Source organism: Arachis ipaensis, chromosome B9, assembly GCF_059453495.1.
Source record: "Arachis ipaensis isolate K30076 ecotype BB chromosome B9, ASM5945349v1, whole genome shotgun sequence".
NCBI lineage: Eukaryota > Viridiplantae > Streptophyta > Magnoliopsida > Fabales > Fabaceae > Arachis > Arachis ipaensis.
In genome coordinates, this window is record NC_142444.1 from 107,201,220 (window position 1) to 107,270,375 (window position 69,156).

A 69,156-nucleotide genomic window follows, 5' to 3' on the forward strand; every position below is an offset into this window, starting at 1 on the left:
ATGGAGTAGTATTCCTTTTGATGCCTTTGGATTTGTGTAAGGATGGTGGTGATATCCCCAAGTGCCTTGGTTAGACTTGCTTCGGAGGGGGATGGTTCTACCACACCCTTGAGAGGATTACTTCTCACCCTTGTGTGTTGTGTAGCTTCGGCAACATCCTTTATCAAATTCCAAGCTTCTCCCTCCGTCTTATTTTTCAAAAGGGAACCGCCACTAGAAGCGGTGAGCAATCTTTTATCTTCCGCATAAAGACCTCAGGTAAAGTAGCTAATGAGCAACTAAGTGGTCATTCCGTGGTGTGGACATGACTCCAATAACCTCTTGAACCGAGACCAATACTCGTACAAACTCTCTTGGTCTCTTTGCATTATACCCGAAATCTCTTTCCGGATGTAGTTGGTCTTCTCTGGTGGGAAGAACTTATCAAGAAACTTTCTTCTCAAGAAATCCCAATTAGTCAGAATCTCATCCGGTAGCGAGTAGAACCATGTTTTTTGCTTGTGCTTCAAGAGAGAAAGGGAAGGCAAAAACCATGATAGCTACCTCATCGGCTCCATGCCTTCGAGCCGTAGAACAAGCAACTTGAAAATCCTTCAAATGTCGGATGGGATCTTGACCCGGCAACCCATGATACTTAGGAAGTAGATTTATCAAGCTACTCTTCAACTCAAACCTTGGATCAAGGTTAGGATACCTTGCTTGCAACGGTTGAACTATTGAAGTATGATATCCGGAGCTCCTTGCTCATGCAAAGTGATCCGGCGTGGCTCCACCATTTGTGGCTCACCTGTAGGATGCAAAGATGTATTAGTAGTGTCAACAGAAGAATAGGAAGTAGCGGACTCCAAGTCACTCTCGGTGACCTCAAGTGATTCGGTATTTTCTTCAAGAGAGGCGTATAGTCCAACCGTCGTCTAGCTTTCCGAGTGTGTAACAAAGTTCTTTCGATCTCGGGATCAAAATTGGCTAAGCTAGAATTCGCTTGAGACTGAGTCATCAAACTTGAAAGTCATAGCACAAATGTAAAAGAAATCTAAACTATAGCTAAGTATTGAGAGAAGTAAAATATCTACAATATTCACATATTCACATAACCAATATCAAGGCATATGTTGCAACCATTCCCCGGCAATGGTGCCAAAAATTTGATAGGCTCCCAAGGGTGTATTGGTAAAGATTTTCTCCAATAAAACCACGTTGCAAGTATAGCTCTACCAACAACAATCCTCGGGGGTCAAATTTAGAGAGGGATTTGGTTGTCACAAGTTCAACCCCAATAGAAATAACTGAAGTATTCAAACCTCGGGTCGTCTCACAAGGAATGGGCAAACATATGCTTCAACATTGGTTAGAAATCCAGGGTTGTGAGTTATGAGCATGAAAATAAATGGGAATCTTAACAAGCAAGTAATCTTAAATTGCAACAAACTAATTCAACTATCTAAGCAAAACATGAGCAATTCCAATGAACAAGCAACATTCTACTTAATTCTATTATAAACCAAGCAAGTAACTGTAACTAAAGCAAATAATTTGGGAAAATTGGTTTTCAAATATGAATAATAAAAGCAACTCTTGGCTAGGCATGGGAATTGGGGTCACGATCCTTGTCTAACAACCGTATCTTGACAATTATGAGGAACCAAGCTCATTAAGTCTACCCTCAAAGTCTGAAGTACGTGATATCTACTCCTAGACTTGAAGTACGTCAAATGGCTTTGATCACATCAACCCATAAGTCCCAACCTTCCTACTAATTGGATTAGTAGTGGGTTAGCATCAATGAGTATCAAATTGACCACCAAGGGCTCCCAAATCATCAAATCCATTAGACCCAATGACTAAAGTTTACCCAATTCCCTTGACCTAGGCCAAGAGTAAAGAAGACTACTCCATAATCAAAGTAAACAATTCATCGAACACTTGGTAAGCATTAACAAAAGACATGTTCAAAATAGCAATTAAATTGAAATCTACAAGTACCCACTAACAATTATCAACATACAATCATCCAAACAACAAGATTAAACATAGAAATCATCAATGTAACATCAACACGTCAAGATTCACAACATTCATGAAATGGGTATAAAATGACAATTGACAAGAATTCATAAAACTATCACTAGATATAAGCAAAATTGTAACAAGGAATTCAAATTGAACAATTAAAACTAGTAATTAACAAGATCCAATTCATAAATCAACAAGGGAAGATCAAATTAAAACTAGATCTAGAGAGGAACAAGGGTTTCTCTCTCTAGAATAACCAAAGAACCAAAAACTAGCTAAAATTATGTCTTAGTGTAAAAATGATTGATCCCCCCTTTCCCCCTAGCATTCTTGGGTCTTTTCCATGCAGAAACAGCTTGAAATTGGGCCTGATGAGCCTCAGAAATCGCCAGGCACGATTTCCTTTAATGAGGTCACGTGCAACATCCCACGCGTGCGCACCATGCGTGCGTGCGCGCCAATTGCTTTTGCGATCCACGCGTGCGCGCCAAGTGCACGTACGCGTCGATAGGAATCTTCTGATCTGCGTTGATGCGTCCATCCTTGCGTGCCGCTTCCAGCCAATCCCATCCACGCATCCGCATGGAGTGCGCGGGCACGCCGATGCTGCTTTTCCCAGGATTTCAATTCTTCATGTTCCTCCCTCTTTATACATGCTTTCTCCCTCTCTTCTAAGTCATTCCTACCCTATAATTCCTGAAATTACTCAACAAATATATCACGGCATCGAATGGCAATAGAAGAGGATTAAAATATGGCAATTTTAAGGCAAAATAAGCATGTTTTCCATCATGGAGCAATATTGGGAAGTGAACACAAAACCATGCATTTCTTGCGAATAAGTGTGAGAAATATTGATAAAATCCCCCAAAATAAGCACAAGATAAACCACAAAATCGGGGTTTATCACTATCATGGCTTCCTCCACTTGTTCCAATACAAAGCCATGCTCTTCATTGTCCACTGGGGTTTCTAGTGTTTCCTTCATGCTACGCTCTTCTTTTGATTCTCCACATGTAGCCATGGGAGTGCTTCGAGTGCTCTGATGTCGGGAAGCTATTATATTTACTACCTCAGTTAAGGCAGTAGTGAGTTCCTGTACGCCCTTTTGCATCCTCGCTTGCCCTTGAAGAAGAATACGAAGTTTGTCATTCATTGGAGGTTGGGGTGGGTATGAGGGTTCATTGGTTGGGAAAGAGGGTTCAAAATAAGAATGTGGTGGTTCTTGGGAGTGATTGGATTGAAATTGTGGTGGATAAGGGTTATACGGTGGTGAATAGTGAAAAGGAGCTTGTGAGTGTGGTGGTTCAAAGCTACGTTGAGAGGATAGTCTATAAGCACGGGGTGGGCTTGTTGGTAATTACAAGGGGGTCCACCATGTCTATCAGCTTGGTATGCATTGTAGAGTGGTCCTTGCCCATGATATCTTGGAGGGTGTTGTTGCCTAAAGGGTTGATCAGGGCCTCTTGGCTCCATCCATCTTTAGTTGCTTAGACCTTGATGCATATTCCTGTTGTAGCTTCCACTCCTTTCAACAGATTTAGAACCAAATTCAAAGCGAGAGGGGTGAGAATTCATAGTAGCTAATAGAAATAAAAGGGAAAAACAAAAACAAATAAACAATTAAAATAAAAATATTTACAATAACCAATAATAAGGCACACATTTGCAGTTCCCCAGCAACGGCGCCATTTTTTACGATCGGGTTTTTCTATCGGTAAAGAAATATAAAAATATGATCGCGTTGTAGATATAGCTTCTAATCCAACAGAAAATCCTTTCGTACAAATGTTTTGGTTGTCACAAGTAACAAACCCCTTTAAAATTGATAACCGAAGTATTTAAACCTCGGGTCGTCTTCTCAAGGAACTGCAGGGAGGTGTTCTTATTATTGGTTATGAGTTTTGTAAATTGGGGGTTTTGAAAGTAAGGAACAAGTAATTTAAATGACAAGTAAAATAAATAAATAACTATAAAATAAACTCTTGGCAAGGTATAAAAATTCGAAAGTCCTATCCTAGTTATCCTTATCGATGGTGATGAGAATTGAGTTTTAATCCCACTTAGTTAACCTTTACTAAAGCAAAGGAAGGTCAAGTGGACTAATTAGTTTGATCCTCAAGTCCTAGTCAATCCCTGTGGGAAAACTAGATTTAGAGCGATTTAGATCAATTAGTAATCTGCCAATTTCAATCACTGCTGAGTTTGACAACTCAAGTGTTACCAATTACTTAACCAAAGCCAAAAGGAAGAAAATATCTAAATTAAATTAAAAGCATTCATAAATAGAATAAAGCAATCATAAATCTGAAACACATCAAGTTACGTTTAAACATAAATTAAAATCTAACATAGAAAAGTTCATAAAGTAAATTGGAAAAATAAATAAAAGGAACATTGAACCTGTAATGAAGATAAGCAGTCCTAAAATTGAGAGAAATCCTAATCCTAATCCTAAGAGAGAGGAGAGAACCTCTCTCTCTAAAAACTACATCTAAACTATGAAAAGTGCATAATTGAAGGCCTCTTTTTTAATGGATGCATTCCACCACTTTATAACCTCTAATATGTGCTTTCTGTACTTGGTTCTAGGCCAAGAAGGGTTTTAGAAATCGCTGGGAGTATTTTCTGCAGTTTCTGGTGCGTGGCGTCTATCACGCGTCCGCGTGGGTCACGCGGTCGCGTCATCTGGGAGTTTTCCTTATCACGCGTTCGCTTCGGTCACGCGTACGCGTCATCTGTGTTCTGCTCAAGAAACGCGTCCGCATCGGTCACGCATTCGCGTCGCTACCTTTTCGTGCTGGGCATGCGGCCGCGTCGTCCATGCGTTCGCGTCGCTGCCAGTTTCTTGAAAAACTCCATTTTGTGCTTTCCTTCCATTTTTTGTATGTTTCCTTTCCATCCTTTAAATCATTCCTGCCTTAGGAGATCTGAAAATACTTAACACACAAATCATAGCATCGAATGGTAATAAAAGGTAATTAAAATAATTATTTTTAAAGCATAGGAAACATGTTTTTCACATATATCACATAATAAGGAAGGAAAAGTAAAACCATGCAATTTCACAAGAATAAGTGGGTGAAGGGTTGAATAAATCACTTAAATTGAGCACAAAATATATCATAAAATGTGGGTTTATCAGCATGGCCAAATGGCCAGCCTCTCCAAATGTGAACAATGGTCCAAAGATGATCAAAAGATCAAAAGTGATCAAAAGATATAAAATAAATCTCTAAAAGTAGTTTTTATACTAAACTAGTAACCTATGTTTATAGAAAATGAGTAACTAAGTGCAGATAGTGCAAAAATCCACTTTCGGGGCCCACTTGGTGTGTGCTTAGGCTGAGCATTGAAGCTTTTTTGTGCATAGGCTGTTCTTGGAGTTAAACGCCAGCTTTGGTGCCAGTTTGGGCGTTTAACTCCAATTCTGGTGCCAGTTTGGGCGTTTTACGCCATAAAGTTTTAGGCTGGCTTTAACCGCCATTTTGGGCCATCAAATATCAGACAAAGTATGAACTATTATATATTGCTGGAAAGCCCAGGATGTCTACTTTCCAACGAAATTGAGAGCGTGCCAATTGGGCTTCTGTAGCTCCAGAAAATCCACTCCGAGTGCAGGAGGGTCAGAATCCAACAGCATCTGCAATCCTTTTTCAACCTCTGAATCAGATTTTTGCTCAGGTTCCTCAATTTCAGCCAGAAAATACCTGAAATTACAGAAAAACACACAAACTCATAGTAAAGTCCAGAAATGTGATTTTTAAATAAAAACTAATAAAAATATAATAAAAAGTAATAAAATCATACTAAAAACTATGTAAAAACAATGCCAAAAATGATATAAATTATCCGCTCATCACACCTACTAGTGAACAGGTATGATTATTGCCCTCTTCAAATTTAATACTTTAATTTTTTTTTTTGGTTTTCTTTCATAATTTTACAATGAGAGTTTCTGTTTCATAACCCTCTTCTACTATTTCAGACCCCTTTTGTAGTATATTTTTTTATTTTAATTTTTTTCTGAGGCTTCTGGTGGTGGTGGCTTACATGCTTAGTCACTGTTGGTTTAAGAGGTTTTGGTTTACTCATTGTTGAAAAAGTTTACTTCTTTTTCTTCTTGAGAGTTCAGCTAATGATGCGGGTGCATCATTGCCTATTTTTGATAGTTATTTCAGTAGGTTTTAGTTAGTTTTCATACAAATTTGGCCAATAAATGAGTAATAGCATGAAAAATCTCTGCATGAAACAAAATCTCAAGCATAGGTGAATTTTAGTTAATATACATGGTAAATATGATGAAATAGATCACACTAAGTGAAAGTATGATTTTGAGCATTATTAGCACACTTAGTATAGTAAAGTTTATCTTGTATGTTACTTTGATACACTTTGTTTGTTTGATTTCAGACCAAAAGAAGCAGAGAAGAGCCACATTAGTGGCTACGTTAGCGCCACTAACGTGGCCATTAAAGTGGAAGGAAGGAAAGCTTGGAAAGTTAGTGAGAACGTTAACGCCACTAACGTTAGCGAAGGGCAAGAAGACCCACGTTAGTGACCCCGTTAGCTCCACATAACATGGGCACTAACGTGGAAGAAAAGAGAAGCCCCAACATTAGTGAGAAAGTTAATGGCATTAACATTGAAGAAGGAGCAGCGTTATTGGAAAAAGTAAGTGCCAATAACGCTAGCGAAGCAAGAAGACCCACGTTAGCTTCCACGTTAGTTACATTAACGTGGGAACTAACGTGGAAGGAAAGGAAAATGCCAACGTTAGTGGAAAAAGTGAGTGCCACTAACATTTGTGAAGCAAAGGAAGACCCACGTTAGTGGCCACGTTAGTTACACTAACGTGGACAAAAGTCTCACCTGGCAGCCTGACCATGCCTTCTTCAAACAAGAATAACTTGAGCCACAAAGCTCCAAATGAGGTAATTCTAATGGCATTGAAAAGTAGGATTCCAGATCTTTCCAAGCATATATGGCACTATATGGTGGATACTGAATTTGAGGGAGAAAACCTGCCCCGAAAGTGCAAAGATGAACATAGTATCAACCTGTAGTAAGGCCGGCTGACCTCTTCACCTTCCAAGAAGTGTAACTCGAGCTGTAGAGCTCCAAATGATGCGCTTTCAAAGGCGTTGGAAAGTAGACATCCAGAGCTTTCCAACAATATATAATAGTATGGGGTGGCATTAAGTTTGAGCTCTAGAACCTGGCAATATTAAGCCCCTGATCGCTAAACATATTGTGACTCGCTTTTTCCAGTAACGCTAGCGACTATGCCAGCGACCTTGTCCACTTCAAAGGAACATAACTTGAGTTACAGAGTTTCAATTATGATGATTCCAGTTGCATTAGAAAGCTGACATGCATAGCTTTCCAACGATATATAATACTCTATAGTGGGCATGAAATTGGAGAACAAACAAGAGGCATCTTTCAAGCCCCAAAAACACCAACTGGGTAGCAACTGTGACGTTAGCCACACTAACTTCAGCACTAACGCCACACTTGTAGCGTTAGTGTGGCTAACGGAAGCAATAAAGCCAAGTCACCCTAGACCTCAATTTGATTTACTTCTCTCTCAAGTCCACTTCAAAGCTCAAGCAAGCAAGCCCACAATTGTCAACCAATCAAGGCCACAAGAAGCATCTAGAATAGTTAATTTTCATTTCATTGTAATTTACTTTTAATTTCATTTCATTTTGTAATTTAGGAGAGCCTATAAAAAGGCCTTAGTTTCTACATTGAATTCATTCTGGAATGGAGAATTGAAGGAAGGGGGAGAGAGTGAAGACCAATTCGAACTTCTGTGAATTGGCACACTCCAAGGGGAGTGGGTCTTCGGACCACTCCCCTCCTACACTCTTCTTCTTTTTCTCTTCTTTTCTTCCTGGTGCACGAATTGTAAATCACACTTTTCACAACTCGTACCACTAACCAGCAAGTGCACTGGGTCGTCCAAGTAATACCTTACGTGAGTAAGGGTCGAATCCCACGAAGATTGTTGGTTTAAAGCAATCTATAGTTATCTTGCAATTCTTAGTCAGGATATAATATCAATAATAATTCTTAGTTTAAATTGTAACAAGTGAAAGGGCATAAAATAAATACTTATTGTGCAATAATGGAGAATATGTTGCAGTTTTGGAGATGCTTTGTCTTCTAAATCTCTGCTTTCTCCTTGTCTTCTTCTTCACGCACGCAAGGTTCCTTCCATGGTAAGCTGTATGTAAGGTGTCACCATTGTCAATGGCTACTTCCCATCCTCTCAGTGAAAATGGTCCAAATGCTCTGTCACAGCACGGCTAATCATCTGTTGGTTCTCGATCATGTCGGAATAGAATCTCTTGATTCTTTTGCGTCTGTCACTACGCCCAACAATCGCGAGTTTGAAGCTTGTCACAGCCATTCAATCCCTGAATCCTACTCGGAATACCACAGACAAGGTTTAGACTTTCCGGATTCTCAAGAATGCTGCCAATGGATTCTAGCTTATACCACGAATATTCTGATTAAGGAATCTAAGAGATACTCATTCAATCGAAGGTAGAACGGAGGTGGTTGTCAAGCACGCGTTCATAGGTTGAGAATGGTGATGAGTGTCACGGATCATCACATCCATCATATTGAAGTGCGAATGAACATCTTAGATAGAAACAAGCGTGTTTGAATAGAAAACAGAAATAATTGCATTAATTCATCGAGACACAGCAGAGCTCCTCACCCCAAAAAATGGAGTTTAGAGACTCATGCCGTCAAAGAGTACAAAGTTCAGATCTAAAAATGTCATGAGTTGCAAAATAAATCTCTAAAAGTTGTTTAAATACCAACCTAGTAACCTAGGTTTACAGAAAATGAGTAAACTATGATAGATAGTGCAGAAATCCACTTCTGGGGCCCACTTGGTGTGTGCTGGGGCTGAGACTTAAGCTTCTCACGTGCCTGGGCTATTTTGGGCATTCAACGCCAGGTTGTAACCTGTTTCTGGCATTGAACTCCAACTTGTAACTTGTTTCTGGCGCTGGACGCCAGACTGCAACATGAAACTGGAATTGAACACCCGTTTACGTCGTTTATCCTTGAGAAAAGAATGGACTATTATATATTGCTGGAAAGCCCTGGATGTCTACTTTCCAAAGAAATTGAGAGCGCGCCATTTGAAGTTCTGTAGCTCCAGAAAATCCACTTTGAGTGCAGGGAGGTCAGAATCCAACAGCATCAGCAGTCCTTTTTCAGCCTGAATCAGATTTTTGCTCAGCTCCCTCAATTTCAGCCAGAAAATACCTGAAATCACAGAAAAACACACAAACTCATAGTAAAGTCCAGAAATGTGATTTTTAATTAAAAACTAATAAAAATATACTAAAAACCAACGAAATCATACTAAAAACTAAGTAAAAACAATGCCAAAAAGCGTATAAATTATCCGCTCATCACAACACCAAACTTAAATTGTTGCTTGTCCCCAAGCAACTAAAAAAAAGTAGGATAAAAAGAAGAGAATATACAATGAATTCCAAAAACATCTATGAAGATCAGTGTTAATTAGATGAGCGGGGCTATTAGCTTTTTGCTTCTGAACAGTTTTGGCATCTCACTTTATCCTTTGAAGTTCAGAATGATTGGCATCTATAGGAACTCAGAATTTAGATAGTGTTATTGATTCTCCTAGTTCAGTATGTTGATTCTTGAACATAGCTACTTTATGAGTCTTGGCCGTGGCCCTAAGCACTCTGTTTTCTAGTATTACTATCGGATACATACATGCCACAGACACATAACTGGGTGAACCTTTTCAGATTGTGACTCAGCTTTGCTAAAGTCCCCAATTAGAGGTGTCCAGGGTTCTTAAGCACACTCTGTTTTTTTGCTTTGGACCTCGACTTTAACCGCTCAGTCTCAAGTTTTCACTTGACAACTTCACGCCACAAGCACATGGTTAGGGACAGCTTGGTTTAGCCGCTAAGGCTAGGATTTTATTCCTTTAGGCCCTCCTATCCACTGATGCTCAAAGCCTTGGATCCTTTTTATTACCCTTGCCTTTTGGTTTTAAGGGCTATTGGCTTTTTGCCCTTGTCTTTTGGTTTAAAGAGCTTTTGGCTTTTTCTGCTTGCTTTTTCTTTTTCTTGCTCTCTTTTTTTTTCGCATTTTTTTTCTGCAAGCTTTGTTCTTCACTGCTTTTTCTTGCTTCAAGAATCATTTTTATGATTTTTCAAATTATCAAATAACATTTCTCCTTTTTCATCATTCTTTCAAGAGCCAACAATTTTAACATTCATAAACAACAAATTCAAAAGACATATGCACTGTTCAAGCATTCATTCAGAAAACAAAAAGTATTGCCACCACATCAAAATAATTAAACTATTTTAAAATTCGAAATTCATGTACTTCTTTTTCTTTTTCAGAAAACAATTTTCATTTAAGAAAGATGATGGATTCATAGGACATTCATATCTTTAAGACATAGACACTTAGATACTAGTGATCATATAGTAAAGACACAAACATAATTAAACATGAAGCATAGTAAACGAAAAACAGGAAAATAAGAACAAGGAGATTAAGGAATGGGTTCACCTTAATGAGGGTGGCGTCTTCCTCTTCTTGAAGAACCAATGGTGCTCTTGAGCTCCTCTATGTCTCTTCCTTGCCTTTGTTGCTCTTTCCTCACAGCTCTTTGATCTGCAGTCAATTGCTCTACTACTGAATTATGGAAAAACAAAAGCAATGCTTTTACCACACCAAACTTAAAAGGTTTGCTCATCCTCGAGCAAAAGAAGAAAGAAGTGGAGAAGATAGAGGAGATGGAAGTGTGTGAATGGGTGGGTTTGGGAGGGAAATGGTTTGAATTTGAATGGTGAGGTAGGTGGGGATCGTGTGGGGTCCACAGATCCAGTGGGGTCAAGAATTTAGCATCCCTGCTCCAATTAGGCGTACAAAATGCCCTTACTGTGCAATCCTGGCGTTTAACGCCAGACTGCTGCCTGTTTCTGGCGTTAAACGCCCAAATGTAGCCTATTTCTGGCGTTTAACGCCAGACTGATGCTTGTTTCTGGCGTTAAACGCCAGCTTGGTGCCTATTTCTGGCGTTAAACGCCAGACAGATGCTTGTTTCTAGCGTTTAAATGCCAGAATGATCTTCCTCCAGGGTGTGCTATTTTTCATGCTGTTTTTCATTCTGTTTTTGATTTTCCATTTGTTTTTGTGACTTCACATGATCATCAACCTAAAAAAACATAAAATAGCAGTGGAAAATAAATAGATATAATTAAATAACATTGGGTTGCCTCCCAACAAGCGCTTCTTTAATGTCAATAGCTTGACAGTGAGCTCTCATGGATCCTCACAGATAATCAGAGCAAGGTTGGGACCTCCCAACACCAAATTTAGAGTTTGAATATGGGGGTTCAACACCAAACTTAGAGTTTGGTTGTGGCCTCCCAACACCAAACTTAGAGTTTGACTGTGGGGGCTTTGGTTGACTCTACAGTGAGAGAAGCTTTTCATGCTTCCTCTTTTTGGTTACAGAAGGAGAACCTTGTGTCTTATAGTTTACAATGTTTGCAAACCACAGAGCTTCCTGAATAGCAAATAATTGCTCATCCGGAAAGGTTTCAGAGATCTCAGTAGGAGGGAGGGATGCTCCTGCTACTGGTTCTATCCAGGACAGGTGATCAGCTACTTGATTCTCTGTCCCTTTTCTGTCTCTTATTTCTATATCAAACTCTTGCAGAAGCAACACCCATCTTATGAGCCTGGGCTTTGAATCTTGCTTTGTGAGTAGATATTTAAGAGCAGCATGGTTAGTGTACACAATCACTTTTGATCCTACTAAGTAGGATCTAAACTTGTCAATGGCATAAACCACTGCAAGTAATTCTTTTTCTGTGGTTGTGTAATTTTTCTGGGCATCATTTAAAACACTGTTAGCATAATAAATGACATGCAGAAGCTTATTATGCCTCTGTCCCAATACTGCACCAATGGTATGGTCACTGGCATCACACATTAGTTCGAATGGTAATGTCCAGTCTGGTGCAGAAATAACTGGTGCTGTGACCAGCTTAGCTTTTAGGGTCTCAAACGCTTGCAGACACTTTGTGTCAAACACAAATGGCGTGTCAGCAGCTAGCAGATTGCTCAGAGGTTTTGCAATTTTTGAAAAATCCTTTATAAACCTCCTATAGAATCCTGCATGCCCTAGAAAGCTTCTGATTGCCTTAACATTGGCAGGTGGTGGTAATTTTTCAATTACTTCAACTTTAGCTTGATCCACCTCTATTCCCTTGTTTGAAATTTTATGCCCAAGGACAATCCCTTCAGTCACCATAAAGTGACATTTTTCCCAGTTTAAAACTAGGTTGGTCTCTTGGCATCTTTTTAGAACAAGTGCTAAATGATTAAGGCAGGAGCTGAATGAGTCTCCAAATACTGAAAAGTCATCCATGAAGACTTCCAGAAACTTCTCTACCATATCAGAAAAGATAGAGAGCATGCACCTCTGAAAGGTTGCAGGTGCATTACACAGACCAAAAGGCATCCTTCTGTAGGCAAACACTCCAGAAGGACATGTGAATGCTGTTTTCTCTTGGTCCTGAGGATCTACTGCAATTTGGTTGTAACCTGAATAGCCATCCAAAAAGCAGTAATATTCATGACCTGCTAGTCTCTCTAGCATCTGGTCTATGAATGGTAAAGGAAAATGATCCTTCCTGGTGGCTGTATTGAGCCTTCTGTAGTCAATACACATACGCCACCCTGTAACTGTTCTTGTAGGAACCAGTTCATTCTTTTCATTATGAACCACTGTCATTCTTCCCTTTTTAGGGACAACATGGACAGGGCTCACCCAGGGGCTATCAGAAATAGGATAGATAATCCCAGCCTCTAGTAACTTAGTGACCTCTTTCTGCACCACCTCCTTCATGGCGGGATTTAGCCGCCTCTGTCGTTGAACCATTGGCTTAGCATCATCCTCCAATAGGATCTTGTGCATACATCTGGCTGGGCTAATGCCCTTAAGATCACTTATGGACCACCCAAGAGCTGTCTTGTGTGTCCTTAGCACCTGAATTAGTGTTTTCTCTTCCTGTGGCCCTAAAGCAGAGCTTATGATTACAGGAAAAGTGTCACCTTCTCCCAGAAATGCATATTTCAGGGATGGTGGTAGTGGTTTGAGCTCGGGTTTAGGAGGTTTCTCCTTTTCCTGAGGAGTTTTCAGAGGTTCTTTTATTTCCTCTGGTTCCTCCAGATCAGGCTGAACATATTTAAAAATGTCCTCTAGCTCTTATTCGAGACTCTCAGTCATATTGACCTCTTCCACCAGGGAGTCAATAATATCAATGCCCAGGCAGTCGTCTGATGTGTCTGAATGTTACATAACTTTGACAACATTCAACTTAAAATCATCCTCATTGACTCTCAGGGTTATCTCTCCTTTTTGGACGTCAATGAGGGTTCGTCCAGTTGCTAGGAATGGTCTTCCTAGAATGAGAGTTGCACTCTTGTGCTCCTCCATTTCCAGTAGTACAAAGTCAGTAGGGAAGGCAAATGGCCCAACCTTGACAATCATATCCTCAATTATGCCTGGTGGGTATTTAATGGAGCCATCAGCAAGTTGAATATAGATCCGGGTTGGTTTGACCTCTTCAGTCAAGCCAAGCTTTCTGATAGTGGATGCAGGGATTAGGTTGATGCTTGCCCTAATATCACATAGAGCTGTCTTGGTGAAGTTACCCTCTAATATGCATGGTATCATAAAGCTCTCGGGATCTTTAAGCTTTTCTGGGAAGCTTTTCAGAATGACTGCACTGCATTCTTCAGTGAGGAGAACTCTTTCAGTTTCTCTCCAATCCTTCTTATGACTCAAGATATCTTTCATTAACTTGGCATAAGAGGGTATTTTCTCAAGTGCCTCTGCAAACGGAATCTTTATTTCAAGAGTCCCGAGATAGTCTGCAAAGTGGGCAAATTGCTTATCCTGCTCCTCTTTGCGGAGTTTTTGAGGATAAGGTATCTTGGCTTTATATTCCTCAACTTTGGTTGCTGCAGGTTTATTTCCTACAGAAGTGGTTGAAGAAGCCCTTTTAGAGGGGTTGTCATCAGCACTTGTGTGTGTCTGATCCCTCACTGGCAATTGAGTGCCAGGGTTGGAAGCTGGATTGACGTTAGACACTAACTCCTCATCTGTTCCTGGCATCTGAATGCTAGAACTGTGCTTCTTTTAGGCGTTTAACGCCAGTTCCTTGCTTGTTTCTGGCGTTGAACGCCAGTCCTGAGCATGGTTTGGGCGTTCAGCGCCAGCCTTCCACCCAATTTCTGGCGTTTTAGCACCAGAATTATTTTTCCCTGGGCTCTTACTGTCCTCAGTTGGAATTTGGGTAGTTAGCTCATTTCTTGGCTTCCTGCTGCCTTGAGGTGGGGTATTTAATATTTTCCCACTTCTTAATTGAACTGATTGGCATTCTTCTGTTATTTGTTTTGATAGCTGCTGCTTTGTTTGCTTTAATTGTTCTTCCATATTTATATTAGCCATCCTTGTCTCTTGTAGTCTCTCCTTAAATTCGGCTAACTGTTTTGTTAGAAAATCCAATTGCTGATTGAATTCAGTAGCTTGTTCAGTAGGACTGAGTTCAGTAGTCACTGTTTTAGCCTCTTCTTTCATGGAAGGTTCGCTGCTTAAGTACAGATGCTAATTTCTGGCAACTGTATCAATGAGCTCTTGAGCTTCTTCAATTGTCTTCCTCATGTGGATAGATCCACCAGCTGAGTAGTCTAGAGACATCTGAGCTCTTTCTGTAAGCCCATAATAGAAGATGTCTAGCTGAACCCACTCTGAAAACATTTCAGAGGGGCATTTTCTTAGCATCTCTCTGTATCTCTCCCAGGCATCATAAAGAGATCCATTATCTCCTTGTTTAAAGCCTTGGATGTCCAGCCTTAGCTGTGTCATCCGTTTTGGAGGAAAGTATTGATTCAGGAATTTTTCTGTCAGTTGTTTCCATGTCTTTATGCTAGCTTTAGGTTGGTTATTTAACCACCTCTTAGCTTGGTCTTTTACAGCAAATGGGAACAGTAATAATCTGTAGACATCCTGACCTACTTCTTTATCATGTACTGTGTCAGCAATTTGTAAAAACTGTGCCAGAAACTCTGTAGGTTCTTCCTATGGAAGACCGGAATACTGGCAACTTTGCTGCACCATGATAATGAGATGAGGATTCAACTCAAAGCTACTAACTCCAATGGAGGGTATACTGATACTACTCCCATATGAAGCAGTGGTGGGGTTAGCATATGACCCCAGAGTCCTTCTGGATTGTTCATTTCCACTTAGTTCCATGATGGAGAAAGGGAGATGATGTGGATTTAAATTTTCTTTTTTTTTTTTTTTGAATATCAAAAATTAAAAGGAAGATAAAATAAAATAAATGAAAAATTAAATAAAATTCGAAAATTAGAAAACCAAAATAAATAAAATAAAAAAAATTGAAAACGAAAATAATTACTTATTTGACAAGATTTGATAAATTTTGGATATAATTTTCAAAAATTGAGGAGAGAAAAAGTGGTTAGGAAGTTTTGAAAAAGATATGATTTGAAAAATTTTGACCAAGTCAACCCAAGTAATTCGAAAATTATGAGAAAATATAAGATAGAAGATATGATTTGTAAAAGATAAATATGATAGGAAAAAGATGTAATTGAAAATTGAAAAGATATAAAAGATATTTGAAAAAGATAAATTTGTTTTGAAAAAGATATTGTGAAGATTTGAAAAAGATATTTATGAGTTGAAAAGATTTTAAGAAGGAAAAGATATAGATTTGTTTTGAAAAAGATATAAATTTTTTTTTCTTAAAAGGATAAGATTTGAAAAATTTTGAAAGTGAAATCTGAATTTTTATAAAAAAAAATTCGAAAATATGGCTTAAAAATAGTTTCAAAAAATATTTTTTTGAATTTTAAATTTTATGATGAAAGAGAAAAACACATAAAAGACACAAGACTTAAAATTTTTAGATCTAATGCTCCTTGTTTTTGAAAATTTTGGAGGAAAAACACCAAGGAACACCAAACTTAAGAATTTTAAGATCAAGACACAAAGAAGACTCAAGAACACTTTGAAGATTCACAAGAACACCAAACTTCAAATTTTTAGAAGACCAAAATAACTTTTCAAAAATTATATAAAGATTAACAAGAAAACACCAAACTTAAAGTTTGGTACAAGATTAAATCAAGAAAAATTATTTTTGAAAAAGATTTTTAATAGAATCGGTGCCCAATCATCAAGAACATAAACCAATGCTCTAGCCAATTGAGCTGTAAATGTAACACTTGTTTTGAAGAGGTATATTTTCACTAACTAAAAATAAATTCCTTTTTGAAGACTAATGCTTTGAAAAAAACACAAGAAAAACAAGAAAAGACACAGAACAAGAAAAACTAAAAATCAAACAAGACAAATAAACAAGAACAACTTGAAGATCAAAGAACACAACTTCGAAAATTTAAAACAAAAATATAGAATATGCAATTGACACCAAACTTAGAACAAGACACTAAACTCGCGAAAAAAAATTAAAATTTGATAAAGAAAAATAATATTTTTGAAAAATTTTTTGAAAAGGAAATAAAGGACTCAGAATTTAATGACTCTATAGCAACAAAAATAAATTATTCCTAATCTTAGCAACAAAATAAACCTTTAGTTGTTCAAACTCAAACAATCCCCGGCAACGGCGCCAAAAACTTGGTGCACGAATTGTAAATCACACTTTTCACAACTCGTACCACTAACCAGCAAGTGCACTGGGTCGTCCAAGTAATACCTTAAGTGAGTAAGGGTCGAATCCCACGGAGATTGTTGGTTTGAAGCAATCTATAGTTATCTTGCAATTCTTAGTCAGGATATAATATCAATAATAAATCTTAGTTTAAATTGTAACAAGTGAAAGGGCATAAAATAAATACTTATTGTGCAATAATGGAGAATATGTTGGAGTTTTGGAGATGCTTTGTCTTCTGAATCTCTGCTTTCTCCCTGTTTTCTTCTTCACGCACGCAAGGTTCCTTCCATGGTAAGCTGTATGTAAGGTGTTACCGTTGTCAATGGCTACTTCCCGTCCTCTCAGTGAAAATGGTCCAAATGCTCTGTCACAGCACGGCTAATCATCTGTTGGTTCTCGATCATGTCGGAATAGAATCCCTTGATTCTTTTGCGTCTATCACTACACCCAATAATCGCGAGTTTGAAGCTCGTCACAGCCATTCAATCCCTGAATCCTACTCGGAATACCACAGACAAGGTTTAGACTTTCCGGATTCTCAAGAATGCTACCAATGGATTCTAGCTTATACCACGAAGATTCTGATTAAGGAATCTAAGAGATACTCATTCAATTGAAGGTAGAACGGAGGTGGTTGTCAAGCACGCGTTCATAGGTTGAGAATGGTGATGAGTGTCACGGATCATCACATCTATCATATTGAAGTGCGAATGAACATCTTAGATAGAAACAAGCGTGTTTGAATAGAAAACAGAAATAATTGCATTAATTCATCGAGACACAGCAGAGCTCCTCACCCCCAACAATGGAGTTTAGAGACTCATCCGTCAAAGAGTATAAAGTTCAGATCTAAAAATGTCATGAGTTGCAAAATAAATCTCTAAAAGTTGTTTAAATACTAAACTAGTAACCTAGGTTTACAGAAAATGAGTAAACTATGATAGATAGTGCAGAAATCCACTTCTGGGGCCCACTTGGTGTGTGCTGGGGCTGAGACTTAAGCTTCTCACGTGCCTGGGCTATTTTGGGCATTCAACGCCAGGTTGTAACCTGTTTCTGGCGTTGAACTCCAACTTGTAACTTGTTTCTAGCGCTGGACGCCAGACTGCAACATGAAACTGGCGTTGAACGCCAGTTTACGTCATCTATCCTTGAGCAAAGTATGGACTATTATATATTGCTGGAAAGCCCTGGATGTTTACTTTCCAACTCAATTGAGAGCGCGCCATTTGGAGTTCTGTAGCTCCAGAAAATATACTTTGAGTGCAGGGAGGTCAGAATCCAACAGCATCAGCAGTCCTTTTTCAGCCTGAATCAGATTTTTGCTCAGCTCCCTCAATTTCAGCCAGAAAATACCTGAAATCACAGAAAAACACACAAACTCATAGTAAAGTCCAGAAATGTGATTTTTAATTAAAAACTAATAAAAATATACTAAAAACCAACTAAATCATACTAAAAACTAAGTAAAAACAATGCCAAAAAGCGTATAAATTATCCGCTCATCACTTTCTTAGGAGTAGTTTTGTTTTCTTTGTACTTTTCATTTATGAATTTTGAAGTTTCAATTTTAGTTTCAATCTTCATCTTTACTTTTCTGCACTTTCTTTCTTTTCTATTTTGGTAGAGCAATGATCAACTAACTCTTTTCATTGGGTTAGAGAGCTCTATTATCATTCAATGGATCAATTGTAGTTCTTATTCTTCTTCTTCTTTCTTTTCTCTTAATTTTACTAGAGAGTTTCAATCTTCATCTAATTGGGTAATTGTCTCCGAAGAGAAATTGCTCATACTTGGATTTCCTCTGAACCTTGGAGGAGGAATGAGGAAATCATGCTAGAAATGCTCTCTCACATGGGATTAGGTTGGGGGTTGGATGGATATTGTGATATTTAATCCTACCAATACTTTGATCTATGAATGTGTGTGGTATAATCAGGGACCAAACTTTATCTCTTCCCATGAGCAATTAAATTAAGGAATTGGAAAATTGTTCAAGCTTAGAGAGATTGGGTTGCCAAGGAATTGGGACCCAATCACTTAAGATTGCCAAGGAGATCAATGAATGCATTGATTGAGGAAGAGATGAGAATGAACTTGATCCGGGGGATTGCAATATCTCTTGATCCCAATGTTCATTTTATTTTTTAGTTCTTACATTTATTTTCCTTGCCATTTTACTTTTCTACACTTTATTGCTTTCTTTACTTTTATGCTATTTACTTTTCCTGTTGCTCATCACTCCTTAATGATTCGTCTAACTAGAATAATCAATTAACCATTGATTGCTTAATCCGTTAATTTCTGTGGGATTCGACCTCACTCTATTGTGAGTTATTACTTGATGACAATTCGGTATACTTGCCGAGGGAAATTTGTTGAGAGACAAGTTTCCGTGCATCAGCTAACAAATAATGGCTAATGCCTTACGTGGAAGAAATTGCAGTAGATTGGGACTTGGGATTTGAAGCATTATTTTTGTTTTGTCTATAGTGTTAGAATATTTATTCACAAGTGTTGGGTCTATGAAGCTTTGGAGGAATCTATAGTTATTGTTTTGTGAGAGATATTAGAGATGTATGATATATCATGATGTGGTATCTAGCCATTGGTTTTTTCTTGATTCAAGAGTTTTTTTTTCTTTGAATTAATGGGAAAGTAAAGAGATGTGGCCTACTACTGGTCCCCTTCTTTTCATGATTTGGCTGTCATATGTGTAATTAAGAAGTTGTTAAATATCATGCTCACAATCTTTTTTTGCCTCAAGAGGTTACTAATTCCCACGAATGATTAAAGTACGTACTTGGATTTAGTGGTAATTTGAGTTTAGTGTCTCTCTAATTGTTGATTATCATTGATTGAGAATTTATGTTGCTGGCTGAATTGAATTATTGTTGATTGAGAATTGAGAATTGAGAATTGAGATAGAGGGTGTCTGAAAGAAAGAGATTTGGCAATTTAATCTCATTTTCGGCAGAAGCCGTTGATCGCGGTTGGGAATAAAGTGCTCTGACATTTCTAGCTTAGTTAATTTTGACTCCACACACCAAATCTGCTAAATAATAATAAAAAACAAAATGTAACCAGAGTTCTGAAAATTTTTTACTCATGTAAATATTTGTTCCTCTGCTCCAATAATTTGAAATTTGTGTGTGAACAGCTCCTTTTGTGACCTTGTATAAGGGACTATTTCTTTTGTGTTGAATATGCAATGTTGTGGGACCTAATTAAAGTTGCCTTGCCATTTTCATGTTTAATCAATTTGGATTTGGAATTGGATTTATTGGACTTAATTGAAGTCGCTTTTATAACATGTACTAACACAAGATTATTTAAAATTCTGCAGGACAGTAATAAAAATAATGGAGCTCATAATGGATGATCACACTACTCATGAAATTTGAATTTTGTAACTAAGTATATAAAAGAAGTAGATATGTGACACTTGTTGGAATTGCAATTCTTATTTACTTGTCATGACTTTACTTTTTGGTACTTTGTCATCAAAGCCTACTTTTGTGGTGACAATTTTATATGTATGTCTTTTTTTATGGGAAAGTTTATATTTGTTGGATTAGTTCAATATATATAATTTTATTTTGGTCTATAATTTTAAAATTATATATGAATTTTGCACGAAATATTAGGAAGATTAACGAAAAAAAATTTGACCAAACTTATGGGCACGCTTAAAAAGGGTGGCTATATCTTAATTTTGGGCTCAACAAGCACGCTTAATAAGCGTGGCCATAACTTGGCAACTGGCACGCTTTAAAAGCGTACCCATATCCTCATCTACCGGCACGTTTTCTAAGCATATCCGTATCTTTTCGTACTTATAAATAGCCATGCTTTTAGAGCATAGCCATATGTTTACCCTATTGGCACGTTTAAAAAGTGTAGCCATATCTTTCCCTATTGGCACGCTTTTAAAGAGTACCTAAAATATACATTCTGGGACGTTTTAAAAGCGTGACAATAAATGAAAGCGTGCCAACAGAAAAAGCGTGCCGATAGATCCACAAAAGCGTGGCGATAGAACAACCGGCACGCTGGCAGATGTGACCCTTTCAAAAGCGTGCCGATAGCTCAAAAAGTGTTGCAAAAAGCTATCAGCACGCTTTTAAAGCGTGGCAGAAAGCTTATTTTCTTGTAGTGAAACTTTTGAAATATATGGTTTTATAACATATTGGATTATTGGACCAAAGTTGATTTTCCTTTTTTTTCTTTATTGAAGAAATTATGATGTATGTAGTAATTAATGACACATAGATAATAGATGCTTTAGTGAAGAGTCTTGCGCTTGGATATTTTTTGTTGAGTTTAATTTTTATCTTATACGCAAATATATAGACTTTTCACCTCTTCTTAAGATGTTGCTAGCATATATATATATATATATATAATTCTTAGGGAGAAGAAGGATCCACTGGGAAGATTTGAGTAGTATCTTCATTAGCCAGAAGGAATTTGTCTCCACTAGCGTCATTCGAAGAACGAACAAAAGGGGGGTTACTGTTTAGGTAGGATAGATGGATGTAGTCCAATGGCTAAAGCTCTGCCTGCTTCTTGTGGACTGAACTCTCTTTAGGTTCCGAGTTGTTTTTGGGTAGGATGGTCGAATTTTTCTTCGCCACTAATGGCAACGAAGTTCTTGGTAATTAACAAGGGGGAAGGAAGATCTCCACTCATTTCATCCATTCAGTGCCTGCGGTGAGGCGCAACCACAACAAACAAAGGGGAAAGTTTGCTTGCTGTAGCCCTTTTTTTGTAGACTAGGCTTGATAAGCTAAGCTATATATATATATATATATATAAAAGATCTTAACACAAAAAGTAAGAATCTATTTTGTTTGTATTTTTTTATTTTTTATCTTTATTATTTTTTAAATTTTATATTTGATGGTAAGAGAAGTAAAACTAAAAGTTAAAACAAAGACAAAAATTTTAATATTTTTGTTTTTTCTTTTAGCACCCGATGAAAATGTTCGGCTAGTTTTGTGTCAGTGAACTACTTAGTATATTTTTTTCCAGCCAATATTTTTCGTTTCTAAAAACATGTTGGCAAAAAAATTATTCATACAAAAGAAAAACGAAATTGTTACATATTGTAACAAAAAATGCTGCTGCAAAAAGATTTGCAGCAACACAATATGTCGCAAATAAACTTTTGGTGAGTGACACCTTTAATTGCTTCGAAAAGACTAAAACCAATGTTTAATTTATGTATACAACTCTTATTACCTATTGCATTTATATGAATATATACTCTAATAATTGATGCCTAAACATTTTTAGCTATTTTTAGTTTTATTATTAGTTTTCTTAGATTTAAATCAAAATTCATATATTTTTAGTGAAGTTTTGATGACTAATCATATGTTTGGAGTTGTATTAGAATGATTGAGTTTTCAGGATATAATTCAGCAAATCACGACAAAATTTAGAAGAAAAGATAAGGCTTGGTGGCTCTAGGCTTCAAAGGGCCGAGTCCAACGCCTAAACTCCAAGCCAAGGGCCCAAAATCTGGAGCCAGCTCCAAGGATTGGTACCTAGCGCCCTTATTCCCAAGTCCAGCATCCAATTTAGGTGCCCAACTCCATGATTCCAAGCCCAACACCTTAGTGCCTGGGAGAAGGCAAAGTAGATGGCACCTAGCTCCAGGAATTGGCGCCCAACTCCACCAAAATTAAACTGGGTGCCCGGGCTAGAACTTGGCACCCATCGCCCCTACACCCAAGCTGGGCACCCAAACATCAAGCCGAGCATCAATGTCTTAAAGCCTAGTGCCCACATGAGGAGCCCAGCACCAAGTACCAAGTCAACTCCCAAGAAGCTTCAATTCAACTCAAAAGAATCAAGATTTAAAAGATTAGTTGGCAATAACTTCTTCTAGAAAAATAAGATTTGGTTGTTAGAATTTATATTAAATTAGATTTGAATTTGGATAAGTTTTTATCGTTCTCTTTAGAAGATAAGATTAGTTTTTGAATTTTAATTAGTTAGGAAGTTAGATTATAAATAAGTGAATATGGTTCATATATGGTGAATTGAATTATCACTGGAGCCATCCAACACCTCTTTAGTCTTAGGCTATTTTTTTTTTCTGCCATGAGTAACTAAACCTCCTCTTGTTAAAGGTTAGGAGCTCTATTTTAATTTACGAATTAGTAATGCAAGTATTTTCTTTATTTTGATTCATGCTTTTCTACTTTTTCAATATTGAGTTTCGTTCTTCATCATTAATGGTTAGAAATATTGGAAAATATTCTAATTCTGTTTTGGATTCTATTATTACTTTGAAAAATTTAATATCGGAATTAGCTTGAAACTCTTGTCATAATCTTCAGTTATTTAGAACTAGTCTTTGTATACGTGACATTTAATTCAGCTAGGGATAGTTTTTGAATATTGTGTGGCTTCAAATTGAAATCGTTCTTAACCTCTTCTTTTAATTAGTTGACCAAGGAATTGGCTATTAATTAATTTAAAAGAAATTATATTGCCAAGGGATTGAAATTTAATTATAAATTATTTTTTCTGAAAAGATTTTTGCATGAGTTAAAGTAGGAAAATACAAGTATTACTTTTTCTAAGGATTAAAACATCTCCGAAGACTTTAACATCCTTATTCTTGATTACTTCACTAAATTTCTAAGCCTTCTGTCGTTCTTTCAAAAATCTTCTTCACTGCTCTTGGTTATATTTCATGATCCAAATTTCTCTTGCAAGTGTTTGATTGATCTAATTAGAGATTCAATTAAACGTTGTTTGCCTCAATCTGTTAATCCTCATGAGAATGATATCCACTCACCGTGGTATTACTTGATGCGATTTGGTGCACTTGCCAATATCCGAGCATATCAATTTTGGCTCATCAATTTTTGGCACCATTGCTGAGATGAGATTGGCAACATACATCTGGTTAAATTACTAACTTAGATCTTGTTTTCTTTTATTTACTTTATTTTCTTTTTCTTCTTTTCTTTATTCTATTCAATTTTTCTTTCTTTCTTTATTTTTCTTCTTTATTCTGCATGGTACGTTTAATTTCTTATTGTTTTTGTGCATGCAAGGGGAAGAGAATTTCATTCTCTTCAATACAGAGATTGAGAAGATGCTTGCACAAATAAGGATGAGATCAAGGGCTAGAAGAGAAGAAGTAAAAAGAATGAAAGAGGAGAATAATAATATGAGGAGGACTCTTGGCAACTATATTGTACCTACCACTGATAGTTGCAGAAGTAGCACATTAATGCCTACGGTTCAAGCAAATAATTTTGAACTAAAGCTATTACTAATCCAATTAATATAGCGAGACCAATCTAGTGGTATTCCGCAAGTGGAACTAAACAAACTAATGAATCCGCATCTTTAGTTGTTAAGGAACATTATTTTGAGTTGCTTTCAATTCTTTAATTATAGGAGAATGTGGAAGAAAGTTAGCAAGAACAACGATGGAGAGAGGCAAGCAAGAGAAACACTAGGAGCAAGGGATGGAAAGAGGTAAAGAAAGAAGCCCCTAGACCAAACGAAGAAGCTCCTGGACCAAATAGAGAAGCCCCTGGACAACATAGCAAGCCATGCGTTCAACGCACCACTCCATGTGTTCAATGCAGCCAAAATAAAGAGTTTCTTGGATGCCCAAACTAGCCATGCATTGAACGCACCATTCCCTGCATTCAATGCACCACCATGCTGCGTCTAATGCAGCTCAGCCCAACTCAGCCTCCACCATATGTTTGATGCACCAAACCCCACGTCCAACACAGCTATGTCCGTCCCCTGTGTTCAACGTGCCATGTTCATGCATTCAACGCAGCTTCTCTTGCCTACAATGCAACCTCCAGTAGTTGACTAGCCTTCCATGCATTCAACGCAAGCTCCCAGGCACCCAACACACCATCAAAAGAGGCTTAAGGATTCCAAATTTTGGGCCCTTTTGCTTGATAAAACCCAATTTTGGGCCCTGTGCTCTTAGCCCACATTTATTCAATGAAATAGCATGGTTTTGTAATTCTCCCTAATTTGTGCTTAAGAGTGAAAACATGCTTTTTAGGCCTTTAAATTGCTAATTTTAATTCACTTTAATTCCATTTGATGCCTTGATATGTTTGTTGAGTGATTTCAGGTTTATAAGACAAGGATTGGATGGAAGAGGTGAAGAGAAAAGCATGCAAAATGGAGAAGTCATGAAGAAATGAGGATTTGTTTAATTCAAGGCCACGCGCACGCGTCACCTACGCGTACGCGTGAGGAGGAAATCTGCCAACATCGCGCATGCGTCACCCACGTGCACGCGTGATAGTGGTCATGTGACCTCATTAAAGTGAATAGGCTAGGGGTGATTTCTAAGCCATCTAGGCCCAAATCCAACTCATTTCTGAGGCTATTTGATGCAGAATTCAAGAGGGAACAAGGGGGGAGCAATTTCTATAGTTTAGAAAACATGTTTTAGGTTAGTTCTAGAGAGAGGAGCTCCCTCTTCTCTCTAGAAATTAGGGTTTTTAGTTTAGTTTTCTCTTAGATTTAGGTTTAAATTCTTGTTTTTATTTAGTTTTCCTTGCAATTTCTTGTTGTTACATCTTTGTTCTCTTTTTTTTTCTTCTTAATTTCTCATTTTGATTACTTTTATGTTCATGCACTATTCTTGGATTTGGATTCTCTTTAATGCAATTTTGATATTTTTATGTTATTGATGTTTATTTGAGTTGTTATTATTAATTTCTTGCATTGGGTAGTGGCATAATTTATTATTTCTTGCAATTTACTATGCTTTCCTTTTGTGCCTTCCAAGTGTTTGACAAAATGCTTGGTTGGATTTTAGAGTAGATTTTGAGCATTCTTGGCTTGGAAAGAGAAATTGGGCAATCTTGAGTCATTAATACCCAATTTAGATTGGTGATCTAGAGTGATTAGTTAGTCTTGTATCCTTTAACATTACTTATGGATTGGGATTAACTAGTCCTATTTGACTTTCTCTCAATGTGAAGATAACATTATACCTTCTTCCGATGTTGGAGATAACGAAATAGGATTAGCTCTTATTAGTTATTGTATTATAATTAATGACTAGGATAGAAAGCCTTGATTCTCAATTCTTGCCATGAATGCCTCTTTTTATTAGTTGTTATCTTTAATTTCTTGATTTACTTTTATTATCATTCAAATTCTTGCCTTTTTAATTTCTTGCACTTTTATCAACCTAACCCCTTGAAACTCATAACCAATAATTGAGCATTCGGTTGTAATTCCTAGGGAGAACGAGCCAGGACTAATACTCTCTGCTATTTTTATTGGGTTGAACTTGTGACAACCAAAACTAAATTTTGATTGAGTGTTATTTGTCGGTTTGGAACTATACTTGCAACGAGATTATATGTGTGAAATTCCTAACCGACGATTTCCCTACATCAAGTTTTTGGCGCCGTTGCCGGGGATTTGCAAATGTATTCCTTATTATTGGTTATTGTTAATATTGTGAATATGTTTGCCTTTTTGCATCTTTATTAGTTTTTGCTAGTTTTAGGACTTTATTTACTCATTTCTTATTAGTTCTTATTTTTATTTTCTCTTTTCATCATGAATTCTCACCTCTTTGGCTATGAGTGTGATTACAACTATATTGTAGAAAATGAGAACTACAATGAAGGCTTGTATCAAGGATGGGACAATCAAAGGTGGGAGGAGCCTCAAACTTATAGACAACCTTCATGGCAACAACCTGATATCCTGAAAACTATCTCTCAACAATTTTCTATCGGCAAGTGCACCGGATTGTCGTCAAGTAAAAACTCACTATAGATTGAGGTCGAATCCCACAGGGATTGGTTGGTTGATCAATGTTAATTGGAGAATTGTTCTAGTTGAGCAAAATTAGAATTGAATTGGGATTGCAGAAAGTAAAATTGGCGAGAAACTTAAATTGCAAGTAATTAAAGTGCAGAAGCTTAAATTGCAAGAAATTAAAAGGGAATGGGGATTTAGCATAAAATTAAAGAAGCAAAATATAAACAGAATGGGTAAGATCAGAGTAGGGGATTCATTGGATTTCAGGAGATATTGAACTCTCCGGATCAACTCATTTTCATTTCTTCCTCAATCAATGCATTCATTGACTTTGCTAGGCAATCTTAGATGATTGGGTCCCAATGTCTTGGCTCACCAATATCTCTAAGCATGAAAATTGCCCAATGTCTTGATTTAATTGCTCATGGGAAGAGATGAAGTTCGGTCACTGATTAGACCACACAAATTCATAGATCAAAGTATTGGTAGGATTAAATGTCACAATATCCATCCAATCCCCAATCTAATCCAATGTAAGAAAGCAATTCTAGCATGAATTCCTCATCCTTTTCTCAAGGATCAGAGGAATTCAAATTATGGAAAGCTTCTCTGTCAAGACAACTATCCAATGGAATTGGGATTGAAAGCTTTCTAACAATAATCAAGAGAAAAGAAATAAGAAGAAGATGAAAACTACTATTGATCCATTGAATTACGATAGAGCTCCCTAACCCAATGAAAGGGGTTTAGTTGTTCATAGCTCTCAAAATGGAAAATAGAATTGGAAAATACATTGCAGAATGAAAAAGTGCAGAAAGAGAATAAAATTTGGCAGAGTTTCAGTATCAGTCCTTCCACCCCCTAACTAACTTGAATCCTAAGCTATTTATACACTTTTTTCCATTGATCTTCAGTCCCTGATTGGGCTTTGGCCTTTAATTGAAATGGGTTGAAGTTGCTCCAATTGGCTTCCATGCTTGTTGAGGAAAGATCTGCTTCAATTGCATAGTTCTGATGCTCACGTTGGAGTCCACATTTTAGGGCCAACGTTGAGTCAAACGTCCTTCATAGAAAATTGATTTTGGACGTTTTGAGAAATGTTTGACTTAACATTGGAGTGCCAACGCTTTTGTGTCCACGCGTACGAGTGACCTACGTGTGCGCGTGGATGGTACAATTCACCAGGTCACGCTTCTGTGTTGTCCATGCGTGCGCGTGTTTGGGGCCAAAATATTCATCCACACGTGCGCATGACATACGCGTGCGCGTGGATGCAATTTCCCAAACTTCAACTTTTAAAACGTTTTTGAAGACGTTGGCATCAGCGTTGGACCAACAACGCTCCCTCCAACATTGATTCATCCACGCGTGCGCGTCATATACGCGTGCGCGTGGATTGCCAATTTTCACGCTCACGCGTACGCGTAGCATACGCGTGCGCGTCGTTGCACTTTTTCAAAATTATGATTTTGGAGTTCAAATCGTGCACGTTGGACTCAACGTTGGAGTGCCAACGTTCCCTCCAACGTGGGCCTATCCACGCGTACGTGTCGCCACCGTTTCTCCAGTTTTTTAGAAAGTACTTTGTATCAAGCATTGGAGGTAACGTTGGGTCACCAACGCCCCCTCCAACGTGTGTATCAGCTAATTATGTAGCAGCTTTCCTTTCAACGTTTGAGGCAACGTTGGTGGTCCAACTTGGCCATCAACGTTGCTTCCTCCTCATCCTTTCCATGGCCATTCTTCAATATTCTTCCATGCATTTCTTCACCTGTCATCAACCAATATATGCATCAAAGCCTTGCTAACATCATGAGAGATTGCATCATTCTTAGCACACAAGTAATTATGGCCAAAGTCTCATGAAATTGCATCAAAATAACCATGGTTGAATGAATCAAGGCATAGATAAATTTCTAATCCAAATGATTACTTATAACTCAAGAGAGTGCATAAAACCTACTAAAAACAAAGAAAAAGGCTAGTGAAACTAGCCTAAGATGACTTGGCATCACAACACCAAACTTAAATCTTGCTTGTCCCCAAGCAAGCTGTGAATTATTGAGAAGAAAGATTGAAATAGAGGTAATGTCCATATCAGCAAGTCATTAACATTAATTCATGGGGTTTTATGCAGAGAATGTTGCAGCTGACTTTTATTGACTCTTAGGTGAGAATTGTCCCTTTTAAGCATCAACTAATATACTGCTATGACCTCTTATTATTCACTCAACCCTGGTAATTGCTTTTCGTTGTTTTTCTTTTTCTGTGAACTTATTTCTCACTTGTAGCTTAGTGTCATGTGTTGTAGCAGCTTCTTACCTTGTTTTCACTCATCACATATTCACCACAGACACTTGACCCACAATTCTTCTTAAGACATTGATGCCTAGCACCTATTTGGGTTACTAAATGCCTTGTAACTAGGTTGCTCTTGATAATGGACTTTAGGTTGATAATCCCGGGTTAGTTAACCCAAGTTACCAAGTGTTAAAGCACTCTATAGAACCTAGTCATCCAAGCAGATCCTAGTACAAAGACACCACATGCATATGTCTTAAGGTCCAAACTATTGGTGTCTAACCTTGTTCTTTGTTTCTTCTATTTTTGTTGCCACTTTTGGCTTTTCTTTTTCTTTTTTTTATTTGTTTTTCTTTCTTCCAAGGATTTCTATTTGCTAAGATTCATAGATAGCAGCTAAATTCACACTAAATAGGGACACTCTACCCTTTTATTCATTATTAGTGAGCTGGCTACACCATTAGACATACATACCACCACTCAATCTTTATTTTATTCCTTACCAAATGGAACTGATTCATTTCTGTTCAAACATTTCTTTTATTTTAATTAAAACAAGGGAACAAGCATACATTCAAGCAAGTGAAATTCACCCAAACACTTAGACTAAACACTTATTTTGAAAATTAAGAACAACAGAAGACAAAATGCAGACTACTTAAAAGTAAAATGAAAACATATTATTTCTTATTGATAGCCAAAGAGCAACACCACCTTTCAATCCTTTGGTTGCTTTCCTTTATTCTTGGCATCTTGCTTCTTCTTGCTTCTTCTTTCTTTCAACTGTTCTTCAGTCCCAAATCTCTCCTCATTCTACAGTCCAGTATCCACCAAGTGTTGCTTCATTCTTTTCTGATTGCTTTTTGCTTTAACCAGGTGTACCTCCTGCAGTTCAGTGCATTCTTCATATGATTTGATTTCTCTATTTAATAGTGGCATGTTGCGGGTTATATAGTCTAGTCTTGCTTAAGTGTTTAAATCATATTCCACTATGTCCTTATTCCAGGCCTCCCCATCTGTATGATAAAGATCCTTCCATTGCATAAGGTCTTGGAGATACTCCTCAAGCTGATCTTGTCATTCAGATATTTTACTGAAAGACTCCTGGAATTGATTTGATTGCTCCCTGTGCTGCTCCAATAGTTTTACTTGGAAATCTTCTTAAGCTCTCATATATTGCTCATGCTGAGCCCTCAAATATTTCTGGGACATTTCTGTAATGGCATATTGAATATGGCTTAAATCCATGGTGGTTTGAGATGTGATTTGTGGCTCTTCTTCTTGTTCTTCTCCTTGTGGTTCTTCCTGTTGTTCCTCTTCTTGTGGTTCTTCTCTTCCTTCCCTTCTTTGTGGTCTCCTCCGTGGCCGGGCAACTGTAACATTCATCATCGTTTCCAAGGTCATTGGCATGCCTGGATTCAGCGAAATTAGATTTTTATCCTCTAATGGTACCCTGGCTTTTATGCATAACCGCATGATGGTGCTTGGGTATTGAAGCCAGGATTCAGCTGAACTTTCTTCAGAGTTCTTTTGAATGTCCTTTACAATGATTTCATAGAATTTTATATCCCCTCCTACCATAATGCAATGCAGCATGATACCTTTCTTTGTTGACTTCTGATGTGTTAACAGTGCCCAAAATTGATCTTCTTATAACTTCATACCACCCTTTTGCTTTAGGGGCGAGATCCTTCCTTCTCAGATGTTGGTGTCTTCCAGAAGCATCCCTCTTCCAAGCAGTATTAATCACACAGATATCACTAGAAATTTTATCATAATCTGGATTACCATTTATTCTCTCCTCATAACCAAGCTCATCAAAATATGCTGCCCTTAGGCCCAGAACCTTCATGATGCTCTTCGGGCTAAAATCAACCTCCACACCCCTTACATAGCTTTTGTAAGTAGTGGGAATTGTTGTGTTCATCCTTGTTGTATTAGCATAAAACTCCCTTAAAATGTTGGCATTGATCCTGGTGATCGGGTTAGTGAGTGCCTCCCACTTCCTTTTTCTTATCTTCTCTCTTATTTCTGGGCATTAACCTTCGGGCAGCTAGAAAGGGATTTCTGGCAATATTCCCTTGGAGTTCATCCATATATATTGTATTTCATGAAATGATCATTTGAACTTCCATTGATCAAATTCAGTTCTTTCTTCTTCAACAGCAGGCTCTTTCCCTTTTTTTCCTTTGTCGCCTGATGAAGATGCCATGGTTATCTTAGTATTTGATAGAGTAAAGGTAGAGAAGTAGTAATGAAGATTAGCTAGTGTAGTGCAATTTGAGATGAAAAGATGGTTTGAGAGTGAAGTGAGGTTATGAACTCAATGAGACAAGAAGGGTTTGAAGCATAAGGAAGCACGGTTGTGACTTTGAACCTTAAGGACACAAGACTAACTTTATGAGTGCAGGAAGGTTAAAGTTGGAGCTATGAGACACGGTCCAGGTGAAAGCTATATATAGCAATTATGGATGAAGTTTGGACAGTTAGGGTGCTTTGTGAATGGGTAAGGATGAGTGGTATGCATGTAAAGTTGAATGAGGACAAAATTTGCCTTTTCCTTGGGCATGTGGCTCAGTCATTTAGGTGTGGTGCACCTCCCAAGTAGTGTGCAGATTTATATTCCCCAAGGAATATATTCCAAGCCATGGGACCCACTTCTTGTCTTCATATTGACCGTGCCCTTCATTAACTTTTCTCTTTCATCCCTTTATTCCTCTGCATGCCTATCCATCACAAAAAGGAAAGAAATATGAATAAAAAAGGTGGCAGCAAACACATGACCTGCTGTAATTAAATTTAAAACTAAAGAGTTGACTAGTGTGCCTCATGGGTGTTCAATCAGCCATGACTCCATGTGTGCATTTCTATTCTTGGTGGACACCAAACTTAATGTTTGGCAATGTGGTTCAAAGGATTATTTCCACCAAGTGATGTCTTTGAAATCTTACAACATTCTTGTCACCTTTGATTAAATCATTATGAGAAACACTTTGTTTCTGAATTTAAACTTGAACTAAAAATAAAATGTAAAACCTAGTTGCACTTCATGAATTCAAGACTTAAATCAAATTTGACTCTCATCACTTGTGTTCTTAGTATATATAGAACACCAAACTTAAGGTTTGGCTATATACTCCAAGAAAACAATTAGGCATATATCAAGAGGGCTATATGATCATTACTATTTGAAAAACATTTTAGGGTGCCTGTAGGCACACCAAACTTAGAGATGGATCACATGCTTCAAGATATCCTATTCAAGTGTTCACTTTGTCTCTGAAAGCTTGAATCCATCTTAGTAAACTAGTGATTATTCATATCAAAGCAGTGAAAGCAATAAACTAAAGCATGGATTGCCTCCCATGGAGCGCTTCTTTAGCGTCATTAGCTTGATGGTCGGTCTCTGTCAGGGTGGATTGTAGTGCCTCATGTCCTCTCTTCGCACAGTGAAGCTTTCACCACTTGATTCCTTGATGATTTATAAATGTTCCAAGGAAAGGACCTTTCTGATTGTGAATACTTGAGGTAACTGAGATGGAAGGCTTGGAAGCTGGGGTGGGATTGGTGGATGGTGTATTGATATCACCTTGTCTCCAGGGGAAAAACCTTTTGTAGGAATCTTCTTGTTTCTCCATCTCCTTGGAAATTTCTTCACAACTATTTTCTCTTCTTCTTGCAGTGCTCCAGTGACTCTTGTGTTAGGGAAGTCCTTGTTAGCTGCTCTTTCTGATTCTTGTGGCTTCAACTCTTTCTTGAACTCCCTTGGTTGCTGTATCTCTTGAAATTCTTGCTTGTTCACTAAGGATTATTTCAGGGGCTCTGCTTCCGGTTCACTGTTGCTTTCCTCGAAGCACATGTTGCTGTGATCATCCTTCGGCTCTTTAGATTCTGGCTCAGATTCAGATGTAGGTTTGAAAACATGGAAGGTGAGATGTTCATCATGTATTCTCAGGATTAACTCTCCTTGTTCCACATCTATGAGTGCTCTAGCAATGGCTAGAAATGGTCTCCCCAGAATAATGGGATGGAGGTAACTTTCTTCCATGTCTAGAATAACAAAGTCAGTGGGGAGGAAGTAATTTCCCACTTTGACCAATACATTCTCGACTACTCCTTCATCTTGCTTCTACGTCTTATCAGCCAATTGGATGAATACATCTGTGGATCTCAGTTCATTGATTTGCAACCTCTTCATGAGAGATAGAGGCATCACATTTATGCTAGCTCCTAGATCACAGAATCCTCTGTTAATTCTTGTATCTCCTATGGCACAGGGGATATGAAAGCTCCCCGGATCTTTTTTCTTCAGAGGTAAGTCCTTCTTGATGAGGGCACTACATTCCTTGTTCATCATCACTGTTTGTCCCCCTTTCAAGGTTCCTTTCTTGGTCAGCAACTCTTTCACGCACTTGATGTATGTAGGCATCTGTTGGAGGGTTTTGATAAAGGGAATGTTGACACTGAGAGATGCAAACATGACTAGGAATCTTAAGTATGAATTTTCTTTCTCACCTCCCATGAGTCTCTGGGGAAATGGTGCCCTTGGCACATAAGGTTTTAGCATTTCCTTCCTTGTTGGTTCTTTCCTCTGTACAGATCCATTTCCTTGTTCTTTTTTCTCCAAGTTGCCCTGGGAACTTCCTTGGCTGTGCTCTGTTGGCTTGCTGGTATCTTCTTCCAGGATTTCTTCATTTGCAAGAGTAACTGCCTTACACTCTTCCCATCTCACCTTCTTCATTTTCCCTCTTGGATTTTTCTCATTGTCACTTGGAAAACTATCAGTGGACTTCGAAATCTGCTGTGAAAGATGCCCTACTTGAGATTCGAGGTTCTTAATAATCTCTCCTCGGCTTTTCATACTACCTCTCACTTTTTCCTTGAAATTCATGTTGTCTTGGACTTCCTTGCAAAGGTTGGTGAGCATAGCTTTGATCCTGGATAGTTTATCTTCAGATGGTGGATTGGGAATTAGATGTTGAGACTGATTGGCTTGGGCTTGGTATGGTGGCTAAGAAGAATTATTGTATGGATGCTGATATGATCCTGGATTGGATTGTTGGTAGGTGTACTGGTTGGGATTATGAGGTTTCTGATCTTGGCCTTGGTTTTGTTGGTTTCCCAATGATGCCAAGGCATCATAGGCTAGTTTCACTAGCATTTTTCTGTTAGTTTTAGTTGTTTTATGCATTTTCTTGAGCTTAAAGTAACCAAAATTGGTTAAATGAAGAACAAAGTAATGAACCATCCAAACAATATGATTTTGATGCAAATTCCATGAGTTTTAGTTATATTACTTAAATGCTATGAATGGAAGATTTCTCATGAAATTTTGCAAGACTTTGATGCAATTGTTTGGATGATTTCAGGGAAGAAGAGGCTAAGCAAGGAAGCAACAAAATCAATAAAGGAAGCTTGAATATCACATGTGGAGTTTAAGTTCCAGTTTAAGCCTAAACTGGAGCTTAAACGCCAAAATCATGAAGGATAAGAAATGCTGGGATTGAAGTTTAACCTCCAGTTTGACCTCAAACTGGAGGTTAAACGCCAGAATGAAAAGCCTCACTTAAGGAGCATTCCACGTTTAACCTCCAGTTTGACCTCAAACTGGAGGTTAAACGCCAGAATGAGTATGCCACCCAGGGAGGAGTTCCACGTTTAACCTCCAGTTTGACCTCAGACTGGGGGTTAAACGCCAGAACCAGGAAGAGTACCAGGGAGCCATTCCACGTTTAAGCTCCAGTTTGACTCAAACTGGAGCTTAAACGTGTTCGACAGCTTTTCTACTCCAGGGTTGCTCTCTCCATTTCCACGTTTAACCTCCAGTTTGACCTCAAACTGGAGGTTAAACGTGTTCGACACCTCCAGGGCCACCATTCTAAGCTTCCACGTTTAACCTCCAGTTTGACCTCAAACTGGAGGTTAAACGTGTTCGACCTCCAGTATGCCTCCACCCTTTTCCACGTTTAACCTCCAGTTTAACCTCAAACTGGAGGTTAAACGTGTTCGACCTCCAGGGCTGCCTTTCCTATCTCCACGTTTAAGCTTCAGTTTAACCTTAAACTGAAGCTTAAACGTGTTCGACTACATGACTCTCCAGGGCTACCTTCTTCCATTTCCACGTTTAAGCTTCAGTTTAACCTTAACTGAAGCTTAAACGTGCTTCTACAAAAGGCCTCACTGGAAGTGTCTGGCGTTTAAGCTGCAGTTTAAGCTTAAACTACAACTTAAACGCCACTCTTGGAAAAGGTTTCTGGGCCAAAAATATTGTGATTTAAGTTAGTCTTTGAGCACAAATATTAACTTAAACTTACTTTGGTATGAAACCCAATTGAATATCATGGTTTATGGGATTGGGCCTGAAGGATTGATGAGTTTGAAATCTCAATTTATTGAGTCATGTGTCATTATTTGATTATCACTAAGTTGGCTCAATAAATGTTACAGGATTTGGATCAACAACCTCATCAAGGTTATGGATCATAAACCCAAGGCAAAAGGAAAGCAAGGAGAGGCCTCAAAGCCCAAGAAGCACAACTGAAGCTCAATATAGAAAGTGTATAAATAGGATAGAAGTTAAGTTAGAGATGACTTTTTACTTTCACTTTTAGCTAGTTTTCCTTTTCTTTGTAATTGAATTCAGAGCTATGATTCACTAAACCCCCTTTCATTGGGTTAGGGAGCTCTATTGTAATTCAATGAATCAATAATAGTTTATCTTCTTCTTCAATCTTTTCTCTTGAATTTTGTTAGAAAGCTTCTCGATCTAATTCCATTGAGTAGTTGTCTTGGGAAAGAAACTACTCATACTTGGAATCCTTCGGAGCCTTGGGAAAGGAATGGAGGATTCATGCTAGAGAAGCTTTCTCACAGTGGATTGGATTGGGGTTTGGATGGATATTGTGACATGTAATCCTACCAAATTGTGGTTCATGAAATTGTGTGGTATAATCAGTGATCAAGCATCATCTCTTCTTATGAACATTTAAACCAAGGGATTGGGAATTTTTTTGTTTTTAGAGAGCATTGGTGAGCCAAGGAATTGGGATCCAATCATATAAGATTGCCAAGCAAAATTCAATGAACGCATTGGTTGAGGAAGAGATAAACATGTTTTGATTCGGAGATCTCAATATCTCCTATAACCCAATGAATTCCCCAATTCTGATTTCCACTTTCTCTTTACGTTCTGCTACTCAATTCATGCAATCACCCCCATTCCCTTTTAATTTCAGCAATTTAGTTTCTGCTCTTTAATTCATGCAATTTAAGATTCCGCCATTTCAATTTCTTGTCATTTACTTTTCCCGCCACTTTTACATTCCGCAATACTCATCTCAATCTTGATTCCGCTCAACTAGAACACACTTCTAATCCGAATTGCTCACTCAACCAATCCTTGTGGGATTCGACCTCACTCTATTGTGAGTTTTTACTTGACGATAACCGGTGCACTTGCCGGAAGGAATTTTGCCGATCGTGCAATTTCCTAAATCGTAGCATAACTAGTTTATGTGCATCAAGTTTATGGCGCCGTTGCCGGGGATTGGTTTTCGATTGACAATTCTCAAATTGGAAGCTAACTAGATTGAGCAATTTTCTCTTGCTTTGTTAATTCTGTTCAAGATACTGTTGAATTTTAATTTCTGCACTTGGTTACATGCTTTCCTTCTTTATGCCTTTAAATTCACGCAACTAACTCACTGACTCACTAACTGTTTGAATTAATTCCTCAATTGAGCTAACCATACTCTTCCATTAACCAAGAGTATTTCACTTGTTGTGTTTGAGCTGTGTTCTTGTATGACAGGTAGGAGAGGAGAGACATCAACTCCTCCATATACCGAACCAGAGAGGACCCTTCATAGACTTAGAAGGGAAGCAAGAGGGAAGAGAGTAGTGGGAGAAGAGGAATCTGAAGGAGAATCTGAGGACAATTTTGAGGAAGCTTTAGATCTCAACATGGATAGAGAAGCTCACAACCATGAGAGAGCTGATGGAAACGATGCCATCCGTGAGAGGAGGGTTCTTAGTTCATACATAAACCCAACCTCTGGGAATTGTGGTAGTAGCATCCAGAAACCACCCATTCAGGCCAACAATTTTGAGCTCAAGCCACAGCTAATATCACTTGTAGAAAATCATTGTTCCTTTGGAGGAAGTGCTAATGAAGACCCAAACCAACATCTCACAAAATTCCTGAGAATTTGTGACACTGTGAAGTCCAATGGAGTCCAGGAAGATGCCTATAAACTGCTTTTGTTCCCATTTTCACTTAGGGACAAAGCAGCTAAGTGGCTGGAATCATTCCCAAGGGGGAGTCTAACAACATGGGATGAGGTGGAAAGCAAGTTTCTGGCACGTTTCTACCCTCCACAAAAGGTCAATAGGCTTCGATCTGAGGTTCAGACTTTTAGACAACAAGATGGTGAAACTCTCTACGAGGCATGGGAGAGATTCAAGGACTTGACAAGGAAATGCCCACCAAACATGTTCCATGATTGGGTGCAACTGCACATCTTCTATGATGGGCTCTCTTATGAATCAAGGAAGGCTGTAGACCATTCATCAGGAGGTTCATTGAACAGGAAAAAGACTGTGGAAGAAGCCATTGAAGTGATCGAGACAGTGGCTGAGAATGAGTACTACTATGCATCAGAAAGGCACAACACTAAGGGAGTCATGGAGCTGAACCATGTTGATACAATTCTAGCCCAAAACAAGGTGTTTGCCAAGCAACTAGCAGAGCTTACCAGGCAAATAGAAACAAAGCAAGTGGCTGCAATACACACACAAGATCAAGAGGAGGTAGGCATTGAAGGAGGTGATTGGGATGAGGTTAACTATGTGGGAAACCAACAAAGGCAATCATATGATCCACATTCCAACACTTACAACCCAGGCTGGAGAAACCACCCAAACTTTGGGTGGGGAAACCAACAAACCCAACCACAAAACCACAAACCTTACAACCACAACCAACATAACAATTCCACATGCCAAAACTCCAACCAAAGATCATACCAAGCCACACAAAACACTTACCCCCAACCATCATATCATGGCCAAAATAATCAACATACCCAACCTAATCCGAACCAACAATTTCAAGATCAATTAAACCGGATAGAAGGAATGATGGCAACCATGAGTCAAGACATAGTTGAATTGAAGAGCTTCAGGGATGATGTGAGAACTACCTTAAGAAACCATGGTGAAAAACTCAAAAGGATGGAATCTCAAGTAGGAGAGCTATCTCAACAGGCACCCAAATCAACTGCAGTGTTCCCTAGTGACACAGAAAAGAATCCCAAAGGGGAACAAAAGAGAGTAAGATGGGAAGAATGCAAAGCCATCACCATAATGAAGGAAGTCTCAGAAGAAGAAGGAATCAGGCCCTCAGAGCAGGAACCAGAAATCTTGAAGGAAGGTGTGGAAGAAGTTAAGCAAGAAGGTGGAACTGAGCAAGCCAAGGAACTGCAAAAAGGCATGATGGAAATATACCAACCAAAAGCACCATTTCCTGAGAGGTTAGGAGGAGGTGAAAAAAGGAAAACCTACTCAAGGTTTCTAGAGACATTTAACTCTCTTCATGTCAATATTCCCTTTCTTGAGATTCTTCATCAAATGCCCACACACATCAAGTATTTAAAGGAATTGTTAAGCAAAAAAAGAGTTTTGAAGGGAGGACAAACAGTAACAATGAACAAAGAATGCAGTGCTCTCATCAAGAAGGACACACTCTCTAAGAAAACAGACCCAGGAAGTTTTCATATCCCTTGCATCATAGGGGAAACAAAAATTGACAGAGGATTCTGTGATCTAGGAGCTAGCATAAATGTGATGCCTCTAACTCTTATGAAGAGGCTACAACTGAATGAGGTGAGATCCACTGATGTAATCATACAACTGGCTGACAAAACTCAGAAGCAAGCTGAAGGGGTAGTTGAAAATGTGCTGGTGAAAGTGGGGGATTATTATTTCCCCACAGACTTTGTCATTGTGGACATGGAGGAAAGCTACTTACACCCTATCATTCTGGGCAGACCATTTCTAGCCACTACTAGAGCGCTCATAGATGTAGAACAAGGAGAGCTAATTCTGAGAATACATGATGAACAGCTCATTTTCAAAGTCTTCAAACCTGCATCTGAGCCTGAACCAGAACCTGAAAAGCCTAAAGATGATAGTAGCCATCCGTGTTTGGAGGAAAGTAATCCAGCAGCTGAGACTCTAAAACAGTCATTGGAAGGCAAACAAGAGTTGCAAGAGTTAGAGCCACAAGAATCAGTGGAAACAGATCAGAAGGATCCTCCTGACATAAAGGTCAATGAAGAAATCCTCAAGAGAAAGGGAAGAGTGATAGGGAGATTGCCAAGAGGATGGAGAAACAAGAAAATTCCCACTGAAGGTTTTTCTCCGGGAGATAACGTGATATCAAGTCATTATCTGCCAATCCCACCTGGCCTCAAAACCATTCCTTCCCAGCTCCCTCAAGTGTTCACAATCAGGAAAGTTCTTTCTATGGAACATTTAGAGGTCATGAATGAATCAAGTGGGGACGTTTTCATAATGAGAGGAGATGACGTCAAGCACTACAATCCACCCTAACAAGGGACAACCGTCAAGCTAGTGACGTTAAAGAAGCGCTTCATGGGAGGCAACCCATGTTTTTAGTATCCTTAATCTTTAGTGCTTTGCTTTACATCTAATAAAGCATGGTTTCTTATGCATGAACTTGAATCCTCAGGACAACTATTGATTAAGTGCACTAAACCTTGCATGTAAATTACAATTGGTCTCTAAGTTTGGTGTGCCTGATGGCACTCCCAAATCTTACTCAAATTGAATTCCATCTTTCATTCAAGGTGCACAACCAAACATTAAGTTTGGTGTTCTTTTTGAACACAGTTTATGAAAAGCAAGAAGTTCCTCTGGATTTCAAAATTCATGACAAGTATACCATTCACATGTTTTAATACTTTGGTTTCAATTACTTAGGGTAGTAACTTTGTTTAGAATCAAAGAGCCAAGGTGACTATGATTTATTAGAATTATGCACACTCATTAAGGACAACCAATATGGATTTCATGTCATCAGGAGACTTAACCAAACACTAAGTTTGGTGTCCAAATAATAAGTGTGCATACATGTAGAAGTCACGGCTATAAGCTCATAAAGACAAGCATTGATTTACATGTGCAAATACTATTCATAATTCACATGGACCGAAAAATGATAGCAAATTTGTTTGTTTGTGCAGGTACAAAAGAAAAGACAAAAATGGAGGAAAAAGACAAAGGGAGGTACGTGCTTGGTCAAAAAGAAAATTCACAAATCTTTGAAACTAACACATGGGAAAAGGAAGTTCTGCAAGAAAAGAAAGCTACATGTACAACCTAATGCACCCAGAATACTTCCAAGAAAATGAAAAGCAAATCGTCCTTATCCATAATTCATATATTTACCATCAAGCCACCCTTCACAAACCACCCTAGCCGTCCATTTTTCACTCATGGGCACTATAAAGAACCACTTGGGGAACGAGTCCCACACCACCAATTCTCCTCCATACACATTTTCCTTCATCATAGCATAACTATCTCTTGCCGAAAACAACCTCACCACACTTCCAACAACACTTCTTGCTTCACCTTGTCAACTTTAGCTTGTCACTTACCAAAACTAAAGAATCAATGGCAGCTTCATCTAGCCACAAAAGAAGAAAGGACAAACAGCCAATGGAGGAAAACAGGGAATTCGATGCATGGAGATACAGATCAGTGTTCCATGAGATTCAAGCCGAATGGATGAGACCTAAAACGGTACTAGCTGAGGTCCCCTTTGACCTTGAAAAGGATGAGTTCCCAGGTGTTTGGGAAAAGATCAAAAAGAGGAAGTGGGAGCTCCTAACTAAGCCAATCACTAGAATCAACATCAACTTGGTGAAGGAGTTTTATGCAAATGCAGTAAGGGAGGATCAAACCAAGAACCCCACATACAAAAGCTATGTGAGAGGGGTGGAAGTTGACTTCAGTCCCAAAGCAATCATGAAAACTCTTGGCCTGAAAAACATACATTTCAGCCAAGCAAGTTATGAAGAAAGGATGATAGGAGAACCTGACTATACAACTATTGCTGAAGACCTTTGTGCCATCAGAGCTGAATGGGTGAGAAAAACAAGAGGGGCTCCAAGAGTCTTGAGAAGGGGAGACCTAACACCTGAAGCTAAAGGGTGGTATGCAATAGTTAGGAGATCCATCCTACCCACTGCAAACTCTTCGGAAATAGTCCCTAAAAGAGCCATCTTGCTACATTGCATTATGGTTGGAGGAGAGATCAAAGTTCATAAACTCATTGCTGAACAGATACAAGAGTTTAGTGAGAAAAGTGACCCTGAATCCTGGCTTCACTTCCCTAGCACTATCATTAGACTATGCATCGATGCCCAAGTACCACTTGAGGATGAAAGACCTAATTGGCTATATCCTGGACTGGCCATAACTGCACACAGAATGACTCTTGGCCCAACTCCTCCAAGACATACAAGAAGAAGAAATGAAGAAGGGCAACAAGGGGAAGCCGAGCAAGAAGCAGAACAAGAAAGACAGGAAGGAGAAGATAGAGAAGAAGAGCAAGAAGAGCAAGCAACTCCTGAAAGAAGACAACGAATTCCCAGAGACCCCATGGATATGAGCAGAATGCAGGAAATCATGGAAGGAATGTCTCAACAATACATGAGGTCTCAGGAGAGACAAGAGGACTTTCATCTAAAAATGATGGATATGCAAAGGAACTTTGAATCAAGATTCTTCGATCTGCAAAGGGAACAAAATTTACACTTACAAGAATCCTTCAGCCACATATGCCAACACCAAGACGCCAATGTCTTGGCAATCAAGGAAGCCACCACTTTACAGAATGCAAGATACTCAGTCCAAGCTGATTACAACATCAGTTCGCAAATCAAGCTTAACTACATAGGGGAACATCTACACAAGATGGACCCAGCATTCCCAGCTTATGATGAGTATTTCAAAGGGAGGAAAGAAGGAGAAATAAACAAGGCAATGATCCTTGAAAAAGGAGTGGAAGAAACGATGAAAAAGGCTGGATTCTGGAAAAAGCTCATAAGAAAAGACAAAGGAAGCACAAGTGGTCAAAAAGAGGCAGGAAGCAAGAAGAAGCAGGATCCCAAGAATTAAGAAGAACCAAGCAATAAATAAGAGGTGGTGTCGTTCCTTAATAATCAAATGATAATTGGTGAATTGTCTTTATGAACGTGTTTTCATCATAAGTCATTTAAGTGTTATGTGGAGTTTTTTTTTTATGAGTCGTTTTTTTTTAGTATGTGTGTTTGTTAATTGCTTTGAATAAAGTGAATGCCTAGATGTTTGGATATAACTTCACCTTCTTAAACAAGTGTGTGCCATGCTTGTTCTGTTTCCAAAAATAAAAGAAAAAGTTTGAACAAAAGTAACTTGGCTAAATTAGTAACAAATCAAGTAGAATTAAGTGGTGGTATGCATGCTTGATTGTTTAGTCAGATCACTAAAATTAGAGTGTAGAATTAGCATTTTTTATGTAGAAAGTGAAAATTGTCTATGGATCTTGATGAATAAATGTCTTTGGCCATAAAAAAAAAAAGAAAGAAAAAGAAAAAGAAAAAGCCACGGAAAAAGGCAACCAAAAAGCAAAAAAAATTGAGAAAATAAGCTAGGTACCAATGGTTTGAACTTCTGAGACAAATGCCTGTGGTGTTTATGTATTAAGGATATGCTTGGATGAATAGGTTCTGAGGAGTGTTTCAACACTTGGTAACTTGGGTTAACTAACCCGGGATTATCAACCAAAAGTCCATTATCAAGAGCAACCTAAATACAAAACATTTAGTCACACAAAGAGGTGCTGGGCACCAATGTCTCAAGAAGAAATGTGAACTAAAATGCCTAAAGTGGATATGTGTAGTGCACTGATAAGAAAAAGAAAATGCCAAAGGCTTGTGCAACACATGACACTAAGCAAACAAGGAGCAAAAGAAGCTCTAAGAAAAAGAAAAGAAAAACAAAGAAAAGAAAAGTGCCAAAGACATAAGAATAACAAGAGGCCATAACAATGTTTGATGGATGCAATGAAAAAGTGATAATCCTACCTGATAAGTATGAAAAAGTGATGCTGCAACTTTCTGCATAAAACCCTTCTGATGAACTTCAAATGCTTGCTAATATAGCCAATGTAATTGCTTTCTGTTTCATACTTTCTTCTCAAATAACTCAGGACTTGCTTAGGGACAAGCAAGTATTAAGTTTGGTGTTGTGATGCCAAGGCATCATAGGCAAGTTTCACTAGCATTTTTCTGTTAGTTTTAGTTGTTTTATGCATTTTCTTGAGCTTAAAGTAACCAAAATTGGTTAAATGAAGAACAAAGTAATGAACCATCCAAACAATATGATTTTGATGCAAATTCCTTGAGTTTTAGTTATATTACTTAAATGCTATGAATGGAAGATTTCTCATGAAATTTTGCAAGACTTTGATGCAATTGTTTGGATGATTTCGGGGAAGAAGAGGCTAAGCAAGGAAGCAACAAAATCAATAAAGGAAGCTTGAATATCACATGTGGAGTTTAAGTTCCAGTTTAAGCCTAAACTGGAGCTTAAACGCCAAAATCATGAAGGATAAGAAATGCTGGGATTGAAGTTTAACCTCCAGTTTGACCTCAAACTGGAGGTTAAACGCCAGAATGAAAAGCCTCACTTAAGGAGCATTCCACGTTTAACCTCCAGTTTGACCTCAAACTGGAGGTTAAACGCCAGAATGAGTATGCCACCCAGGGAGGAGTTCCACGTTTAACCTCCAGTTTGACCTCAAACTGGGGGTTAAACGCCAGAACCAGGAAGAGTACCAGGGAGCCATTCCACGTTTAAGCTCCAGTTTGACTCAAACTGGAGCTTAAACGTGTTCGACAGCTTTTCTACTCCAGGGTTGCTCTCTCCATTTCCACGTTTAACCTCCAGTTTGACCTCAAACTGGAGGTTAAACGTGTTCGACACCTCCAGGGCCACCATTCTAAGCTTCCACGTTTAACCTCCAGTTTGACCTCAAACTGGAGGTTAAACGTGCTCGACCTCCAGTATGCCTCCACCCTTTTCCACGTTTAACCTCCAGTTTAACCTCAAACTGGAGGTTAAACGTGTTCGACCTCCAGGGCTGCCTTTCCTATTTCCACGTTTAAGCTTCAGTTTAACCTTAAACTGAAGCTTAAACGTGTTCGACTACATGACTCTCCAGGGCTACCTTCTTCCATTTCCACGTTTAAGCTTCAGTTTAACCTTAACTGAAGCTTAAACGTGCTTCTACAAAAGGCCTCACTGGAAGTGTCTGGCGTTTAAGCTGCAGTTTAAGCTTAAACTACAACTTAAATGCCACTCTTGGAAAAGGTTTCTGGGCCAAAAATATTGTGATTTAAGTTAGTCTTTGAGCACAAATATTAACTTAAACTTACTTTGGTATGAAACCCAATTGAATATCATGGTTTATGGGATTGGGCCTGAAGGATTGATGAGTTTGAAATCTCAATTTATTGAGTCATGTGTCATTATTTGATTATCACTAAGTTGGCTCAATAAATGTTACAGGATTTGGATCAACAACCTCATCAAGGTTATGGATCATAAACCCAAGGCAAAAGGAAAGCAAGGAGAGGCCTCAAAGCCCAAGAAGCACAACTGAAGCTCAATATAGAAAGTGTATAAATAGGATAGAAGTTAAGTTAGAGAGGACTTTTTACTTTCACTTTTAGCTAGTTTTCCTTTTCTTTGTAATTGAATTCAGAGCTATGATTCACTAAACCCCCTTTCATTGGGTTAGGGAGCTCTATTGTAATTCAATGAATCAATAATAGTTTATCTTCTTCTTCAATCTTTTCTCTTGAATTTTGTTAGAAAGCTTCTCGATCTAATTCCATTGAGTAGTTGTCTTGGGAAAGAAACTACTCATACTTGGAATCCTTCGGAGCCTTGGGAAAGGAATGGAGGATTCATGCTAGAGAAGCTTTCTCACAGTGGATTGGATTGGGGTTTGGATGGATATTGTGACATGTAATCCTACCAAATTGTGGTTCATGAAATTGTGTGGTATAATCAGTGATCAAGCATCATCTCTTCTTATGAACATTTAAACCAAGGGATTGGGAATTTGTTTGTTTTTAGAGAGCATTGGTGAGCCAAGGAATTGGGATCCAATCATATAAGATTGCCAAGCAAAATTCAATGAACGCATTGGTTGAGGAAGAGATAAACATGTTTTGATTCGGAGATCTCAATATCTCCTATAACCCAATGAATTCCCCAATTCTGATTTCCACTTTCTCTTTACGTTCTGCTACTCAATTCATGCAATCACCCCCATTCCCTTTTAATTTCAGCAATTTAGTTTCTGCTCTTTAATTCATGCAATTTAAGATTCCGCAATTTCAATTTCTTGTCATTTACTTTTCCCGCCACTTTTACATTCCGCAATACTCATCTCAATCTCGATTCCGCTCAACTAGAACACACTTCTAATCCGAATTGCTCACTCAACCAATCCTTGTGGGATTCGACCTCACTCTATTGTGAGTTTTTACTTGACGATAACCGGTGCACTTGCCGGAAGGAATTTTGCCGATCGTGCAATTTCCTAAATCGTAGCATAACTAGTTTATGTGCATCACCCAACCCAAAGTTTGGGTGGTTTCTCCAACTATGGTTATAGGTTTTAGAATATAGATCATGAGCTTGCCTAGATGAATTTCCAAGGTAATTGGCTTCCTCCCAGTTATCTCCTTCCTCTGTGTCTAACTCTTCTTGAGGTGATGGTTGGGTATGGATGATTGCAACCTGAGTCTTCTCCATTCGCTTGGTCAATTCAGCTAGTTGCTTGGTGATCATCTTATTCTGGGCCAGGATTACATCCATATGGTTTAATTCCATGACTTCCCTCACTACAAGAAAAAAGGCCTATCGGCACCCTTTTTTCTTGCCACGCTTTAAAAACATGCCCAAAAGTGGTCTATAGGCATGCTTTTGCGAGGGTGGCCATTGATTTGTGATTTGGCCACGCTTTTTTTTGAGGGGCACGCTTTTTCAAGGGTGGCCACTTATTTGAAATTTGGCCACGCTTTCTTACTGCCACGCTTGAAAAGCGTACCCATAGAGAGAAATCAGCACGCTTTTACGAGAGTGCCCACTGATTTGATATTTCGCCACGCTTTGTTTTTGCCACGCTTAAAAAGCATGGCCATAGAAAGAAACCGGTACGCTTAAAAAGCATGGCTATACCTTGTCTATTTTGGCACCGTGAAAAAATGTGCCAATAAAGCTCCCTCCTCAAAAATTTAGTTTCCCACCTATTTTCCCACACTTAACCTTTTTTTTTCTAAGTTATCAAATTTTACTAACCAACAACACACACTACTAACTTACACACTAACTAAAACAATGAAACCCTAAAAATTCATCTTCTCGCTCGAACCCTAAAAGCTAAGGCGCCGTCAGCTTCATCGTCGCGATCGAACCTAGCCCTGGTCGCCTGTCTCTGTCGCGGTGCTGCTCGCCTCATCTTCTCGAACCCAGCCCTGGTCGTGGTGCTCCTCGCCTGTCTCTGTCGCGGTGCTCCTCGCCACATCTTCTAGAACCCAGCCCTAGTCGTGGTGCTCCTCGCCTGTCTCTGTCGCGGTACTGCTCGCCTCATCTTCTCGAACCCTGCCCTGGTTGTGGTGCTCCTCGCCTGTCTCTGTTGCGGTGCTCCTCGCCTGTCTCTGTCGCGGTGCTGCTCGCCTCATCTTCTCGAACCCAGCCCTGGTCGTGGTGCTCCTCGCCTCTCTCTGTCGCGGTTCTGCTCAGCCTCGTCTTCTCGAACCCAGCCCTGGTTGTGGTCCTGCTCGCTTCCCTCTGTCGCGGTTCTGCTCAGCCTCATCTTCTCGAACCCAGCCCTGGTCGTGGTGCTGCTCGCCTCTCTCTGTGTCATGGTTCTGCTCAGCCTCATCTTCTCCAACCCAGCCCTGGTCGTGGTGCTGCTCGCCTCTCTCTGTGTCGCAGTTCTGCTCGCCTCTCATCCCACATCTGGCATCAAGGTTTGTTTTTTCTAACTTTATCGATTTTGTTTACTTGCGATTATGCTTGGTGCGTTCTTTCAATGTTAATTCTCTGCTTATTATTCCATTGCGGATCATTTTCTATTACTTTCTGGATGGTGATTGGTCATTGGGGCTGCATTATTGCTTTTACTTTAGGAGTTTAGAATTGTATGGAAAAGAAAACTGCTCTTACATCTACCTGAGATAGTAATTTTGATTTTCAAACTTAAACATCTCTGGAAAGCATTTTGCATTTAACCTGTTCATGATGAGTATAGCTTTTCTCATAGGAGCAATGATGAGCATGGTGGTTTTCTGTTCTTCATGCCTGATATCCTACTTTAATTTGATCTTTCCTGTAATAAATTTTAAGGCAAAATTGCACATTTTTATTGGGGTGTTTGAAGGGTATTTTTTGCTTGTATTGTTATATAGAACAAGGAAGATACATTACAATTCTGAGATAAATTGAAGCTCCTAAGTATGCACTATGGATCTATTGATTTTTTTATTTTTGTTAACAAATACACATATCATGTCATGTGCTTACTAAATTCTAACTGTGAATTCTAACTCTTTTCTCTCTTTTTTTCTTCTACAGTATCCTCCTTGTTACAAGGACATCAGTTTCTGGATCAATGAATCATTTACTGAAACCAATCTGTGTGAACTTGTTAAAGGAATTGCTGGGGATCTTGTAGAAGAGGTAATTCTTTGAAAGTTCTAGTAAATCTTTTCTCTTGCATTTAAATGTATGTGAATTATCAATGTTGCTGTTTCCTGAATGTTCAATGGATTGAAAATATATCTGGGCTTATCTGATCTGAGATTGAAAATTGGGGTTATGAAGAGATCTTGTGCAAAGCAAATTAAATGTTGTGTTAAGATGAGCTCTGAAACATCTTAACATTTAATTAGAGGATTTAAATTGACTGAATACAGGTTATGAAAATTATGAATACAGGTTATGAAAACTCAAACGATGCTTTATTATATGACTATGGAGGATTTAAATTTTATGGTGTGTGGTATTTATATTTTACTTTTTTTGCAGATGGACACAGAGTGTTGTTAGAAGCTATTGGGTATATCAGATTCCTTTAGAGTCAAATCGAGGTCATTTATGTTCCTTGAATTCTCACATATTTGTACCATACATACACATTCCTTTACTAATAATCAATTTTCCCAAACAACTATGATGAGTCAGTGATGTGTGTGTGTGTGTGTGTGTGTGTGTAGCATGCTGTTAAAGGTTCACTTTACTTTTTTTTTTCAACAACACACCCTTTATTATTTATTATTTATTGAAGTTCTAAAACTATATTAAACTATTTATTTTTTATTAAAAAAATTCCTTGGATATTATTTCAGGCCGTTAATTTATGTGTGAGAATGTATATTAATTAATTAGAAATTGATGAGTAATTATGTGGTAGTAATTGAGTGATGATTGTAATTATCTAATGTAATTAGGTTCATCAGGGAGAGAAAATTTGTTTATTCCCTGAAGACCCCGGTCAGATATGCTTTTTACATTGGATCCATTAAATCTTTTAAGGGTTTTGGTGATTTTGAATGTAGAAATTTAAAGAATTACCTTACATTATATGGTTAAATAAAGAAAAGCATATAATTAAAGAGAAATATTGTATCAAAAGTGACTTTTATCTGATGTAATATTATTTTAATTAAACTAATGGCTTCCTTTACTACTTTACTAATTGCAAAAAGTTGAACATGGTTTAATACATTTTCATTTTAGTTTGTTTTACTTTTTGGTTATGTAGCTACTGCATGAAAACTACTTGAAGAGGAAATTACCTACTAGTGAACAGGTATGATTATTGCCCTCTTCAACTTTAATATTTTAATATTTTTTTGGTTTTCTTTCATAATTTTACAATGAGAGTTTCTGTTTCATAACCTTCTACTATTTCAGACCCCTTTTGTAGTATATTTTTTTATTTTAATTTTTTTTCTGAGGCTTCGGGTGGTGGTGGCTTACATGCTTAGTCACTGTTGGTTTAAGAGGTTTTGGTTTGCTCATTGTTGAAAAAGTTTGCTTCTTTTTCTGCTTGAGAGTTCAGCCTAACAAATAATGGCTAATGCCTTACATGGAAGAAATTGTAGCAGATTGGGACTTGGGATTTGAAGCATTATTTTTGTTTTGTCTATAGTGTTAGAATATTTATTCAGAAAACTTTGGAGGAATCTATAGTTATTGTTTCATGAGAGATATTAGAGATGTATGATCTATCATGATGTGGTATCTAGCCAGTGATTTTTTCTTGATTCAAGAGTTTTTTTTTCTTTGAATTAATGGGAAAGTAAAGAGATGTGGCCTACTACTGGTCCCCTTGTTTTCATGATTTGGCTGTCCTATGTGTAATTAAGTTGTTAAATATCATACTCATAATCTTTTTTTGCCTCAAGAGGTTACTAATTCCCACGAATGATTAAAGTACTTGGATTTAGTGGTAATTTGAGTTTAGTGTCTCTCTAATACACACTTCTGATTGTTTGTTAAACTCTAAACCTTTTCTCCTTTTAAATGAACCATTAATTATTCTTTTAATATATATATATATTTTTCTTTTTTATGAAATAAGAATAACTCATTAATCAAGTTACACACTTAAAAAATAAATGTTTATGAATTAGAGGTTTAATTTAAGATTTTTACTATCAAATTTTTACTCTCAAACAGAACCTGCATATATCATTACACAAAACTAGTATTTACTTTTTTCTATCTTTGTTTGCCATGTCATATACTAATCAATATATACAATAATAAAATTGAAAACAGTGTTTGTTTGCTTGAACTGAATCTTGTGTTTGCTTGGTTGCTACTGAATCTTATTAGTGTTGATTTAAGTCTATTTTTTTTAATACAGGCTTTTAATAGTTGTGTTTTCGCTGCTGTTGCTGCTGCCACATCTCTTGGTTTGCTTCTGCTCTGGTACTGCCATTGCTGCAAGGGTACGGATTTAGTTTCTGCGGTGCTAGTTGACTAGCTACTATCTTTATTTTAGTTTAATTTTAAAAATTCTGACAGCTTCTGTGGAGGCAACAATGCTAATGTGATCGTGGTTATTTATGTCGTAACCTCGTATAACTTATTATAGTTATAACTTATTTGTTTTGTAATAGAACCTCTATCATTAAAGGTCATGTGATCGTGGTTATGTATACTACTTAATAGAACCTCTATCATTAGAGGTCATGTAATAGATCAGAACCTCTATCATTAGAGGTTATGTATACTACTTAATTTGTTATTCATGTTATGTATACTACTTAAGTGCTTTCTCGAGGCAGTCACTTCAAGGCTTTCTTTAAGAATTGCTAAATATATATAATTTTAAAATTATATATGAATTTTGCACGAAATATTAAGAAGATTAATAAAAAAAATTCTGACCAAACTTATGGGCACGCTTAAAAAGGGTGGCTATACCTTAATTTTGGGCTCAACAAGCACACTTAATAAGCGTGGCCATAACTTGGCAACCGGCACGTTTTAAAAGCGTACCCATATCCTCATGTACTGCCACGTTTTCTAAGCGTACCTATATCCTCATACGTTTACCCTATTGGCACGTTTAAAAAGTGTAGCCAAATCTTCCCCTATCGGTACGCTTTTAAAGAGTACCCAAAACATACATTCTGGGACGTTTTAAAAGCGTGGCGATACGTGCATTTTTCGGTACGCTTATAAAGCGTACCTATAGGTTAAGACCTATGGCCACGTTTTTAAGCGTGGCAAGAAAAGAAAGCGTGCCAACAAAAAAAGCGTGCCGATAGATCCACAAAAGCGTGGCGATAGAGCAACCGGCACGCTGGCAGATGTGACCCTTTCAAAAGCGTGCCGATAGCTCAAAAAAGCGTGGCAAAAAACTATCGGCACGCTTTTTTGCACTTTTTGGCACGCTTTTAAAGCGTGGCAAAAAGCTTATTTTCTTGTAGTGTCTATTGTTGCTTCTGTCTGAGGCATAAAAATACTCATTGTCGGCCACTGTCTCTATAACATCAATGGCTTCTTCAATGGTCTTCTTCTTGTTAAGGGAACCTCCAAATGAGTATTCTACAGCTTTCTTTGATTCACAATTCAACCCTTCATAAAAGATATGAAGTTGCACCCACTCATTAAACATATCAGGGGGCATTTTCTTGTCAAATCTTTGAATCTCTCCCAGGCTTCATAAATAGTCTCACCATCTTACTGTCTGAATGTCTGCACTTTAGTTCTCAGTCTGTTTACTTTTTGTGGAGGGTAGAACCTTGCTAAGAATCTATTCACCACATCTTCCCAGGTTGTCAAGCTCTCTTTGGAAAATGATTCTAGCCATTTTGTTGCTTTGTCCCTCAAAGAAAATGGAAACAATAGCAATCTATAGGTGTCAGGATGAACGTCATTAGATTTAACCGTATCATAGATCCTTAGAAATGTAGAGAGATGCTGATTAGGGTCTTCTTGGGCACTTCCTCCAAAAGAACAATTGTTTTGCACAAGAGTGATGAGCTGAGGCTTCAATTTGAAATTATTAGCATGAATAGTTGGCTTTTGAATGCTGCTACCACAGTTCCATGGGTTTGGATTGATGTAAGAGCCCATAACTCTCCTCTCTTCTCCAGCAGGGTTGGTTGCGCCTCCTCTGGCATGATTGTTCATCTCTCCTTCATGATGGTTTTCCATATCATCCTCCATGGTTATATCCAAGTCTTCCTCCTTTTCCTCTGCACCAATGGCCTTCTTTCCTCTTACTTCCCTCCTTAATCTCAGGAAGGTTCTCTCTGGTTCACTGTCAAAAGAGGTTGAAACCCCTCTTCTACCTGTCATACAAGTACCAAAATAAGTAGCGACCAGCAAGTGAAGATTTCAAAGTTAATGAAAAAGTGTCATTACAGCAATTGAGGCAATTAATCAAACAGTTAATGAGTTAGTGGATTAGTTTTGCTGGAAATTAAGGAAATAAAGAAAAATAAGAGAAACAACTAAAATTGCAGAAAGTAATTGTAACAGCAGAAATTGAAATTTAATTAACAAAAGAAAAGAAAAATGCCCAATTTAGTTATCCTCCAATTTAATAATTGTCAATACAAAACTAATCCCCGGCAACGGCGCCATAAACTTGATATCCTGAAAACTGTCTCTCAACAATTTTTTACCGGCAAGTGCACCGGATTGTCGTCAAGTAAAAACTCACTGTAGAGTGAGGTCGAATCCCATAGGGATTGGTTGGTTGATCAATGTTAATTGGAGAATTGTTCTAGTTGAACAAAATCAGAATTGAATTGGAATTGCAGAAAGTAAAATTGGTGAGAAACTTAAATTGCAGATAATTAAAGTGCAGAAGCTTAAATTGCAAGAAATTAAAAGGGAATGGAGATTTAGCATGAAATTAAAAAAGCAGAATATAAACAGAATGGGTAAGATCAGAGTAGGGGATTCATTGGATTTCAGGAGATATTGAACTCTCCGGATCAACTCATTTTCATTTCTTCCTCAAAGCATGAATAATTTCTCTAATCTCTCTAAGCATGAATAATTTCCCCAATGTCTTAGCTCACCAATCTCTCTAAGCATGAATAATTTCCCAATGTCTTGATTTAATTGCTCATGGGAAGAGATGAAATTCGCTCACTGATTAGACCACACAAATTCATAGATCAAAGTATTGGTAGGATTAAATGTCACAATATCCATCCAATCCCCAATTTAATCTAATGTGAGAAAGCAATTCTAGCATGAATTCCTCATCCCTCTCTCAAGGATCAGAGGAATTCCAATTATGGATAGCTTCTCTATCAAGACAACTATCAAATCGAATTGGGATCGAAAGCTTTCTAACAACAATCAAGAGAAAAGAAAGAAGAAGAAGATGAAAACTACTATTGATCCATTGAATTACAATAGAGTTCCCTAACCCAATGAAAGGGGTTTAGTTGTTCATAGCTTTCAGAATGGAAAATAGAATTGGAAAATACATTGCAAAATGAAAAAGTGTAGAAAGAGAATAAAATTTGGCAGAGTTTCAGTATCAGTCCTTCCACCCCCTAACTAACTTGAATCCTAAGCTATTTATACACTTTGTTCCATTGATCTTCAGTCCCTGAATTGGGCTTTTGGCCTAAATTGAAATGGGTTGAAGTTGCTCCAATTGGCTTCCATGCTTGTTGAGGAAAGATCTGCTTCAATATCATTGTTCTGATGCTCACGTTGGAGTCCACATTTTAGGGCCAACGTTGAGTCAAACGTCCTTCATAGAAAATTGATTTTAGACATTTTGAGCAACGTTTGACACAACGTTGGAGTGCCAAGGTTTTCGTGTCCACGCGTATGCGTGACCTACACGTGCGCGTGGATGGTACAATTCACCAGGTCACGCTTCTGCGCTGTCCATGCGTGCGCGTGTTTGCGGCCAAAATGTTCATCCATGCGTGTGCGTGACATACGTGTGCGCGTGGATACAATTTCCCAAACTTCAAATTTTAAAATATTTTCAAAGATGTTGGCATCAGCGTTGGACCAACAACGCTCCCTCCAACATTGATTCATCCACGCATGCACATCATGTACGCGTGCGCGTCGATGTATTTTTTCAAAATTATGATTTTGGAGCTCAGATCGCGCACGTTGGCGTCAACATTGGAGTGCCAACGTTCCCTCCAACGTTGGCCTATCCACGCATGCGCGTCACTCACGCGTGTGCGTGTATTGTCAAAAATGCACAATCCACGCGTGCGCGTATAGCACGCGTACGTGTCGCCACCGTTTCTCCAGTTTTTCAAAAAGTACTTTGTATCAAGCGTTGGAGGTAATGTTGGCTCACCAACGCCCCCTCCAACGTGGGTATCAGCTAATTTTGCAGCAGCTTCCATTTCAACGTTTGAGGCAACGTTGGTGGTCCAACTTGGCCATCAATGTTGCTTCCTCTTCATCCTTTTCATGGCCATTCTTCAACCTTCTTCCATGCATTTCTTCACCTGTCATCAACCAATATATGCATCAAAGCCTTGCTAACATCATGAGAGATTGCATCATTCTCAGCACACAAGTAATTATGGCCAAAGTCTCATAAAATTGCATCAAAATAACCATGGTTGAATGAATCAAGGCATACATGAATTTCTAACCCAAATGATTAGTGAAACTAGCCTAAGATGCCTTGGCATCACAACCTCTACCAATATACTATGAGCAAGAGCCATTCCAAGATGTATACTAATCCGATAGCTATTGGGGACCTCCTTGTGATTATCAACAACCTCCACCATATACCTATAAACCTCCTCCACAACATAGCCCTCAACCATACTCACAAGTCTCATACCACCAAACACCTTCATATGATCCTAATCCTTACCTACCACACCAACCACCATATGACTTATACTTAGAACCACCCACATTCCAACACAATTACTCCCAAAAACCACAATTCTCACATATACCATCTCAATATACACCATCTCCATACTCTTATCAAGATGAACTACCTTTCTATCATGAACCCTTCCTTCCAAGCAAAAAACTCTCATATCCACTCCAATCTCATAATTAAAATAAAACTGAAGGGGTTTGTGAAATTAGGGTAAAAGGTGGGTTGATTTCCAATTAATTTATATTTGGCTAAATAACCAACTCATTGTAGATATTGTAAAGATACACTACAAGAAAAATATGTTTTAGCGGCAAACTTTTAGTGGCAATAGCATAATAGCCAATAATTTTTTAATTTAAGTTATCTTTTTGCGATAATTATATATTTGCCATTATTACTATATATATTATAATGGCAATTATTTTTATTGCCGCTAAAAAATACATAAAAAAATTTAAAAACATATTTTAGTGGCAATTATTATTATTGCCACTAAATTATTATTTATTTTTACTTTTAATTTTAATTTTTTTAAATTAATACTAGCCATTTTTTAATTGCCACTAAAAAATTTATTATAATATTTTATTTAATTTCTTGAATTACAAACCTATGCAAGGAAGAGAGAACCTTGTCTCAGATATCCCACTGAACCTTGCCTCACATAACCACTCCTTGAAAACCCACTCCATCTCAGCTTTCTCCGTTGACAACCGCCCACCACCGCCGTCACAGGCCTTGCTTTCGCCTCCTATCGCTCTGCCTTTCCACGCACATCTGTCTTCTTGTTTCAACGTTCTGCCTCAGATCTAGGTCAAATCCGCGCCAGATCCACTTAGATCCGTGTTTGTTTTATGATTTGATTTATGTCTTTGCGTTTGTTTGAAGTGAAAATTCAAACTCTCTCTGATCTCACTATTCAAATTGATAATGTGTTTAGTTGCTTCATTAGTTCAGTATAATTTCATAATTTCTCTTCATTTGTTAATTTCTCTTCATTTATTAATTAGGTCTCAAATTTCTTTCTGTTTCTGCTTCGTTTGAAGGTTTTGGAAAAATTGTTCATGTGGTTTTTTTATTTTGTAGCAAAAGATTTTGTGCTTTCTTGTCCATTTTTGGAATTTGAAGATTCAAAGGTTACATTGTGTGTCGTTAAGCTTAATTTTGATTAGTCAAAGTTTTGTGACTTTGAAGTTTGAAAGAATGAACTCGATTTGTCCTCTCAGAATTTTATACCTGTTTTGGTCATAGATAGAATTGCTTAGCTTTGGTGATTTCTAAATTCTCAAGGCAATTATTTTTTCCATAATTTTTTGTCATGTAGCTTCTGCTATGGTGATCCATCCGCAGAGCGACGATTTCTTGTTGTACCTGTTCTCTACTTTAATATAAAGAAGAGATGGCATACTTGATTAATTAGTTCATTTTTGTTTATAGTCGCCACAAAACTAATCCATAATATAATGCAGATTTAAATGAAGCAATAAGAAAATGTGTGCTTTAATATATTTGCCTCATGATACTTCTTGGGTAAATGCATGCATTTGGTAATATCATTGTTTCATACTCTATTCTTTTTCATCTCATATTTTAAATTATAAATATAAGTTTAATTGTGATGCACTATCTTAGTTTCAGTTTTAGAAGGTGGTGGTAATAGTGCACCACTCCTTTTGGTTCTGGCAAGAAGCCCTTTGGTTATAGGGGATACCATCAAATCTGTTGGGCTTGTATATCTTAATAAACCTGTCTTTTGATAGTAAGTTCATTTATGATGTAGTTATATATTATGAATTTTGGACAATTTTGATAGTAATTTTGTGGATAATTTTGTGATTTTAGGATAAAAAGGTATGCCTATTGTAAGAGAAAAACATTTATGCCCCCAACTACATATTCCTGTACTTGATTTGCTCCAACACAATCCTAAATCCTAATCACTTTCTTGCTTTGGTTACGATAACAGCTTTTTGGGCTGCCTGGACTACCTTCCTCTTGCTCTTTGCTTATCTATACTACTTTTCGCCGGTCTTACATTGAGAATTGTAAGCAACTTTTACCCTTTCATTAATCATTGTATCCATATCTGTTTCATTTTTCTTCTTCTGTAATGGGAATAAACAAAATGCCTTCTTTGTAATAATAATTGACTATAGCTAAATGGCAAAAATATGATCTAGGTATATAAAATTTTAATAACATTAATGATGTCTTCAGATGCTTAATTAATTGGCATACTTTTATCAAAGGTATTCGTGTAAAAAAAAAGAGTTCTTAAGTTACTCATTGTTTCATTGCATGATGCATATTATACTCTAACACCATGGTTTCGTAAGATTAATTTTATTAGCACTGTTACCTCTAAATTTTGGTCGTTCTGGTAGTTATACATTATGAATATCACTGGAGCTATATTTATTGTACTTCTACCATCACTCTGTGATGATTGATATAGAGCAGCAACGCCACAAGAGTTTTATCTAGTGCTGAATTCAGCACATTTCTTCCTTTATTACCTATTTATTGTAGAACACAATCTCTGTGGACATACTTACATTTATAATTAATTTATTTTCAAATTTATCTAGGCCACAGTGCACTATATCACAAAAATTTATTGTACAATTTGTACATCAATTCATTCCTCCCTTTGATATCATTGGTTTTGCTGTTTGGGGTCTAGAGCCACTTCTACGCCTGAACAAGACTCTATCTCTGCAAGTTAGCATCTAATCTTCATCTAAAATAAACTCTAATCTACAAGTTACCATGATAATTTATAGAAGTTGGATGAGAACAAGGAAGAGAGACAGAGAGGATAAGTTGTCATATTTGGTGGCTATTGGGAAATTCTTGTTTCTATTGTGTGTGGGAGTGTGACTTTGAGAATTGAGATCACAGAGCACTAGGTACTCGGGTTATACTATTGGTCTGTTTTCATTGCAATTTGGTGGGTCTCAAAAATACAATATAATATTATATTAGATTAACTTATTCAAGGTGGAGGAGAATATATATTATGCTCGTGGTGTCCAATTCATTATTATTATTATTATTATTATTATTATTATTATTATTATTATTACATTCTTTAGAACCTTTTGCCTGCAAATCATTCATGTCTCCACGTGACTTCTTTTTCCTATACTTAAATTGCCGTTTTCAATTTCAGTTGAAAAGTCAAATAAAAACAAATTATTTATTTTTTTAAATAAAATTAACGATACTTTATTTTTAAAAAAATAAAAATAAAAGACATTTTTAATTGGTTCAATAGTTTGGTAGTTAATTATATGCATTTTGGCACCAGGTTCTGTATTTTCAAATTTTTAACAATAGAAAAAATCTTACAACACTATTGTATTGCATTGTTTCAAAACAGGGTGGTGGAAGGTATAAATGAGGAAAAAATCCCCAGCTTAAATAAAAAGAAAAACCAGCTATTGTACCTACAGCTTATGCCAAAGTTAAGCAGTCTCAATTCAGATTTTTGCCAATTTTAAGGTCAGTGATAATTAACTAACTTTTCTGTTTACCTTTGTTAGAGATTAGTTACCTTATTTCCTATTCTTTGATGTTTTATGCTTATATATTTTTAATTTATTCATTTTAATTAGGATATAAAATATCTATAGAAGGATCATAGACAATTCTAGAAATAGAAGATGGATGCAATGTGATACAATTAGTGAAGAGTATCTAGAGGGATTAGAAAAGTTTTTAGATGATGCCTTTCATCATAATAATGGAGAATCAATTGCTTGTCCTTGTAAGAAATGTGTGTTACACTATTTAGTGGATCGGACAATGGCCTATGATCACCTTGTGGTTAATGGTATTATGCCATCATATGACACTTGGTTTTGTCATGGAGAATTATTAAACTCACCTACTCCTATTGGAGAAACTAATTGTATAGAAAAAACTTTTAGGGGTGATGAGATGGTAGGAATGATAGAGGATGTTTATAATGGCTTTACCCAAAGCATAGATAATGACCCTTTAAAAAGTGGTGATGAGGAGCCAAACATGGAGGAACCAAATTTTGGAGCCAAACATGCATCAAAAAATGAATCACATCCAGAAGTTGAAATATTTGACAAGTTACTAAAAGATGCGGATGAAGAATTATATCCTGGATGCAAGAAATTCAGCAAGCTTTCTTTTCTATTGCAGCTTTACCATCTAAAGCAATTATTCAAATGGAGCAATGAGTCTTTTGATGCGCTGCTAGGATTATTAAAGTAAGTATTACCCGATGGTGAGAAGCTACCTAGTTTTTATTATAATACTGAAAAGATGGTCAAGGAATTGCGCTTGAAGTATGAAATGATCCATGCTTGTCCCAACGATTGTATGCTTTTTAGGAATGAATTGGCTAATAAGAACATCAACAAATGCTCAGTTTGTGGAGCTTCTAGCTGGAAAAACAATAAGAAAAAAATTCCTGCTAAGGTTCTAAGGTATTTTCCCCTTAAGTCAAGGTTGCAGAGACTGTTTATGCCTTCAAAAACTTCTAAATTGATGAGATGGCATCATGACGAACGCAATAAAGATGGGACTTTGTGACATCCTGCAGATTCTGAAGCATGGAAAAGTTTTGACAATTCTCATGAAGAATTTTCTAAAGATCCTCGCAATATTCGTTTAGGATTAGCTACTGATGGATTTAATCCATATAGTAAAATGCAAAGTAAACATAGCACATGGCTAGTAATTTTAATTCCATATAACCTTCCACCATGGCTGTGCATGAAGCAAGAGTTTTTTATTTTTTCATTACTCATTCCTGGACCAACAGCGCCTGGAAATAATATTGATGTTTTCTTGCAACCTTTGATAGAAGAGTTAAAGGAATTATGGGATGTTGGGGTGGAAACCAATGATGCCTTTGATAAGAAGACATTCAATATTAAAGCAGCGCTCATGTGGACAATAAATGATTTTCCAACATATGGTAACTTATCTGGTTGGTGCACTTATGGTGAATTTGCTTGCCCTTCTTGCAATATAAACACTCATTCTATAAGGATCACAAAAAGTCAAAAGTATTGCTACATAGGTCATCGACGCTTCTTGAAGTCTAATCATAAATATTGAAATGATGCAAGGTCTTTCGATGGGACTAAAGAATCAAGAGTCGTGCCTGGTCCAATATCAGGGTCATCAGTTTTGAATCAAACTAAAGGCATAAATTTTTCTCTTGGTAAGCTTGGTGAAGATGTTAGTGGGGTGATAAAAAATACATAGAGAAAGAGGAGCATTCTTTTCAATCTCCCTTATTGGGAAACAAATTTGGTGCGACATAACCTTGACGTGATGCATATAGAAAAAATGTGTGTGATAACTTGATATATACATTGTTAGGTCTGGGTAAAAAGTCAAAAGATAACTTGAAGGCTCGGTTGGACTTGAAAGAGAAGAATATAAGACCTAGCTTATGGCCTCAACAACGAGCTAATGGAAAGACATTTCTCCCTCCTTCTTATTTCTCAATGTCTTCTGCTGAAAAGAAGTTATTTTATGAAGTACTAGAAAATGTTAAGCTTTCACATGGCTATGCATCTAATGTCTCTTGTTGCATTTGGAAATAGAAAATATCAGGGCTAAAATCTCATGATTGCCATGTTATAATGCAAGAACTTCTTCCACTTGCTTTACGACGAATAGTAGATAAAAAGATGAGCTCTGTTTTGATCGAATTGTGCACATTCTTTTGAGGGATATGCAGTAAAAATCTTGAAGTGGAAAAATTAATACTACTTGAGGAGAAAATTGCCTTAATATTGTATGACATGGAGAAGCTCTTCCTCCCATCATTTTTCACAATTATGGTACATTTGGTTATTCATTTAGCAACTAAAGCTAAAATTGCAGGTCCAATCCAATATCGCTAGATGTATCCAATAGAAAGGTGTAGATAATTATATATATTAGATTTAAATTGCAGATTCAGTCTATTTTCATATATAGTAGAATAATATTAACTTATGTTATAGATATTTATGCACTTCAAAATCATATGTTCGAAATCAAGCATGTCTAGAAGGTTCTATAGCAGAGGGATATATTTCAAATGAGTGTTTGGCATTTTGCTCACTCTATATGGAAGGTGGGGATTCAAGATTTTATTGGTCAACAAAAAATAAAATGGAGATTGAGCATGAGGCTGATCAAGAAGGATGCCTTTTTCCTTCTATTGGGAAACCATTTGGCAAAGAAGAAGCATTTCTAATGGATGATAAAACATGGTTGCAAACCCATCAATATGTGCTCTTCAATTGTGCTTCTAAAGTGGTTGAAGATTATAGAAAGTGAGTGATCATCTAGCTCTCTTTATTGTTTACCATATATAACATTATTAGTGACATATGGGTCACATGTATAGTGAACATATTAGTGAGATCAAGAGAACACATCGCAAGCGTCGCCTTTCTCCACATCAACTTGATCGCTTGAATTTTAATTCATTTCATGAATGGTTCAAGGATGAAGTAAGTAAAGGATTTAATTATTATTTTTTGGTTAATATCATGTTAGTTTATCAAAAGTTTATAGCTTTTATATTATTTTCTGGTTAGATTAACAAGTTGGATATCACATTTGGTACCCAAGGTGATATAAGAACCCTTTCACGAGGTCCAAGTTACATTGCAAGACGATTCAAAGGTTTTGATTTGAACAATAGGTATCGATTTCGAACAAAGAAGCATGAAGAGTCCAAGGCAACACAAAATTCTGGTGTCATGGTTGTCTCAAAGGTGATTAGCTATGCAAGTGCAAGTGACAATGCTCCCAAGTAGGGAAATATCAATTATTAGGGAAGATTGACTGATATTATAGAGTTAAATTACTTTAAAAAATTTAAGGTTGTCTTATTTAAATGTGACTAGGTTGATATAACCAAAGGTAGAGGAGTTAAGAAAGATGACTTGGGTTTCACACTAGTGAACTTTTCACTCTTAATACATACCGGTGATCAAGAGAGTGATGAACCTTTTGTATTTGCAAACCAAGCTCAACAAGTGATATTTGTGAAAGATCCTCATGATCATGAATGGTTTATCCCTAGGCTAATTAGTCCTTGAGACATATAATATGGGAGAAAAGAAAATCATGCAGTTTGAGCAATTAATGCAAAATGATAATGGTGACTTAACTTTGTTAGAGGAAATTCGTCACTTTGAGGATGGGAATAATGATTGGGTTAGAAGTCGGGTTAATGGTATAGTAATTGATCATGGACATTCACCAAATCAAACTGATGACAATTCTAAGTAAGTTAGGTAATATTTTGAGAACTTTTACATTTTGCATTCTCATTTTCTGTATTTTTCTTATTTTTATTTATTAAGTTTATATTTTGTATTTAGAGAGGTGTACCAAGTGACTTGTATTTTTCTGCACATGGTTGTTTGGAGAGGTGTTGGTACACGCATGGAGAAGCAGATGCAGCCCTTACTTTGGTATATAGCTCTTACTTTGATGTTTTGAATTTTGACCTTTGAGCTTGAAGGATCTTTTATGTCTTAAGATCGGTTACTTATTCTATTTATTAATGTTGACCTAGGGAGTTAATATGTTATTTTACCTTTTTCTTTTCTCCATCGTGAAATGACATTCATGTTAGTAAGAATCTGATTTCTTTGCTAAAGCTGGTATAATATAATTTGATTCACATTACCCTTGTCCTATTATTGTAAGACCCAAGATTTTCAAATAAATCTTATTATGAGTTAATTTCAATTTATTTATTCATTAGAAACTTTATTTTCAGAAATTATTTTATTAAAGCTAATTAAATCAGGTTTTGATAATTAATTAGAATTTTATCTAATTTTATAATTATTGAATTATTTTCTATATTTAAATTACAAAATTAGTAGTTATGGAATGACAAGAATTTTTATGTGATTTAATTCAAATAATTGACATTTCTATGACTTAATATTTCAAATTTTAGGAATAAAGAAAATTAATCTTATTATCTTATAAATTCAATTAGAGAATTTAATTTCAAACCAATTAGTATTTTAATACAACGAATAATATTTTAAAATAATTTTAAGGATTAAATTAGATTTCAAATTAACACTTTAAACCCTAATTTGATTAAGATTAACCAAATCTAAATTAATCCCAAAATTCCCAATTTCATACACAAACCCTAACCTTAATTTTACCTTAATCCCTACCCACACCCACCGCCACTCACCCTACCACCTTTCCCCAAACACATGCCCAGCACAAACTCAGATAGACAGAGAAAAAGAAAGAAAAGGCAGAAAGAAAACGGGCAAGGTAAAAGGAGAAGAGGTAGGGAAACAGAGGAAGAAGAAGAGGAGAGTGGGGGAGGAGCCGTCACCGTCTTGCTGCTGCTTCGCCACCACCATGCTCTGCCGCGTCACTGCCGGACTCACCAAACCGCGTTGCCATTAGAGTCTACAACCAAGAGAAAGTGAGATCTGAGAGAGAGGAAGAGAGGGAAGACACGCTGAAGTTGGTGGGTTGTTCCGCCACTCCTCGTCGTGGCTGAAGCCATCGCCATCGTAGCTGTCTCTGCACCGTTGTGTATCACCGTTAGAGGAAGAGAAGTGCGAACCAGAGCCATGAAAGGGAGGAGCAGAGCGCGCACAGGGGAGAAGCCATCGCTGTCGTCGCATCTTGCCGCCATTGCCACTCCTAAGGTCACCGTCGTCGCCCTTACCACAAGCCAGAGTCACCGCCATCCATGGTGGAGCCGTCGAGAGGGAGAGTGCCACGTTTGGGGAGAACCAGCCGGAGAGAGGGAGAGGCGTCGTGTCTGTTGCGGGCCCACCATTGTCACCCTCATCGTAACCTATCACTGCTGTTGTGAGCCTCTTCTCATGCCGATCAAGGAGCTGCACTCCATCACCGTTATGCCGCCGTTAAGCCACCTCTGTCACCGGAAACTGCCATTGAAGTCCCTTTTTCCCTTGGTAAGCATTATCGTCTCTGAAACCTTTTAAAAATCAGATTTTCGTCATAGCCTATTAGAGTAACTGAGATGTTGGTAACGTAGGACCAAGTTGTGGTTTTGCATGCTGAGTTTAGTAGTTGTGCATGCGACATCGAGCTGCCACGTTGTCAACGGAGTTGCCGTCATTCTATTTTCTCAGGTATTCGAAAGTTCGGTAAGTTGTTTCCTGTTCTAAATTTTAGAGGAGATGCTGCCCAAATTTTTATAAAAATTGGAGACTTGTTTAAAAATGGTTATTTAGAAAGATTTATATTTTCAAGGATTTTATAATTTGATTTTTAGGAATTATGAAGAAAAAGTTAATGTTTGGAGTTTGATTTATTTAGAAAAAAATGAATTATATTTTGAACCAGAATTATTAAAGAAAGTAACAAGTGGTATGATGAGAATGAGTATGAGGGAAGATTGATTTTTGAGTATAATTTTTAAATAATTGAATGACAATGAGGATGAATGTGAAAATGAGATATGAATTAGTATCGGAAATGGAAATGATAATTATGAGAAATTATTGAATATATTGATCTTGGGGCGTTGTCCCCATGTTAGCCGGGATTTTTCCCGTGGTTACTGCTGAGCTTGGGGTGTTGTTTTTCCCATGTCAGCTTGGGGTATTGTTTTCCCCATGTTAGCTTAGGATGTTGTCTCTTCTCCCCATGTCAACTTGGGATTCGTCCCATAGATATTATTGAGCTTGGGAGCTTTCTTTTCCCCATGTCAGCTTGGGGATTTCCCCCATGGTGTAAGTTTGAGTTGAGAACATGTCAGGATGGCTACGTAACTGATAGTTGATATCAACAGCCATAGGATAGGCAATCATCATATGCACTTGTATACTTTGGTTGGGTTTGAATTTGTTTGGGTTTGCCTAATTGCTTAACTGTTATTAACTGCTATCTGAGCTATTTGCTGTAACTGTAATCTATACCTGTGTTTTCCTTGTATGTTTTGCCTATGCTTGTTTCTGTTGTGGTACCTTTGAGTTTGGATATTGATGATGAGATGATGATTTGGTTGTGGAATTGTTTGAGTCACTGAGTTGAAGGCTGTGATTGGTCATTCATAATGATAGGAGACTTTTAATTTTCTTTTATAGGAAAAACTGTGTTTTGGATTTCTGGATACTTAATCACTGAGTTTGAAAAATAGTTTACCTACTAAATATCTTCTTATAACAAATTCTGAAAAACTGTGGTGAGACCATGTGGTTAGGTTCTCACCCCCTACAGACTTCTCTTTTCAGGAAACAGATGAAGAAGCTTATGAAGAGTAGTTGAGTTTAGCTTATGCGATAGAAGATGTTTTAGTTTAGTTATTATTACTCTTCCTTCATTATAACTTTTGCAAGACGGATAGGAGTTGTTATGTGAAGTTTATATATTGGTATAATGTACATATATATATATATATTAATTATTTGTAAGTATTGTAATTTGTATTGAAAAGTATGGATGTATTTTTTTGAAAATAAGGTTTAAGATTTAAACAGGCTCATATTTTAGTATTAAATATTTTAAGAGTTGTAATACCTGAGCTATCAGAGTGGTGCAGCCGGAAGCGTGACATTTTGATAGTTAGGGTGTTACATTATGGTATCAGAGCAGTCCTTCCTGTAGAGCCTGAGGAATGGACCGACTATGCCTCAGTTGCATACTCTGAGCATTTGTCATGTAATAGGTCTTGTTCTGGTAACGAGAGTTAGAGCTTTATGCACATGACGGTCTATTGATTAAAGCCGTTAGTCTTGCATTGCATAATTTTTGGTATTAAGTTTGGCCGGCTTAACACTAGTGAATTATGTATATGGAAGCACTAATGGGTTATCATAGATGATATACAAGTAATAGGTAACGCATATCATGGTTTTGGGAGCGTTAGAAATTAACTTTGAAGTTAATTTCGTTTTGGTGTTTAATCCATTATTCGTAATTAGTTTTATCTCCTTCTCTATCAATTGCATTGGAATTCCTTATTTATCATTTCCTTCAGGAAATGTGATTGATTCAATTGCCAACTTTATCTTTCCATTCATACATTGTCTTTGCTTAGTTCTGTATTCGGTTGTTACTTGAAACTTTTGGGATATTTACTCTTATCAAAGTTAATAGCCATCTTTATGAATTTTATACTCCTTGACTTGATCTGGAATTTGTTTTGGTGCCATAAATGATTTACAGATCTCTAGAAACATTAACCATTGATTTTAGCTACCCTTACTTATGAGCTTTGTGTTCCTTTCTAACTGTTATAAACGGATGCGCTATGAATCCTGCCACGTTATATGACGTATTATTAGTCTTTCTTTTCTTCATCTTGAAATCACTTGCTTCATTACTTTTTCAAAAGCAATCTGACTTTTCTTACGCATAACATAGTTGATAGTGTTCTTAGTTTCCCCTTTCGATTCGTACAATGTGGTCATTGATTTCGCATTCCTCTACATGAACTAAGAAACCCTTGAAGTGAGTTGAACCTGCACCGCTGCGATGCACAACAATTTATTTAATCCTTTAAAATTTTTGTTTTAGACTTTTCTAAAGAAGTTTTGATTTGATTTGTTTTCTGCTTGATCGTGTTCCTTACAGCTTCTTGAATCCTTTGCAATATCCCTCTTAAGAAACACACGCACAATCTTTTAATCTTAAGTGGTTTGTACCTTAAGAGTTACTATTCGTAGTAACCTAATTATACGGTTTGATTTTTTCTGCTCCATGTTTTGTACCTTATTTGCATCTTGCTCTGTTGTGACATTTTGTGACTTATAGTATTCTCTTTCGATTCCTACTTAGGATCTTTTAAAGAAATTTTATTTTTATCCTTCTTTGCCCGATTATGCCAATAACTAGTCTTTGAAAGTCTCGAAAAGATTGCTTTTACTTTTGCATGTACTTATAGGGATTTTTGAAAAAACAAAAAAACAAAAATTTTATGTGGTCTGAATACAACTTAAAATTTTTCCAATCACACCACAGTTTTGTTTGTATATTCTTATTTGATTATGTACTTGATTATCTTCCAAGGTTCTCAAAGAAAGATTTTGCAGTTTTCCTAGTTAATTTTCGTTTTACAAGATTTTTATATTTCATTTTGACTTAAATTTGTCTTGGCATAATGCAACTTCTTTTGGAAGAAGTTTGTCTGATATCATTCTTTGTGAAGGTGAAATGATTTTCTTGGTTTTGTCTATTGTTAAAGAATGCCCTATTCAAGTGTGTACCATACCATCCTCTTAAAATCTTGTGAACATTGTATTGATTTCAGTTATCTTCTCTTTGCAAACTTTGTATGTCCTTTATTCATCTTAAACTTATTTTGGCTGAATATGTTAAGTCTTCTTATGATTCCTTTCGAAGTTCCTTGATACAGATTTCCTCGGAAAGATGTGAATTGACATTCCTTCTGGAACATTTCATTGTTATTGCAAATCTCTATTTAATTGTGGCTCTACTCATCCTCCCAACTTCATGCGAATGTTGTCCTTGTCATTTGATTTTTTCTTTCGTGTTATATCCCTCTAAGTAAACTTGAGTTCGTTTGGTGTCATGTGATACTCCTAGACATTGGTAATAGTATGTTAGTTTGCTAATACACAGCTTGTTGACGCGGGAGGTGAATTTGGCGAGTTTGGAAACGCCGCAGGTTAAAATGCTTGAATTTGGCAAAGGAGTACGACTGAGAAGATGTCTCAGTAGCTTAATGCGTATAGGATGATGACTCACGATAAGTAGTTAAGTGATCGAGTAATGTGAGATAGCGGTATTGCACTGATGTGTTTGAGCGCGTGTCAGATTGCTAAGTTTCCGAAATAATAGAATCGATTGTTTAGATTGCTGCTTGATGATAAATGAGTCTAAAACCTTGATTGAGTTTGCTGAAAGTCAAAGTCAACAGTCGAGCGTGGATAAAGATAAGAGTTCGAAAGGAATGGAAGTTGAAGCTCTGAAATTGGTACGAGGCTTGTGTGCAGACGTTGTCCTATTTGCTTACGTCAGCCTGTTTTCAAACTTTTGCCACCTAGATACCCCTTTGTTTTTGCAAACAACTAACTAGAACACTTGCACCTTCTTATGCTTCAAGTTTTGGTAAAATAGTAGCCCCATATGACATCTTTGTTTTGAACCATCTTGTAACTTTTGCTTTAGACCACACTTTTTCCTTACACCTAAGTTTTTATGAGATTTTCGGTATTTGAAAAATTATATACATATATATGCCAAGACCTTTGTTTTCTAAGTATACAAAAGTAAAGTATTTAAAACTATTTTAGTATTTTGTGTATTATGTTAATTTTCGAAGACGAAAATTTTTATAAGGTGGGTAGGATGTAAGACCCAGGATTTTCAAATAAATCTTATTATGAGTTAATTTTAATTTATTTATTCATTAGAAACTTTATTTTTAGAAATTATTTTATTAAAACTAATTAAATCAGGTTTTGATAATTAATTAGAATTTTATCTAATTTTATAATTATTGAATTATTTTCTACATTTAAATTACAAAATTACTAGTTATGGAATGACAAAAATTTTTATGTGATTTAATTCAAATAATTGATATTTCTATGACTTAATATTTCAAGTTTTAGGAATAAAGAAAATTAATCTTATTCTCTTATAAATTCAATTAGAGAATTTGATTTCAAACCAATTAGTATTTTAATACAACGAATAATATTTTAAAATCATTTTGAGAATTAAACTAGATTTCAAATTAACACTTTAAACCTTAATTTGATTAAGATTAACCAAATCCAAATTAATCCCAAAATCTCCAATTTCATACACAAACTCTAACCTTAATTTTATCCTAATCCCTACCCACACTCACCGCCACTCACCCTACCCCCTTTCCCCAAACACATGCCTAGCACCAACTCAGATAGACAGAGAGAAAGAAAGAAAAGGCAGAGAGAAAATGGGAAAGGAAAAAGGGGAAGAGGTGGGGAAACAGAGGAAGAAAAAGAGGAGAGTGAGGGAGGAGCCGTCGCTACCTTGCTGCTACTTCGCCGCCACCATGCTCTGCCGCGTCACTGCCGGACTCACCAAACCACGTTGCCATCAGAAGCCAGAACCAAGAGAAAGTGAGATCCGAGAGAGAGGAAGAAAGGGAAGACGCGCAAAAGGTGGTGGGTTGTTCCGCCACTCCTCGTCGCGGCTGAAGCCGTCGCTGTCGTAGCTGTGTCCGCACCGTTGTGTATCGCCGTTAGAGGAAGAGAAGCGCGAACCAGAGCCATGCAAGGGAGGAGCAGAGCGCGCGCAGGGAAGAAGCCACCACTGCTGTCGCATCTTGCCGCCGCTGCCACTTCTGAGGTCACCGTCGTCGTCCTTACCGCAAGCCAGAGTCACCGCCATCCATGATGGAGCCGTCGAGAGGGAGAGTGCCACGTTGGGGAAAAACCAGCCGAAGAGAGGCAGAGGCGTCGTGTCTGTTGTGGGCCTGCCATTGTCACCCTCATCGTGACATATCACTGCTGTTGTGAGCCTCTTCTCCTGCCGTTCAAGGAGCTGTACTCCGTCACCTTTTTGCCGTCGTTGAGCCGCCTCTGTCGCCGAAAACCGCCATTGAAGTCCTTTTTCCCTTGGTAAGCATTATCGTCTCTGAAACCTTTTAAAAATCAGTTTTTCGTCATATCCTGTTAGAGTAACTGAGATGATGGTAACGTAGGACCAAGTTGTGGTTCTTGCATGCTGAGTTTAGTAGTCGTGCATGCGACATCGAGCTGCCGCGTCGTCAAC

At 37.5% G+C, this 69,156-nt stretch overlaps 2 non-coding genes across 2 annotated transcripts; one reads left to right on the forward strand and one right to left on the reverse strand.

Moving 5' to 3' along the window:
• Window positions 1–37,295: 37,295 nt before the first annotated feature.
• Window positions 37,296–37,399, reverse strand: LOC148545809 (small nucleolar RNA R71). Its single transcript, XR_015901820.1, has one exon. It is a non-coding gene; the product is annotated as a small nucleolar RNA R71 (small nucleolar RNA).
• A 13,781-nt stretch (window positions 37,400–51,180) lies between these two features.
• LOC148545810 (small nucleolar RNA R71) lies at window positions 51,181–51,287 on the forward strand. Its single transcript, XR_015901962.1, has one exon. It is a non-coding gene; the product is annotated as a small nucleolar RNA R71 (small nucleolar RNA).
• The last annotated feature ends 17,869 nt before the right edge of the window (window positions 51,288–69,156 follow it).